The 57158-nt window shown below is 31.2% G+C and overlaps 3 pseudogenes; all 3 read right to left on the reverse strand.

Annotated features, from left to right (window-relative positions):
• Window positions 1-3373: 3373 nt before the first annotated feature.
• LOC147390519 (phospholipase A1-IIdelta pseudogene) lies at window positions 3374-4528 on the reverse strand (annotated as a pseudogene).
• Window positions 4529-18759: 14231 nt separating this feature from the next.
• Window positions 18760-28976, reverse strand: LOC147390520 (phospholipase A1-IIdelta-like; annotated as a pseudogene).
• An 11016-nt stretch (window positions 28977-39992) lies between these two features.
• LOC147390521 (phospholipase A1-IIdelta pseudogene) lies at window positions 39993-41472 on the reverse strand (annotated as a pseudogene).
• Between the last annotated feature and the right edge of the window lie 15686 nt (window positions 41473-57158).

Consider the following 57158-nt stretch of genomic DNA (forward strand, 5'->3'; position numbering starts at 1 on the left):
TAATTTCGAGTTCGAACTATCCATCAATGAGATTAAATGTACACCCCCACTTTCTATTTTTTCTATATAAAAAAAAAAAAAAAAATCATAATATTGGGCAGAGACCTCAACCCTTTGTTAACATAATTAAGAGTTCCCAGTACTAGTAAAAATCTTGAAGTAGATTTATTTTTATTCCCTCATCTACAATTCTCTTTCGCATGTGGGGGGAAGAACTCAGATTTTTCTTGGTGACTAGACTTAGTCACACACATAAACAGATCATGTGAATTAGGGGTGTCAATGGATGGTCCAAAATTCGAATTTGAAAAATAGGATATTATTCGAAAATTTCAGTTTTATGTATTCGAATCCTTATTAGATACGGATTCAAATGTTAATATTTCAAATTCGATGATATCCGATTTAAAATAATATATAATATATATTATTTTATTTGATTTATGTTTTATATAAGTAATATAATAAATATTATTTTATTTGATTTATTTATCATATACATAGTCTAATATATAATAGGTTTTTTTTAATAATGAAAAATCACTTGGATAAAGAAAATTTGTGTGTTTTTTTTTTAATATACAAATTATTTGAATTCTAATTGGATATTATCTAATATTTGATAGAATAATTAGATTCGAATTTGGATAGAATTTTAGAACATCCGTCGGATTCAAATTCGGATATTATGGTATCCGAACCGACAAGCATTCGTTGATAGCCCTAATGTGAATTAAGTGTTACATTTATTTTCTTGTTAGACATTTTATCTGTTAAGAAAAATAGAATCAGAAAAAAAAAAAAGATGCAATGACACACAAAATGTAGAGATTTTTACGTGGTTCACTCAAGATTGAAGTACACCCATGGATCGTATTGCTTCCACTATAAAGAAAAAATTCACACTTACATATTTTTTACCTTTTCATCACCAATAATAGAAATATATACCCTCTCGAAAAAATCTAACTAGGATTTTACATAATACCAGTGAAATTACGAAAATACTATTGAGGAATATTCTTTTGAGACCTTTGCCCCCAAATCCCCGTCTTTTGGATAGGGGGCCCTAGTTCCCCCCCCCTAAGCAAACTTAGCTTTGAGGTCGATTGGTGAGCATTGTGTTACATGATGACCAACACTCACTACACGAAAATTGGAAAATTTGACTAGAAAATTCGATGGGTCAAGACCCACAAATTTTAGAAGGCCCGTTGAAATTTTGATGTTCCTTAGACTCGATGGCTTAGAGATGTCGAATTTCTCCCATTGTCCATTTATTTGATGTTTTCGGTCCATCGAAAAAAAAATAAAAGAAATATGACAATGAAAATTTCAATGCCTTGGTGGGTTGAACATAGACCTTTTTCACATTGGGACTCGCTGCTGACCAGTAACATCAGTCTCCACAAACAATAACATCGTCATGGTCTCCTAAAGTCAATGACATGGGTTTCCATCACGATTCAATTACCAAGACAATGGGCTTATCAAAATTTGAATTTTTTCCTTCCAAAAAAGAAAACTTGGGACCTTATGTTGTTTATTTTAATTAGTGAAAGACGCATTTATTCATGAAAAGGAAAGGGTTGCAAAGGAAGACAACTTACACACAAGTGAGACAGCTTTAAAGTGAGAAATAAATGTTGGGCAGAGACCTCAAAGTATCTTTTGTTAACATAATTAAGAGTTCCCAGTACTAGTAAAAATCTTGAAGTAGATTTATTTTTATTCCCTCATCTACAATTCTCTTTCGCATGTGGGGGGAAGAACTCAGATTTTTCTTGGTGACTAGACTTAGTCACACACATAAACAGATCATGTGAATTAGGGGTGTCAATGGATGGTCCAAAATTCGAATTTGATTTGAATTCGAATTTGAAAAATAGGATATTATTAGAAAATTTCAGTTTTATGTATTCGAATTCGGATAGTTTTATGTATTCGAATCCTTATTAGATACGGATTCAAATGTTAATATTTCAAATTCGATGATATCCGATTTAAAATAATATATATATATATTATTTTATTTGATTTATGTTTTATATAAGTAATATAATAAATATTATTTTATTTGATTTATTTATCATATACATAGTATAATATATAATAGGTTTTTTTTAATAATGAAAAATCACTCGGATAAAGAAAATTTGTGTGTTTTTTTTTTTAATATACAAATTATTTGAATTCTAATTGGATATTATCTAATATTTGATAGAATAATTAGATTCGAATTTGGATAGAATTTTAGAACATCCGTCGGATTCAAATTCGGATTCGAATTTGAATTCAGATTCGGATATTATGGTATTCGAACCGACAAGCATTCGTTGATAGCCCTAATGTGAATTAAGTGTTACATTTATTTTCTTGTTAGACATTTTATCTGTTAAGAAAAATAGAATCAGAAAAAAAAAGATGCAATGACACACAAAATGTAGAGATTTTTACGTGGTTCACTCGAGATTGAAGTACACCCATGGATCGTATTGCTTCCACTATAAAGAAAAAATTCACACTTACATATTTTTTACCTTTTCATCACCAATAATAGAAATATATACCCTCTCGAAAAAATCTAACTAGGATTTTACATAATACCAGTGAAATTACAAAAATACTATTGAGGAATATTCTTTTGAGACCTTTGCCCCCAAATCCCCGTCTTTTGGACAGGGGGGCCCTAGTCCCGCCCCCCCCTAAGCAAACTTAGCTTTGAGATCGATTGGTGAGCATTGTGTTACATGATGACCAATACTCACTACACGAAAATTGGAAAATTTGACTAGAAAATTCGATGGGTCAAGACCGACAAATTTTAGAAGGCCCGTTGAAATTTTGATGTTCCTTAGACTCGATGGCTTAGAGATGTCGAAATTCTCCCATCGTCCATTTATTTGATGTTTTTGGTCCATCGAAAAAAAATATGACAATGAAAATTTCAATGCCTTGGTGGGTTGAACATGGGCCTTTTTCACATTGGGACTCGTTGCTGACCAGTAACATCAAACAATAACATCGTCATGGTCTCCTAAAGTCAATGACATGGATTTCCATCAAGATTCAATTACCAAGACAATGGGCTTATCAAAACTTGAATTTTTTCCTTCCAAAAAAGAAAACTTGGGACCTTATGTTGTTTATTTTAATTAGTGAAAGACGCATTTATTCATGAAAAGGAAAGGGTTGCAAAGGAAGACAACTTACACACAAGTGAGACAGCTTCCCACCAAGGGAAAGAGAAATAAAGTGAGACAGCTTCCCACCAAGGGAAAGAGAAATAAAGGAAGAAAAAGAAACAAACTAAACTAGGAGTTCCTAGTTTCCAATTATTCATACATATATAAATAAAACCACGCAATAAAAATCAAATGCTGGGGACAGGGTAGTCCTCTTCAGATACGGCCTCAATCCATTCTCCATCTTCATTAATCACCATCCCTTTGTTCTCCTCAACCCCCCATATTTTAGGAATCATGTACTCATCTTTAAGCAAATCTTGTTCCTTGTTAACCAGACTAACACTCCTCTGTACCTTCAAGTCAAAGTCACCATCCGTTCCATTCCAACCTGCAACAATATGTAGCAATAATTGAAGGTCATGAAACTTTAGTAAGACGAGTAAGTCCTGCTTGAGGTATGGTGACTTAATAGCGTCCATCACGAGATCAACACCGATAGGAACATACTCCTTTGGGAAGGGGTACATTGGTACCAAGTCATACTTATTCTTTGTGTGCAAGATTCGGAGGTTCGGGAATGACTCGACCTTCTCCTTGAAGGCCTCGTTACCGACTTTCGGGCAATTAAAGAGAAAAGCCGTTACCGGGATATCCGACAACCCATTTTCGACTACATCAAATGCACTCAGGACCGATAGAGCTCCACCGAGGCTGTGTCCCGTAAATATTATGCTTAGAGTATCGTCTTTGTACCGTTCCACCAATTCTTTGATCTTTGTTTGAAGTTGGGTTCTCGCGCTAGGTATGGTGCTAGTCGGTTTTGGGTTATCGGAAGTGTAAATGCTGAACCAACCCTTCATGACCTTCAAGGTATCATTATCGATGTCGTCTGGGTTCAAAATATCATTTATCGAAACAAGCTCCGTTTCGCAGGCCATTTTCCATTCAAGAGATGTTCTAGTACCACGCCATGTGACATATATTTCACGTCTCCCAGAGACTCGACTTACTTCATCGGATGTGACAGCGATAAATCCAAACCAATTGACTTCGGAATCGCCATTTTCGTTCACGACCACAGCATAAAGGAACGTATCGACGAAGTAGTCTGATGCTAATTGGAAATGAACCTTATGCAAAACTGATTTCTTGGAATGGCGGCATTTGCCAAAGTATTTGGAGTTTTCATCGCTAATGAATGGATCGCCGTTTGCCTGGCAGAAGTCACCACATTGAAGGATGAGTTGCCGAAGTTTTAGGTTTAGAGGTTCTAGCAAACCTTCCCAATTTTTGCTCCCTAGCAATTCTTCCCACGTTGGTTCAATTTTGTTCATCTCCATAACCACGATATATAGATGAAAATGGCTAAGTTAAGTGAAAGATTGATATTGATTCAATCAAGCATACTAAGGTCCGTATTTATAAGAAAAAATGCTCGACTTGAAATGACACATGCATTAGAGTGTGCACAAAATCATATATATTTTCTCAAGATGTGAAAGTATACAATCGAGGACAATCAATGGTTCTCTATACTGGATTCTTATTTCGACTACCTTCTATCTAAAAACGAGGAAAATGCCCCTTAAATTTTTTTGTTTTACTAAAATACCCTCCAAATGCAATTTTCACAATGTATATTTATTGCACTTTAACGTGTGCATATAAAACACGTGTTAACAATCGTGCACGCAGTTTGGGATAAGCAAATGATGTGGCGGGCATAGAACCGTAAATCTTTTTCTTGAGTACACAAGAAACATGCTCTTGCCACGTCAGCTTCGTACAGAAAATAACGTGCATTAGTTGAATTTAATGAAGGATGTTGGCTTGTCTTATCCGAACTTCTTTTTAAGCACAACCCCACAGTGTGTGAATGTGTGAATGTGTGAATGTCGTCTGGTTGGCTTGTCTTATTTGCTTTAGAAAAAGGGAGCGTCTATTTGCTGCACACACACCAAAAGTACTTTACTTACCCACCTTAAAATGTAAATGGCATTTACTATTTTACCTTTTTTATTTTAAATTCTCAATACACACATCTAAACATACTGATTTAAAGAGGAAAAGATATCCATGACAGGTGGATTTACAGTTGGGATTGGGGGGGGGGGGGGGGGGGGGGGTGGTTTGGATTGGGGCATTTTCCCTTACAAGAATTTTCAAAGTCTATGTATGGTGAGATATTGTGATAGATTTTAATGATAGATAAAAAAAAATCTATCAAAATTGTCTACATATTTTTTTTTTCTCATTTTTAATCGTTCCCACAAATATTTTTTTCACCCTTAATTGTTCTTACAAAAAAAATTTCTACTCTTGGTTGCCCCCACACATGGGTAAAATCCTGACTTTGCCCCTGTGGACCGATTTGAAATGCGTCTTCTTCTTCTACCAATTGAAATCATACTTCATTATATCAATTGAAACCTTAAAATTTCTAGCTCAAAATTAAGAGTATATCATTGTTTATTTATCATTCACGACCAAATGTCGTCCAAAATGATCACAATTGGTGTTGAAAAATCATATTATGGGAAGAAGATGAAAAAATGGTAGTTTGGGTATTTCAAAAACATTATAATGTAATATGTGCTTCAAGACTATTAAGAAAATAAAAATTTACTAAAGAAAAATGCTGAAGTAACATTTAAATTGACATTGTGGGGACATTGTTGTGCACTGAACCATAGATGCTTCTCACTCGTATCTCAATGACAAGCATTTATGGTTCTGACACACATCCACGACAGTAATGTCCCCAACAATGTTACTCCAACACGAGTCTTTATTAGATGGACTATTAAGATACCATCCAAAACTTATAGACTATTGGAAAAGAAGTCCCTCTACTAGGGTCTTTTAAGTAATTTTCTCTTAGAATTATTTATCAAAAATGCTTTTTACTAACTTTGTAAAATAGTCTAGAATGTTTATTGTCTCCAATAAATGAGATGATTTCACTACATGTTTTGATAACTCACTCTTCAATAAAAATACTTAGAGGAATGCTAGTTTCACGCTCCTATTAACACTTCGTTCCTCATCTCTTTTCATATTAGAACTATGCATCTCAAATTTGTAAATATTTGAGATGCCTTTTTTATGTTTTAGATTGATGCATGACCCCTTGACTTTAGTTTTTTTTTTTTATGAACTAATGAAAAATGATCTTAATACCATTATCATAATTATCATCATCACCATCTAAAATGACAATAATGCCCTCATCATCATCAATATTGACATAAATATTTGAAGGCGATGGTGGTGATGATCAAGACGATGAGGGCATTGTGGTCATTTTACAATGGTGAAGATGATTGATAATTGTGTAAATTGATTATATTTAACCATAATTTGTGGTAATTAATTAATATGGCCTAATTAATTGAATTTTCTTTCTTGAAGTCTTGGAAGTTCAAAATGAGAGAAAAAAAAAAAGGTTAAAGATGGATTTTTAGTGAATAAAACATGCAAAAGGGTGGATGAGCAATTATGAGATAAGTTAAAGAACGGGCTAAAGAAATTAAAAAAAAAAATTTCAAAAAAATGAAAATCTCTACATATTCTCTTACGTAAAATAATAAAATTCTCTCATATTTTGTCTCATTTTAAAAGATCTCATACATCTCTCCATATTTTTCTTATTTCTATTTCTCTCTATCTTTCCTCCAAATATTAAATTCTTTCTTATCACATATCTCGCACCTTCTATTTTAATTGATTTCTATTTTTCTCTATTCTCTTAATATTACTTATTTTTTTACACTTCTAATTATTTTTTTTCTTTTTCTTCTTCTCTAATCTTCCTCTCTAATCCATTTTCCTCTTTAATCTCTTTTTAATTTCTTTTAGTTTAATTTTCTAGGTATTTTATTCAATAATTATGATAGACTCGCTTATGGAGCTTGTCAGATAAAATCCTAGTTAGAACTAAAGGTGAAACTCGAAGATTATAATTTTATTTCAATCAACAATAGTGAATTAGTGTTTATAATTTTTTGAATTGATTTAATGTGAGTTAATTATTGTTATTTAATTATATATCTACAAATTATATTTGAGTTTTTGTTTATGATCATCACATTGAATGCTTGAAAATTTTCTTAATTGATAGTGGATGATTGTTGCATTAATTGCTTAAAGAATATTTGTGGTATGTGAATGTGCAACACGGAGCAATCTTCTATTTTTCAAAATATTTTAGAACATAGTTTTGGTTTAATTGTTATATCATCTAATTAGGGAAAATCTTTATTTGAACCTAATTGAGAAAGAATGTTGAATGAATAAAATTACAATTTTTTTAGTGGATCCTCGATGCCTTAGCACTTTTAATTTCTATTTTAAAATTTTTAATTTTTGCTTCATACGATAGTGTGGAAAATCATCTTTTTTATAATTTAGGTTAAATTTTCTTCCACCTCATCCGTATTTTAATTCAATTTTACATAATCCCCATGGATCGATTTCGGACTCTCGAGATTTTATTACTTCATTATAACCTTGCACTTGGGGTATTTAACCTACACTATTTCAATTGTTGCTATGATAATGGCAGTAATGTCATTGATGATGAAAATGTTGATGATAGACAGCATTCCTCAAATTATTAATTAAATATTTTGAGAAAATTTTGGTAACTAAAATTGGAATTCATGTACAAACATCAGTAAACTTACACTTAAGAGTATGTAAGAAACATTAGGAAATTTCGAACAAGTAGTATATATATATTAGGTGTGCAGGTTGGTTCGGTTTGAGGTCAAATTAGAATCGAACCAACCTAGGTTGATTCCATTAAATGAGAACTGAAATCGAACCAAATTTCCATGGAACCAAACCGAGCTAAGGTCGATCGGTTCGGTTCTATGAGTAGCCAATATCTTAAAAACCTAATTGAATCAACATATTTTTAATAAAAATAAATTAATATGAATCTCATATAATGAGTCATTACTCTATCAATCAATCAATAAATAAAACCATTAATGTATCCATTCAAAAAAATAAAGTCAATAGTTTTTCCATCAATTGAAGAAAATCATTAATCCATCCATCCTAAAAAGTGTCATTTATCTATAAAAAAACCGAACCAAATTGGTTAATAATATTTATCCACAAAATGGGTATAGTTTATTAAATAGGTTAATAATAATTATTTATAATTTTATTAATATAAGGATTTGGTTCTCGGTTTGATTCGGTTCTATAGAAGGCATGAACCAAGAATCGAACCAAATTGGTTGGTTCTTTATTTTGTTAATCCAGAACCGAACCAAAGTTCATTACGAACCAACCCAAACCAATCCAAAGCTCTTGGTTTGAACCGAACCAAGTTGCACCCCTAAATATATATATTTATCCCAATGTACTTTCTTCTTTAAAATCATTTATTGTTTCATGAGTTGAACGAGTAGAGTTTGTTGTGGACTGAGTTATGAGAATGCTACCTAACAAGTTTTAATTTTTTTTACAATATTACTTAACAAGGTTTGAAAAATTAAGGTGTAATCTCAAATAAATGTAGAGGTCATGTTATTATTATTATTATTATTTTTTATAGATAAAAGGGACATTTATCACATAAAAATGTGGATTCCTCCAAAATTTTGAAGCATGGCCTCTTCAAAGTCGGCTTGTGTTACATGTCACAACTTACAAGTTTACACTTTAATACATACAACAAATTATAGTATCATTTTTTTTTCACCGAATTTTATAAAAATTCGTAAAAGTAGTAAAAATCGCGTTTTATTTCTTTCAACGTAAAATCTGTAAATTATTCATAATAGTTCAATAATCTAGAGAATAATACTTTCATTGAAAAAAAACAAATTCGTGAAATTTTCAAGAATTAAACGAGAGATTGCTAACAAGGGTTTTGAGACCCACTTTAATCACTTTATAACTTTTTCTCTTTGCCCCCTTAACTTTATTTTTATCATCTAATTTTATTATATTTCATCTTTTACCCTTTTTAATATTTTTAATATTTTTCATCTTTCAACTCTTTAACCTCAATTTTTTTTAATAATATCTTCCAATTAACTTTATTTTTTCACTTTTATGCCCTTAACCCTCTCATAAAGTCATAGTTTTTTGTGAGACGTACTTTATTTATTTTGCACTTCACCCCAAGAACTTTAATATATTTATTCTTTTTCCACATTAATTACCTTTTTAACTTTAAAATTTTTCATAATACCCAAAACTCAATCAGGCTTGACCCAAACAACATTAATTTCGTGTTGATTTTGAGTTGTGCTTGTGGTTCGTATTAAAATTGTCACCACCTACTCTAATTTTCATTTTTTTTCGTTTTTACCCCTTTAACCCGAGAGAGGATGTCCATGCCGTAGGCACGGGTGAATTTTAATATAACAATAAAATTGATATTTGATTATATCATATGTTACTCAATATATAAGGTTTTAGAGGTGCTCCATAGTCCACACCCTATGATACTGTTGAATTTGACACTTTCATATTCTCACTACCCTTGCACTTGTACCTGCTCCCAACTTAATCTTAATTGATCGTTAAGTTTCTACCTAAAATCCATCGTTTTCTACTTCCGCAAAAGTCCTATATATATCTTGTTATTGGCTGAAGACAACAATAAAATATTTTATCTATGAGGTTGAAGATGACCAATTAAGAGAGGAAAAATTAAGGAATTTTTGCTATAGGTTGAAGACAAGTGCATTTTAAGTTATTTTCGATTCTTTCCTTAGAGAAGACCGAGGTCAAGGTGAACGACATCAAATAGAAATACAGGGGTCTCTCAAATATTCACCAAAAGATGGAGGGTATGTCTATATCAATTCAAACTTTTTCACTCTCCATCATATGAAGGGTAGATCAACTGTAATGCTTGAGGGTACAAGAAAAATATTTAAATGTTAAACTGATATTTATGGACTTCTAGTTGAAGACAACACAATTCCTTTTCTTCACGTTGTCTCTTAGAATCACTAAATCTTCAATTTTTTTAACATGTGGACATCTTTCCATAGTGAACCTATTCAATTCTATGTTATGGCTATTCACTTGATGTGGCTTGTGCCTATCATCATGCCATTTGCACCAACTCATTAATTCATCCAGCCAACTTTTTGTCTTTTTTGCCACCACATAGTGCCACATTCCTTATCTTATTAAGGCATGCGTGATATTTTTATGTGGACCTGACCTGGAGAAGAAGAATCAGTCAGTTTTTTCTTAAAAGAAAGAAGCCCACGTTATACTTGTTATAAACATGGCTTAAACTTTAAAGTAGACATTCACCTCACCATAGATAATCCTCAACCTCTAAAATGTAAATTAATTTTTTTAAGTTTTAACTTTAAAAAATTAATTAAAAAATAATTTTTGATGTTCACATACACATCTCTTCAAATAATTAATTAATAAATTAATTATTATATTCGCACCTTTTTAACATTTTCTATTTTACTACTTTAAGAGACGTCTCTTCAAATAATAAATTAAAAAATCTATTTTTGATGCTCATAGACATGTCTCTTCAAATAATTAATTACTAAATTAATTATTATATTTGCATACTTTTAATGTTTTCTATTTTACTCATTTTATAACATGTCTCTTCAAATAATAAATTAAAAAATTAATTATTATATTTACACAATTTTAACAATTATTATAGTAACAAATAATTAATTAAAAAATCTTTTTTTTGATGCTCACAAACACGTCTCTTCAAATAATTAATTAATAAATTAATTATTATATTTATTCCTTTTTAACGTTTTCTAATTTACTCACTTTAAGACACGTCTCGTCAAATAATAAATTAAAAAATAATTAAGTTTATTTTTAAAATATTAATTAAAAACAAATCAATATTTAAAAATAAATCAATTAAAAATTAATTTTAAAAAAACTAAAAAAAATAATAGAAATTAACTCAAAGTAGAATTTTATTCCACTAAATCAATGTTAAGTAGGACGTTAACTACAATTAGGATTTTATCCCATGTTTTTCTTATATTAAAAAATTAAAAATTACGTTATATTTTAATAATTATTATTTAAAAAAATTAAAAAATATTTTTTATTTGTACTTCAAAAAGAAATGTCTCTTGCAAACTAAATAACATAAATCTATTTTTCTTAACTTTTTCTTTTCAAATAATTAGTTGAAAAATAATATTTTTAGTAATTATTATTTAATTTTTTTTATTACACGTCTCTTCAAATAATTAATTAAAAAATTAATTATTATATTTATACTTTTTAACAATTATTATTGTAACAAATAATTAATTAAAAATAAATCAATATTTAAAAACAAATCAATTAAAAATTAATTTTTAAAATAATAATAATAATAATAGAAATCAATTTAAAATATTTTTTTATTAGTACTTCAAAGAGATATGTCTTTTGCAAATCCTCTACCTACTTACGTTTTCTTTTAAAAATATTAATTTGAAATAATTTTTTAATTATTCATTATTATTATTATTATTATTATTATTATTAATTTTATTATATTGTATCTTTAAAAATTAATTAAAAAGTATTTTTCTAACATTTATTATATTAAAAAATATTTTTTTGATGCCCACAGATACATCTCTTCAAATAATTAATTAAAAAATTAAATTAATATTAAATTTTAATAATTATTATAGTAACAAATAATTAATTATATTTTATTTTAAAAAAATAATTAAAAATAACAAGAGTTGGGGTATTTTTTAGAATTATTTTAGGTGCATATATGTTTGTGCGTTTTTAATTTTTTTTTTTTGTTAACATATCAATATTGGCAATAATTCTCATTACTCACGACTCTTATCAAAATGTCGTCTCCTTTCCTCTTTGTATTCGACAATGTTTCTTCTTTTCCATCCCTCTAACGAATCTTACCCAAAAATCATTATATTAAAAAATATTTTTTTTCATATATCTTTCAATTCTTGTAAGGTAACAGAAAACTGTTACTTTTAATTGATCAAAGGCGTCAACAAGTTGGTCTTTTGAACCATGTACTCTCTATTTCTTAAATGAGAAAATCATTTGATTGAATCTACCTTTGGGAGGGGACCCTCAAGACATTTTATTTTTGTTGGAAGGTAATGTCATGCCTATAAATCTTTTTTGAAGAATCATAGTACAAACTTTCTTCCTAAGTTTTAATCTTTTATTTTCTTCTATGAATAAAAGAGTAATAAATATTTTTAATAATTAAAAATTAAAATTTTAAAATTTATTATATTAATAAATATTTTAAAATATTAATGCTGTTATGGATGTATTTTTCTTTAAAAAATTAATTAAATATTAAATATTAATAATTATTATATTTACAAATATTTTAAATATTAATATCCTTAAAAGTAAGAAAATTAAAGATATGAACATGATTTTTTTTTAATTAAAAAAAAAGATAATAATTTCTGGTTGACCATGTTCCCAGAAAAAAGATACTTTTTTTCTATTCGAGAAACGACGAGCACGACTGAAGTGGCTATACATACAAATCCACTTACGGATCTATATGCTCCGATTGGAATTAGAAGTTCCAGAACAGGCGGCATGCTAATTTCACGCTTTTATTAACACTTCGTTCCTCATCTATTTTCATATTAAAATTATGCATCTTGATCTTTTGTAAATATTTGAGATGCCTCTTTATGTTTTGAGATTGATGCATGACCTCTTGATTTCTTATAAACTAATGAAAAATGATCTTAATACCATTATCATGATTATCATCATCACCATCTAAAAATGACAATAGTGCCCTCATCATCATCATTTTTAACTTTTAATATCGTAATTGATATTGTTGAATGTTTTATTCTCTATCACAACCGTCCATTTTTTATGAGATATACTAACAACGATACAATGTATCACATGCATTTTCACATGATGTATCTTATTTTCTAATAAAATTGACAACTTGCCTTCGAGTCAAACACAAATATGTTAAATATATAAATATCAAGAAAATAATATTTAAAATTATGAAATAAATAACAATATTTATTTTGTTCTTTATATAAATTTTATATATAGCCGAATAACTCTACAAAGTTCCTTATCTAAATCACGTATTTTCAAGCTGATTTGGATGATATGACAATTTGACTCGATGATTTGTTGAGGTGACCTTATATATATATATATATATATATATATATATAATATATATATATATATATATATATATATATATATATATATATATATATATATGTACACAGTTCACACACACCCTTGGGATTATGTGTCATTCTCGGCCTAAACAACATTATTAATAAAGAACTATTTTGTTGAAACTAATTCGAAGTGGTGAATAACATAGAAACATATTGATATCAATCATGCTATATAGAATATCAATAGCATAAATTATGCAACAAATAATGCAACCAAGCCATGGACAAGAGACAACTAATAATATAACAATTATGGACCACATTGGAGTCTTGATTGTATTTTTCGATGAAATATTTATTAAATTAGGTATGTTTACTTTAAAATAAATTCACATACACATGTTTTCAAATAATTAATTAATAAATTAATTATTATATTCGCACATTTTTAACATTTTCTATTTTACTACTTTAAGAGATATCTCTTCAAATAATAAATTAAAAAATCTATTTTTAATGCTCATAGACATGTCTCTTCAAATAATTAACTAATAAATTAATTATTATATTTGCATTTTTTTAACGTGTTCTATTTTACCCATTTTATGACATGTCTCTTTTAATAATAAATTAAAAAATTAATTATTATATTTATACCTTTTTAATAATTATTATAGTAACAAATAATTAATTAAAAAATCTTTTTTTATACTCACAAACATGTCTCTTCAAATAATTAATTAATAAATTAATTATTATATTTGCTCATTTTTAACGTTTTCTATTTTACTCACTTTAAGATACGTCTCTTCAAATAATAAATTAAAAAATTAATTACGTTCATTTTTAAAATATTAATTAAAAATAAATTAATATTTAAAAATAAATCAATTAAAAATTAATTTTAAAGAAAAAAAAAAAGAAATTAACTCAAAGTAGGATTTTATTCCACTAAATCAATATCAACTAGGACTTTAACTACAATTAGGATTTTATCCCATGTTTTTCTTATATTAAAAAAACTAAAAATTACATTATATTTTAATAATTATTATTTAAAAAAATTAAAAAATATTTTTTATTTGTACTTTAAAAAGACATGTCTCTTGCAAACTAAATAACGTAAATTCATTTTTCTTATGTTTTCTTTTTAAATAATTAGTTTAAAAATAATATTTTTAGTAATTATTATTTAAAAAATATTTTTTTACACGTCTTTTTAAATAATTAATTATTATATTTGTACATTTTTAACGTTTTCTATTTGACTCACTTTAAGACATGTCTCTTCAAATAATTAATTAAAATATTAATTATTATATTTACACATTTTTAACAATTATTATAGTAACAAATAATCAATTATATTTTATTTTAAAAAATTAATTAAAAATAAATCAATATTTTAAAAAAATCAATTAAAAAGTAATTTAAAAATAATAATAATAATTGAAATTAACTCAAAGTAGGATTCTATTCCATTAAATCAATGACAAGTAGGACTTTAACTCCAATTAGGATTTTATTCTATGTTTTTCTTATATTTAAAAAATTAAAAATAAGTACTTCATATTTTAATAATAATTATTTAAAAAATATTTTTTTATTAGTACTTCAAAGAGACATGTCTCTTGCAAACTAAATAACATAAATTCATTTTTCTTACGTTTTCTTTTCAAATAATTAGTTTAAAAATAATATTTTTAGTAATTGTTATTTAATTATTTTATTACATGTCTCTTCAAATAATTAATTAAAAAATTAATTATTATATTTATACATTTTTAACAATTATTATTGTAACAAATAATTAATTAAAAATTAATTATATTTTATTTAAAAAAATAATTAAAAATAAATCAATATTTAAAAAAAATTAATTAAAAATAAAATTTTAAAATAATAATAATAATAATAGAAATCAATTTTAAATATTTTTTTACTAGTACTTCAAAGAGATATGTCTCTTGTAAATCCTCTACCTACTTACGTTTTTTTAAAAAAATATTAATTTGAAATAATTTTTTAATTATTTATTATTATTATTGTTATTATTATAATTTTATTATATTATATCTTTAAAAAATTAATTAAAAAATATTTTTCTAACAATTATTATATTAAAAAATCTTTTTTTGATGCCCACAGATACGTCTCTTCAAATAATTAATTAAAAAATTAAATTAATATTAAATTATAATAAATATTATAGTAACAAATAATTAATTATTTTTTATTTTAAAAAATAATTAAAAAATAACAAGAGTTGGGGTGTTTTTTAGAATTATTTTAGGTGCAATTCATGTTTGTGCATTTTTATTTTTCTTTGTTAACATATCAATATTGGTAATAATTCTCCAAAATGTCGTCTCCTTTCTTCTCTGTATTCGACCATGTTTCTTCTTTTCCATCCCTCTAACGAATCTTACCCAAAAATCATTATATTCGAAAATCTTTTTTTTTCATATATCTTTGGATTCTTGTAAGGTAACAAAAAGTTGTTACTTTTGATTGATTAAAGGCGTCAACAAGTTGCTCTTTTGAACCATGTACTCTCTATTTCTTGAATAACAAAATCATTTGATTGAATCTACCTTTGGGAGGGGACCCTCAAGACATTTTATTTTTGTTGGAAGGTAATCTCATGCCTATAAATTTTTTTGAAGAATCATAGTACAAACTTTCTTCCTAAGTTTTAATCTTTTATTTTTTTCTATACATAAAAGAGTAATAAATATTTTTAATAATTAAAAATTAAAATTTTAATAATTATTATATTAATAAATATTTTAAAATATTAATGCTGTTATGGATGTATTTTTATTTAAAAAATTAATTAAATATTAAATATTAATAATTATTATATTTACAAATATTTTAAATATTAATATCCTTAAAAATAAGAAAATTAAAGATATGGACATGATTTTTTTAATTAATTAAAAAAAAGATAATAGTTTCTGGTTAACCATGTTCCTAGAAAAAAGATATTTTTTTTCTAGTTGATAAACGACGAGCACAACTGAAGTGACTATACATACAAATCCACTTACGGATCTATATGCTCCGATTGGAATTAGAAGTTCCAGAACAGGCGGCATGCTAGTTTCACGCTTTTATTAACACTTCGTTTCTCATCTATTTTCATATTAAAACTATGCATCTTGATCTTTTGTAAATATTTGAGATGCCTTTTTATGTTTTGAAATTGATGCATGACCCCTTGATTTCTTATGAACTCATGAAAAATGATCTTAATGCCATCATCATGATTATCATCATCACCATCTAAAAATGACAATAGTGCCCTCATCATCATCATTTTTAATTTTTAATATCCTAATTGATATTGTTGAATCTTTTATTCTCCATCACTACCTTCCATTTTTTATGAGATATACTAACAACGATACAATGTATCACATGCATTTTCACATGATGTATCTTATTTTCTAATAAAATCGACAACTTGCCTTCGAGTCAAACAAAAATATGTTAAATATATAAATATTAAGAAAACAATATTTAAAATTATGTAATAAATGACAATATTTATTTTGTTATTTATATAAATTTTGTATATAGTCGAATAACTCTACAAAGTTCCTTATCTAAATCACGCATTTTCAAGCTGATTTGGATGATATGACAATTTGACTCGATGATTTGTTGAGGTGATCTCATATATATATATATATGTACACAGTTCACACACACCCTTGGGATTATGTGTCATTCTCGGCCTAAACAACATTATTAATAAAAAACTATTTTGTTGAAACTAATTCGAAGTGGTGAATAGCATAGAAACATATTGATATCAATCATGCTATATAGAATATCAATAGCATAAATTATGCAACAAATAATGCAACCAAGCCATGGACAAGAGACAACTAATAATATAACAATTATGGACCACATTGGAGTCTTGATTGTATTTTTCGATGAACTATTTATTAAATTAGGTATGTTTACTTTAAAATAAATTCACATACACATCTCTTCAAATATTTAATTAATAAATTAATTATTATATTCGCACCTTTTTAACATTTTCTATTTTATTATTTTAAGAGGCATCTCTTCAAATAATAAATTAAAAAATTTATTTTTGATGCTTATAGACATGTCTCTTCAAATAATTAATTAATAAATTAATTATTATATTTGCATATTTTTAACGTTTTCTATTTTACTCATTTTATGACATGTCTCTTCAAATAATAAATTAAAAAATTAATTATTATATTTACACCTTTTTAACAATTATTATAGTAACAAATAATTAATTAAAAAATCTTTTTTTGATGCTTACAAACATGTCTCTTCAAATAATTAATTAATAAATTAATTATTATATTTACTCTTTTTTAACATTTTCTATTTTACTCACTTTAGGACACGTCTCTTCAAATAATAAATTAAAAAATTAATTAAGTTCATTTTTAAAATATTAATTAAAAACAAATCCATATTCTCATCATCTTCTTCCTCACTTACCTCCACTGCCACCGTTGTCACAGCCACCACCACCACCACCACATCCCCCCTCCCTCTTCCTCCTTATCTTCTTCTTCTTCTTCCCCTCTTCTCATTTTTTTTTCTCCCCCTCCTCCTCTCCTTCTTTTTTTTTTCCCCATATAATTTTTTCATGATTTTATCCAAGTATAATCAAACAATAGAATTTGATTTTCCAACCCTACCTATTTTCCATCACTATTTTTCCATAGATTTCAAATTCTATGGAAAGTCACTTTTCATGCAATCAAACATACCCTAAATGTTCTATTTATCTCTCTTTATTAATTTGTATTTTCTTTATTTTTATTTTATTTTAAACTTATTCCATTTCTGTACATAACAGAGATGGATATTATTTCTTCTAGGCAATGAAATCGACTAATTAATACCATCATCTGAGGTGCATAAAACACTTCATATTAACACTTCTAAATTGATCAAAACTTATTTTAGCACATTTCCTTCGTATTTAATTGATGAAATTAAACGAGGGGTCTGACTCTGAGTGACCATTTAGCTTATCACGAAAAACGATTTAATTCAAAAATTTTAAATAAGATCTCCAACCTTCAACTTCAAGTTAACCCAAGTTTCTTCATTCCTCCCAACAAAAAAAAGTCCAATTTATGTAATTAGTAGTTAACTTGTAATGAAGTCTCCTAAGTCCATGGCTTAGATTTCCATTCCATTGGCTAATCAATGGGGTTATCAGAACTCCTACTTTTTTTATTATTGACAAAACATATTTATTAAAAGAAAGTCAAGAGTAGCAAAACCATATATACAGACATACAAGTGTGAGAGCTTCTCACCATTGGAAAGAAAAAGAAAGGAAGAAAAGTGAAATAAAATAACCCATGAAAGATCTAACTTCTAATTATTCTTGAAAAATGCTAAAGTGATTCCTACGACACAGTGTTCGACACTGAGTTAACGTTGAAGTGTGCTAGAACCATAGATGCTTTCCTCGAGATACGATACACAAGCATCTAGGTTCCATGCATACTACCACGACATCATCTCAGTGTTCTGTGCAGTCACTCTAGCATTGTTCATTATTCATAGGTAACCACACAGAAGTTATCAAAACTCAGGGACATGGATGTCCTCTTCAAAAGGTGGGGCTAATTTCCATTCTCCATCTTCATCGAGCACCATCCCTTTATTCTTCTTGACCCACCATGATTCAGGAACCAAGCAGTCCTCCTTAAGGAAACCACTTGACTTGTTAACCAAACCAACACTCCTCTTTGTAGACACCCCATTTTTGCATTCGCCTGATTAATCAACTCGTCAACCCTATCGCAATGATTCCTAATTATGGATGTTTATTCCATTGCTTTATTTTGTTACCAGATGTGTTTCAGAAATCCGGACGAGCTATCTCGAATTGACAAAACTGTAGAAACCACGCTACGCTAGGGAAACATGACCCCAGAAACATAGAAATCATCATCTTGCAGACAAAAAGACGCTTTACGATAAAAATCACTAAAAAATGATCAAATTATCAAAATACCCCTAGCCTTAAAACATCCCTAGAGCCTACGTTACTCTTAGAAAAATTCATTCAAATACATAAAATAACAAATCGAAACTAAATAAATCATTTCGCCAATTTTCACAGAATTCGACAAAATTACAAAAATGCCCCTCATAAAGTTCACGACCATTCACACACAAAATTTCATAAATGACACAAATCAATATTTTCATTAAATTCCTTACGAAAAATCGATTCTAAAACATCCTGGAATATTGAAAAATGACTTAAAACGCAAAAAGTCCTCTCCGAGGGTAAAACAGTAATTTTACAATTTTAATAATTAAAATTTTCAAAATTAATAAATAAAATATTAAATAATGTAAAGTGAAACATTAATAAAATTAATTTAAAACTTTAAACTAAAAAATCGATCAATCAGGCTTTCAGGCAAAATTGTTGATGGTTGCAAGGATATTTATTCAAGGACCCCTCCATCTAGGGGACCAAAGTATTAAAGATATAATAAAAGGGGGCTCTCCAAAAATTAAAGTCAATCAAGTAAGACTAAAGTCAAAATCCTAATTAAAATCCTAAAAGAAACCCTAATTCTTCTAAAAAACTTTATAAATAGGAGCCTCCACACCCTATTTTCGTATCAAATAAAAAACCCTAAGAGAAGTAGGTCAAAAAGCTTCTCTAGCCTCCCATAAACCTTAATTTTGAAATCCCAACTCTTTACCTAACACCCATACTTTGATTTTAGCTTGAAAAACACTTAGAAATCCTTTAAAAATATCTCAAAATTCATAACAAATTTGTAAAACCCCGAGTTTTCAATTCGTATCTCGAGAAAAAAATAAATAATGAAATTTTAAGAAAATCTTGAAAGTGGGATTTAGGGATAAAACTTTAGGATGTTTCTGATCATTTTTAATGGAATCTGACCTCACCATTGAATTCAAAATAATCGAAAAATATAGTTTAACCTGTAAGCATGCTCAAGTGCGAGTCCGAATAGAAAAGTTATAAAATCCTCGATTACTCAGTCGGACAAGGCTAAAATAGTGACTTTTTGTTAGAGAAAGAATTATTAATATTCGATTACACCATTGAATTCATAATGAAAAATTATTAAACATAGACTATTTATTTGTCATTTTTGGAGATCAGAAAGTCGAATTATCGTAAAAAATGAAAACGACATCAATTTTAATGGTCACCTCGTGCCAAAAATGTAAATTTTTGTTAGAGATAGAATTTATAGAAATTGACTATACCGTTCGATCCGAAATGAAAAATAGGACAAAATAGAGTATTCATTCGTCATTTTTGGACTCCGGACGGTCAAGTTATCGTCGATCGAAATAATAGGCGAAATATCGATTTTGTCCTAAATTTTATATAAATAAAATTTTAATACATTTTTTATAACTTCGTCTTCCCCAACTCGTCAATACAATCGTGACACATAAAAACGAAAAATTTATTTTTTCTCTGATTTTCTATCTTAGATCCTTCGCAAACGGCTAGCCGTTGACGACAGACGCAGAAGGGAGAAATGTCCACAACTGCGTTTTCTACAAAACCCACCCAACCTCTTTCCATTTCACTTTCTTTTTTATTCAATATCGTCAAAAATCAGCCATATTTATATACGAAAATTTTGAAACTTTGACCTCGGAATTCGTCCGTTTCGGGGTCAAACCGTCTTCCGACGCAGAAGGGAGAAACGTTTATAGTCTCGACATCTACAAAACCCACTCAACCTTTTTTCGTTTCACTTTCTATTTCACCCGATATCGTAAAAAATCAGCCGTATTTATATACGGAGATTTCATAACTTCGACCTCGGATTTCATCCGTTCCGGGGTCAAATCGTCCTCCGCTGCAGAAGGGAGAAAGGACGACCACATAGAGATCTTCGAAACCACCGGGTCAGTTTCAAAAATCAACCGCTTCGTAGTTCGATCCGTCTCGATTTTCGTACTGCTTGCCTCGAATTTCTCGCACGTGCTTCAATTCCGTCACCTAGTGATTGTAAGGAACTTTCAATTTCTATTAGTAATCGTAGATTGTGAAAATTACATTTAGGATTTTATCAAAAAAAATTTGATGTATTTCCAAAATATAGAATTATTTTGTTATTTAAAAATTCACGTCAGAAATTGCATGTTTGATATGTTTAATTGTATTTTTTAACAAATTATACGTGGGTAGGGTATTTTAACGGGTTATTTCCATAAATTGGGTATTGTGCATTGCTCGGACCCCGTTTTGATATAAAATTTGTATTCTTTTTCAATATTATTGATAAAAATAAATTATATAGTTGGAAAATGTGATTTAATATTCAATGAACTCATATTGAGTTGATGAATATCAGAAAATGGATATTTTATTAAAGAGATTGAAAATTGTAAAAATCAGAAAAGAGAAAAAGGGTATGAAACGGTAAAATGTCAGATTCACACCCGAGGGGTGATGTCTGTATTTTACATTGTTGTGTTGTGTGCAGGTTGGTGAACAGATATCCAGGGATAATATTGCTGGTTGCATGTTTATTTAAATTTTCAGGGCATTTAGGTTTTTGAGCCTCAAAATTCCTTTCTTTTTATACCCAGTCCTAAGCCTACCCATAAAAGTCCTCCTAAGTACCGTGCGAAAAAGTCAAGGAAGATAGCAAAACATGATCAGACAGTAATTCCATAAGAAAGAAAAAAAAAGTAAAAAAAACCTGCTAGGTTGAAAATCCAAAAAGGGCGACTTAGGCAAAAACTAAGGCAAGCTTGCAAGGTTGAAAATCCGAAAGGACGGTCTTGGCAACAATCAGAGTAAAGAGAAAGAAAAAAATCTCGCTAGATTGAAAACCTGAAAATGCAATCTAGGCAAAAGCTAGAGCATGCTCGCTAGTTTGAAAACCTGAAAAGATAATCTAGGCAAAAGTTAGAGCAACAAAACAAAATAGAAGAAAAACTAAGAGCAGTCCGAGCTAAAACATCAGAAGTCTGAATAATCAAGTTCAATACTTAGCTTAAACCAGGCACAGACTCAAAAGTCACAAGTATCTTGTCTACGATCGATCTGAAAATTTTTACTTCTCCAAGTGAACCAAGAGAGAGAAAGTTGAATTCTATTATGAGTCTCAAAAGGAAATATTTTGTTCTCTTGAGCCTGACTCAAAATCTTCAATAAAATTAATCAAAATTAAAAGTTGGATCTTTATTCCGCTTGTGGTAATCAAATATTTCAAACCTTTATACAAGGGGCATTTTCTTTTTCTTCTAAATATGTAGTTTCCCCCTTTATATTAGGGGCATTTTTTTTAATTTTTGCATCATCTTCAATGCCATGTTTATGGTCAGACTATGGGCATTTTATTTTTGTGCAATGTTAATCCTAAAAGATAATGGGAACCCCAAACTTAAGGTTACCCTCGTGATAACAATTTTTCGAAAAACCTTTGAGGTTGAAAATAAATAAAAACTCAGGTTTTAAATTCATAAAACTTTTGGATAAAACCTTGAGGCAAAAAGACAAAAGCACTTCGGATATCACATTTGACTGTGCCCAGAAATTAACTAATAACTCATTAGGAGATATGGCATTCTTTCATTCCCAGATTCTTTTTCAGATCCATTCATTCTTGGATTCGATCATTTTTTTCCAGATTCATTCTCTTCCAGATTTGTTCATCTCCCGATTCATTTTAATAAGTCTTCTCCAAATTCATTCATTCCTTCCCAAAAGTCATTCATTCCTTAGCCAGTTTTGCTCAGTTGCCGCCAAGGGTTAACTTGAATTTTGCTCAATTGCCGCCAAGGGTTATCTTAGATTTTGCTCAGTTGCTGCCAAGGGTTAACTTGGATTTTGCTCAGCTGCCGTCAAGGGTTATCTTGGATTTTGTTCAGTTGTCACCAAGGGTTAAATTGGATTTTGCCCAGTTGCTGCCAAGGGTTAACTTTGATTTTGCTCAGTTGCCGTTAAGGGTTATCTTGGATTTTGCTCAGTTGCCGCCAAGGGTTAACTTGAATTTTGCTCAGTTGCCGCCAATGGTTATCTTGGATTTTGCTCAATTGCTGCCAAGGGTTAACTTTGATTTTGCTCAGTTGTCGCTAAGGATTATCTTGGATTTTGCTTAGTTGCCGCCAAGGGTTTGCTCGAATTATGCTCAGCCAGATGCCGCCGAGGGTTTGCTCTGATTATGCTCAGCCAGATGCCACCGAGGGTTTACTTCGATTATGCTTAGCCAGTTTCCACCAAGGGTTTTCTAGGATTATGCTCAGCCAGTTTCCATCGAGGGCTTTCTCTGATTATGCTTAGCCAGATACCGCTGAGGGTTTTATCAGATTTTGCTCAGATTCTACTCAGATAGTTCATTACTCTTTCACCCCGAGCATGTAGAGTAGAACTCCCAGAAAAAATAATTCATTACTCTTTCACCCCGAGTAGGTAGAGTAGAACTCCCGAAAAAAGTTCATTACTTTTTCACCCCTAGTAGGTAGAGTAGGACTCCCAGAAAAAATAGTTCATTACTCTTTCACCCCAAGTTAGTAGAGTAGAACTCTCGAAAAAAGTTCATTACTCTTTCACCCTGAGTAGGTAGAGTAGGACTTTTAGAAAAAATAGTTCATTACTCTTTCACCCCGAGTAGGTAGAGTAGAACTCCTGAAAAAAGTTCATTACTCTTTCACCCTGAGTAGGTAGAGTAGGACTCCCAGAAAAAATAGTTCATTTCTCTTTCACCCCGAGTAGGTAGAGTAGAACTTCCAGAAAATAAGTCCAGTACTCTTTTACCCCGAGTGTGTAGAGTAGGACTCCCAGAAAAAATAGTTCATTACTCTTTCACCCTGAGTAGGTAGAGTAGAAATCCCAAAAAATAAGTCCATTACTCTTTCACCCCGAGTATGTAGAGTAGAACTCCCAGAAAAAATAGTTTATTACTCTTTCACCCCGAGTAGGTAGAGTAGAACTCCCGAAAAAAAATTCGTTACTCTTTTACCTCGAGTAGGTAGAGTAGGACTCCTAGAAAAAATAGTTCATTACTCTTTCACCCTGAGTAGGTAGAGTAGAACTTCTCAAAAAATTAGTTCATTACTCTTTCACCCTGGGCAGGTAGAGTAGGACTCCTAGAAAAAATAGTTCATTACTCTTTCACCCTGAGTAGGTAGAATAGAACTTCCCAAAAAATTAGTTCATTACTCTTTCACCCTTGGCAGGTAGAGTAGGACTCCCAAAAAGCTTAGTTCATTAATCTTTCACTCCGAGTAGGTAGAGTAAAACTTTCAAAAAAAAAATTTAGTTCATTACTCTTTCACCTTGAACAGGTAGAGTAGGACTCCCAAAAAGCTTAGTTCATTACTCTTTCACCCCGAGTAGGTAGAGTAGGACTCCCTAAAAAAAAATTGTTCATTACTCTTTCACCCAAGGTAGGTAAAGTAAGACATTCAACTTTTTTATGCTCAGATTTTGCTCAGATTATGCTTAATTTATGTTCAGATCTTGCTCAAACCCTCTCAGATTTATCTCAGATTTCAAGTGTACACACTTGCACATATTAGTTAAGGAGAATTTTTTTAAATTCAAGGATCTGACACTGTCAGTGAGAGTTCTCGTTCGATGACCTGACAACTTTTTAGTTCGGGGAGAGTTTTACTCTTAAGGATCTGAACATCCCGACGAATTGTTAAATCAGGCTGCAAAATGAACTGTCACTAGCTTTGGCAATCGGATATCGCACCATCTACCAAAATAGATTTGCTATCTAGTTTGCTTCAATCCTCTGCCAAAGAGGGGAATTTGTAGACACCCCATTTTTGTATTTGCCTGATTAATCAACTCGTCAATCCGATCGCAACGATTTCCAATGATGGATGTTTATTCCATTACTTTATTTTGTTACCAGATGTGTTTCAGAAATTCGGATGAGGTATCTCGAACTGACAAAACTGTAGAAACCACGCTACGTTAGGGAAACATGACCCCAGAAACATAGAACTCATCATCTTGTAGACAAAAAGACACTTTACGATAAAAATCACTAAAAAATGACCAAATTATCAAAATACCCCTAACCTTAAAACATCCCTAGAGCCTATGTTACGCTTAGGAAAATCCATTCAAATACATAAAATAACAAATCGAAACTAAATAAATCATTTCGCCAATTTTCATAGAATTCGACAAAATTACGAAAATGCCCCTCACAAAGTTCACGACCATTCCACACAAAAAATTTCATAAATGACACAAATCAATATTTTCATTGAATTCCTTATGAAAAATCAATTTTAAAACATCCTGGAACATTGAAAAATGACTTAAAACGCAAAAAATCCTCTCCGAGGGTAAAATAGTAATTTTACAATTTTAAAAATTAAAATTTTCGAAATTAATAAATAAAACATTAAATAATGTAAAGTGAAACATTAATAAAATTAATTTAAAAATTTAAACCAAAAAATCGATCAATCAGGCTTTCAAGCAAAATTGTTGATGGTTGCTAGGATATTTATTCAAGGACCCCTCCATTTGGGGGCCCAAAGAACTAAAGATATAATAAAAGGGGGCTCTCCAAAAATTAAAGTCAATCAAGTAAGACTAAAAGTCAACCAAGAAAGACTAAAGTCAAACTATTAAAGTCAATCTCATAAGACTAAAGTCAAAACCCTAATCTAAACTAATCAAGTCAATCTCATAAGACTAAAGTCAAAACCCTAATTTAAACTAATTAAGTCAATCTCATAAGACTAAAGTCAAAACCCTAAAGACTAAGTCAATCTCATAAGACTAAAGTCAAAACCCTAATTAAAACCCTAAAAGAAATCCTAATCAAATCCTAATTCTTCTAAAAAAACTTTATAAATAGGAGCCTCCACACCCTATTTTCGTATCAAATAAAAAATCCTAAGAGAAGTAGGTCAAAATGCTTTCCTAGCCTCTCATAAACCCTAATTTAGAAGCCCCAACTCCTTACCTAACAACCATATTTCGATTTTAGCTTGAAAAACACTTAGAAATCCTTCAAAAATACCCAAAAATTCATAACAAATTCGAAGAATCCAGATCTAAGAAAGAGATACCTTGCCTCGGAGCTCAGAGATCAGATCCAGAGACAGAACAAAACGAGGAATACTATACGAGGAGCTATTCTATTAGATCTGAGGGGATAAAATCGTTGCGTTCGGAAAATGTGAGTATTTTTATTTTTTTATATTATTATTTAGGTCTTGTTAGTAATGTAGTTTTATTTGGGAATTAGTAGAGACCGGCGTTTGTCGGGCGGGGTTGGTGCCTAACACCTTCCAACCTCGTAACGTGATCCCCGGACCCGTATTTTTTTTTCGTAGATTAGTTTATTTGCCTTTTAGAGTCAAAATTCGATTCCTAGACCGTAATAACTAGGTAGCGACTCCCAAACCTCAAAGGTCAAAAGCGGATCCGCGCACCCCACGGATCGAAGGCGCATTCACTCTTAACTTTCAAATCAAACTCTCTTTCATTTCCATTCCAACCTGCAACAATATGGAGCATACCTTGCAAGTTGTGCTAATCACTCGGATTCTTTGAGTCCTTCAAGCTTGGTGACTTCCTTGTGTCGATCACAAGGTCGACACCTATAAGTACATACCCCAATAGCCCACTCGGGTAAAGCGGTATCAGGTCGATCACATTCTTTGCGTGCAAAATTTGAAGATTTGGGAATGTCTCAAGTTTGTCCTTGAAGGCCTTGTTACCTACTTCTAGGCAACCAAAAACAAATGCCGATACGGGGAACTTTGCCAACCCATTTTCGACTACATCAAATGCACTTAGTATTGCTAGAGATGCGCCGAGGCTGTGGCCTGCAAATATTAAGCTTAGATTCTCGCCTTTGTATCGATTCACCAATTCTTTGATCTTGGTTAGAAGTTGGGTTTGTTATTTCTGAATACTGATTTGTTATGGCAAAGTGAGAAGAAGTTAGAACAAATCTTAATTTCGAAATTGAATGTAAAAAAAAAATATTACCTAAAAAGAAATGGTTGAGGCGTGCACAAAGCACTGTCCTAAAATGAAATTCGCCCCTGCTACGGTATCACAGTCTGTAGGCATTCGTTCTGCAGCGTTCTGCAGGATTCAATAACCCACGTATCCAAAATGGTACTCTAAATTGGAACGTAACTTCGAACTCGACGATGTTGTGTGCTCTCACAACGAATAATAAATTACTGATAATTTGAAAATATATAATAGCAGAGAAGTGATAAATTAAGTCGTACGTGCGCACACGTATTAAGGTTTTCGGACCGATGGATCCAAATTCCAATTAGAACCATGGGTTTTCCTCTTGGACCCCCGTGTGCGCACGTGAGCCCGCCCACTACTTCTATCTACTTTAAAACTATTAGAAGCACAACTACTTAAGAATTGCAAATCAATTATTTTCCTAGTCGATGTGGGACTAAAATTACTAAAGCAAAAACAATACAATCAATTAAATTAAAAGCAATAAAGTAAAAAGCATAAAGCATAAAGCATAAAACAAACATGGGATTTAAATACCCTAAGGTTAATAGATTTATTTACCATATGATTGCAATTAAATGAATATTAAAGGATTTTCCAATTCAACCCTCTAAATTCCAACAGGGTTCTCACACTAAGTTTGGTGAAAGGCGATTTTTGGTCATTGGAAGTGTAAATTGTTAGCCAACCCTTCATGACCTTCAAGACATCATCACCATCATTGTCGTTGTTTTTCAACAATGGCTCAATTGATTTGAGCTCAGGATCCAACACGTTGATCCATTCAAGAGTTCTTATGGTACCACGCCATGCGACATATATTTCACGTCTCCCAGAAGCTTTACTGATTTCATCCGAGGAGACAGCAATGTATCCAATCCAATTGGCTTCACGATCCCAATTTTCCCGCGAAAACGAATGGAGAAGGAAGGCTTCTGGGACGTCAATACGGGCCGTGGCATAGAAGAAGGTATCAACGAAGTAGTCTGATGCGAATTGGAACTCAACCTTCTTGAAGAACGAGTGCTTGCCATAGCGACTACTGCCACAATACTTGGATTCTTGGTCACTATTGAACGCATCGTAGGTTGCTTGGCAGAAGTCACCACACAGGAGGATGAGCTTCCGAAGGTTAAGGTTTAGTGGCTCTAGCAAACCTTCCCATTGGTTGCTCCCTAGTAATTCTTCCCATGTTGGTTCTATTTTAACTGGCTCCATACTGGCCATTGAACGACGGGTGAATATTCCTATACTGCCCTTGTTTGTCTCGAGGACCAGAGAGAACTAAGTTAGCTAAAATATTATAATCGATTCAAGAATGGAAGATAACCTTAAGTTATAATAAATCAGAGAGACTTGGCTGAACTTTAGGATGAAGGATGGCTTGCTCTTTGGGAGGATTATACATTATACAGTGTTGACAAGAAGCTACATGGACTAATTGTTTTCTTTCATTTTCAAAGGGAAGTAGATAATACATCATGTTTTTATTGAGGATGCATTATTGCATGCCATGATGGACATATGTTTCACTTGATAATCGATCTAGACCGTTAAAAATTGTTGGGCTGTCTATATGATGAGCACAATGTTGACTGTAGTCATCCGATGATGATGTATTGATCTTAGATGTCTTGATCAGATGATCACAAATAGAACAGTTGGATGAATGGTATTTAGATCATTATGCTTGATGCTCTTTTGAAGCATCATTTGTTTTCTCTTACTTTTTCATCGATTTACACGACGGAGTCTTATCTACTCAGTGACGTGACATTAGTGGTTCCTTTTTTATTATTTTATCCACTTAAAATGTCTGGTGGAAATCCAATACACGTGCATTTCATTTATTAGGCATTTTAGCAGAAAATTCATTTTCCCAAGATTCAATTTTTTTATTATTAATACATCTATTTTTTCCAGGAATATATCTTTAGGAAAATTGATTTTTTTGATGCGCTGAGGCTGTCTCCTGAAAATATTTTGCTCATGACACTCACAACTATTATTTTTAAGAAAAAACCCTTTGTGACATCTGAAAACATGATCTGATGCCACAGGTCGTAGACGACAAAATTCTAATAACTTTAAAAAAAAAAAAAAATTTCACCATTGAATTTTAATTTTAAAGGTAGGAGTTCGGTAATCATCCATTTTCAACACCTTCATCAAGCTTAGATGGTGTTTTTTTAATCTGATTTTTTCGATGAAATCTAGAAAGTCATAATGTTGGTAGGTGATAATCCACGTGGGTTCAACAACCCATAATATGATTTGAAATCTTACTGAGGTTAAGGCTTGTTCTATTTTTAATAATAGAAAGCTTAGGCAGATAAAAGAAAGGAATTGTTGGCAGCTGGGCAGATAGAGTTTGGTCAAGAGAAAATTTTCTATGTTTTGGCTCTTTCAATTTGGGTGGGGGTAGGGGGTGAAATTTTTTTCATATAATTCATTTTATTATATCTTAACTGGGTAGGAATGATATGATTCATACATGACGTTATTGACTATATAAATAATCTTGTGAAAGAAATAAAATAACAACTAGAATAAAAATTGAATAATGCAAGAGGTGATCTCAAGATTGGACCTCACATTGCACACCTTGATGTGAAAGTGTATGGGAAGTATAGAGGTTTTCCACTTGGTACAAGTGAAAAAGCATCTATGGTTCCTATTCACTTTCATGTTAAGATGTGTGATGTGAGGTTTAATCTTGAGGTTATTCCAATATGACTCATAAAAAAATAGAATAATGCAAAAAAAACTTTAAAGATTGACATCATTTCGCACTTTCATGATGCAAAGTTGTGTATGAAATACGAACCATAGATGTTTTTCATCGAGGTACAAGTGAAAAATATCTATGGTTTTGTGTGCACTTGCACGTCAGGAAAAGTGTGAAGTGAGATTAATCTTGAGGTCATTTACAATACGATACAAAATTGAAGTGATTCCATAAGATTGCCTACGTCCATGGGCGATGATGAGATTCTTTTACGGTGAAGCAATGAATGCAATTCATATGCATTTTAGAGAAAACATTCTCTTGGAAATAATTTTCTTTGGTTGAAGTTCAAAAACATCCAAATTTCTTGGAAAATAATTTTATTGTTAGGGATCCATAAATTCTAATTGCTTTTTTTAATTATTATTACCCAACCCAAATAAAAACATTTTCTTATTTGAAAAAAAATTCCAAACAAACATTCTTTCACAAATCTAGCTTTTTCATTAATCTTCCTAGTACTTAGAAAAAAGGTTTTTTTTTTACTCTAAAGAAAAAAAAAAAAAAAAAAGCAGCAATAGTACATTGGGGTAGTTGAATTTAGTGGATGTGGTCGGCTTTTCTTAGACAAGTTTATAAATTATAACCCTTCCATAAGTGGACATAAATTCAACTCCTTTCTATAAGAGTCCGACCAAGTAGTATATTCGACTATTTTTTATTAATTTTTTCACATACATACATGTTAAGAGTTCATTGCTTATTAAGATTCTAGTTTAGAATTAGAATTTGATTAGGAGTGATCTATTTAGAAAGAAAGTTTTATTAGTTAGGAGTCTAAAAGGAAAATCAAATTTCATTTGGAGTAAATTATTAAAGGATAAGTGTTACGTATTCTAGTAGGAGTTTACTTCTGCTTTTTCTATAAATACTTTATGTAGCTTCAAATAAAGCAATTAACATAGAGAAAATCACTTCCTACTTACTTCTTTATTCTCTAGGTATTGTGTGGTGATCTATACACTACTATGTGTATAATCTAACCTTATTTTGTTACAATACATAATCAATCTTTAAAAAATTAGATAATTTTTTTTTATAGCTAAGTTGATTTTTTAATGGTACCTTTGATTCATTATTAAAAAGACCCAATTACATTGGAATGTAATTAGTAGATGTATCATCCTCCCCCAAATATAAGTCCCCAGGGCTTGAGGTATTTAGCATAGAATTTTACCTCCTATTGGGATATGATAAGGGTTGATATGATAGAATTTTACCTCCTATTGAGAATTCTCAATCTTTTTGGGCGCAGAAATTTTTTAAAATAAGTGAATGCCACTCTTATTTATTAATTGCTATGCAAGTGCACGAGATTTATATTAATGTGTGAAAACTGTACACGTTAGTGGCACTCTCTATTTTACAACCCGAATTCCACTCTTATTTGTTTAATCTGAAAAGATCGTTCGAATGACAGACATCTTGAAAGTTTTAGGCCTATCTCTCTTTCTAATTTCTTGTATAAAATCATTTAAATTTTTTTGTCTAATAGATTCTCCCTTTTTCTTCCTTTTTATCATTAGCTCCTTTCAATTGATTTTTGTGAAAATCTATGATAACATTCTCTTGACACATGAAATGATTAGAAACTTCCACCTAAAAAATTGTTTTCCAATTCTTATTTGTTAAGACAGACATTCGGAAAGCCTTTGATTGTGTACACAATCCAATTCTCTTAACATGTTAGCAAGTAACTCCTGAAGTCAATCCTTTTCCAATTAGGTTGCTCGGATTGTTGAATAAATTAGATTATGGAATGTGTTTTTTGGGCCAAGTTTTCAGTTTTAATCAACAGGTTGAGTTTTGGGTATTTTTCTTGATAGATAAATCCATTTGGTTAGGTAGAAAAAAAATGTGCATCTCCCCTTGAAAAACAATTCGTATTACATTGTTTTTACTTATATCCCATGATCCACACCTTTTATATATATATAGGAAGCGTTTAACAAGTACGCTCACTAAAAATCCCTACACTCCTTCTCTATCAGAGTCCGGGCAAGTTATGCATTCAACTTTTTATTTATTAATTTTTTTCACATGCATACATGTTAGGAGTTCATTGCTAATTAGGATTCTAGTTTGGAGTTAGAATTTTATTAGGATTAATTGTTTTATTTAGAACGAAAAGTTTTATGAGGATTCTCCAAAGAAGTTGAATTTGATTAGGATTGAATTATTGTAGGATAAGAGTTACCTATCTTAGTTTACTTTTGCTTTTCAAATAAATACTTTGTGTAGCTTCAAATAAAAAATCAATATAGAGAAAATTTTATTTTATTTTTTGTAGAGAAATATCACTTCCATACTTTATTCTCTATTCTCAACTTTTTACCTTCTTTTTTTATACAGTTATTGTATGGTGTTTCATGATATACACTGCTATGTATGATCTAGCCTTATTTTGTTATAATATAATCAATTTTAAAAAATTAATTAACTTTTTCTTATAACTAACCTGGGTTTTTTAATTGGATTCATTAATAAAAGGACCCAATTACATTGGAATGTAATTAGTAGATGTATCATCCTCTCAGCCCTATTACTAGGGGAGAGATTAAAGGAGTGATTTTTGCCTCTTAAAAAAAGAGGCCTTGGGGCCTGATGGATTTGGTATGAAAATTTTCACCTCTTATTGTGATATAATAAGGGTTGACTTGTGTAAGGCCATTCTCGAATTTTTTGAAATGGAAAACTTGTACAGTGGGTGAATGCAAAAGATTCGAATGCTAGACGTCTTGAAAGTTTTAGGCATATCTCTCTTTGCAATTTCTTGTATAAATTCAAATTCTCTATTTGTTGGCTTTTTATCGTTGGCCCCTTTCAATCGAACTTTGTGAAAACTAAGAAATCCAGGATAACATTCTCTTGGCGCATGAAATGGTTAGAAACCTTCATCTAAAAAAATTATTTCCCAATGCTTATGTTCTAGGATAGAGATTGAGAAGCATTTTGATTGTGTTAGTTGGTCGTTGCTGAAGTCAATTCTTTTCCAAATAGGTATGTCCAGATTGTTGGATAAATTGGAATATTATGAAATGTGTTTCTTCGGTGGTGAAGTTTTCAGTTTTAATCAATAGGACGAGTTTTTGGTATTTCTCTTGATAGATAAATCCATTTGGTTTAATTGGAAAAAAATGCGCATCTCCTCTTGATTGGGGGGGACGACACTATGTGAAAGAATTTGACGGGCCAAGGTCCATGAATTTTAGAAATCAAAATTTGACGGCTTAGGGCTGTCGAATTTCTCCCACCCTCCATTAATTTGATGGTTTCAATCCGTCAAAAGAAAAAAAAAATCTTGATAATGAAAAAGTTGATGCCATGGTTCGTCAATGTCGAATATGAGCTTTTTTCACGTCGTGAGACTTGGATTTGAAGATTACGAGATTGTAACAGAGTTGTATGATGAAAATCTTTCATACTATTGTTGAAAACAAGACCCGATGGGCTAAGTGGTTGAGGAAAATATATGGTGAAGACATTTGGAATGTTGAAATTCCACAAAATGTTTCATGGTCTTGGAGGGGAATTAACATGGTCAGAAAAGAGATGCTATGTCAAAATGTTAATTTATTGCATTATGGTGCTTATACTCTCATGCTGAATGACCCTTGACTTGAAGATGGGCCTCTAATTTCCCAATTTCGGAATAGAATAATCCATTTCTTTAAGAGCCATGCGGATGCACAAGTCAAAGCCTTTCTGGATGAGAATTCTTGACAGTTAAAGATGCCATTTGATACAAGAATGGAGGAAGTTTTGTGAAATCCCAACTAATAATAATAATAATAATAATAATAATAAACATTTTTTTTTTTTGATAAATTAAAAAATTTAGTGTTGGACTCAATCAAGGCCCATAAGAGTTTACTTTATTGTAAAAATCAAGTGTATTTTTAGGATTTTGTTTTCAATTAAGTAGTGGTGGCAGGAGTTTGCATGTACACAGTGTGTGCGAGATTTTTAAGGAGAATTCTAACTTAACCCTTGGATAAAAAATCTATGGCTTACAATTGGAGAAGAAAAAAAAAAAGGTCTTTCATATGAATCAACAAAAGAAAAGATGATATTTTGCTTTAAGAAAAAGTCTATTTCAATTCAATTAGTTACAAATTATTTAAAAAAAAGGGGGTTTTCAAAATCTTTTTTTCTTTTTGGAGTATTTTACTTTTGTTAGAATCAGAACTTTATTTTAGGGGAGAGAAGAACTATGATATTTTTTTCAACGATTTAAACTTTATTGTAGCAAATTTGATTGGAGAGGAGAAAAAATAGGTAATGTTTTCTTTTATTCAAGAATCAACTTGGATTAATCGAGTTATATCAAATCGATCACACAAATTTCTAGGGTTTATGGTTTTTTTTTTCTTGATTAATTGACTTGGTTTAAATTTCATTATATGTGGATAATCGTTATTTCTAGTTTTTCTCAAGTCAATTTCGATTTAAAGTCCATGAAAATTTATTTTTTATCTTGTTCGGATGCCAGTATTCCATATTTATAATTTTCAGGTTTATTTTAATTATTTTAATATTTTTATTTCAATATTTAATGACTTTAAATCTTTATTTTGTTTTACTTTAAATAAATCGAATTAAGAAAACCCCATATCTTTTTTGAAGAATTTATGTTTCTAGTTAGTCAAAACAAATTTGTTGGGTTAATTGTAAAATCTATCGAGGACTTGTTACATATCCATTTACGATGATCCATATATCATTAGAAAGACTGAGAAGTTCTCTTTACAAGATAAATATTATAAAATACTTTTCAATAGAGAAGCAGTCTTGCAATTCACAACTTTTTTGTTGGTTTTCGTTTTGCGAGGTAGCACAACAATGCTTACTTGTACAATTCACCAAAGTTAGTAGTCTATTAGAGATGATCCCTATATCATCAGAAAGCTTTGAAATTGTTATATTTTTTAAAAATACTAAAAAAAATAAAAATTATCCTGTTAGTTTTTCTTGTTTTTTGAATATTGTGTTGTTTTAATATTTTTGTTGCTTTTTTTATTTTATTTATTTAAATAAAAAATCCTTCGGATGGGAGAGACATTAAGATTTTATTAGGGTAGCTTGGCCATCTTTAGTAGTCATGTAATTTTTATTTGTATAATTACTTTATGTAAAAAATTAAGAAAGGCGTATAAATACAGAAGAAGGAATCATATTGTATTAGGGGGAATTTATATCTACGTAATAAATAAAAATTATGTATATTATATGATTATATGTTTCATATGTGCCTATCGAGAAATAATGTGGGATATAAATGTTTAGTAGTTTTTTGTTATAATTTTTTGTTTGTCATAATAATGTTTATATTGAAACTATATGAAATGTTTAATCAGATTTTTTAGAAGTTACTAGGAAAATTGATCTCATTATCTGTTGATTGTTTTCTTTGTAGATAAGCTTAAACTTAGAGTTGTAAATTAAAGGCTAAGCCTTTTGTACAGTTTCCATCTTTATAATAAACAAAATGCAATTTTTGACCAAACTAATTATAAGGACTGTTTGATTTTACTCAAAGCCATGGAATTAATTTCAATTTTCATTAATCTCCCAATGAGAATGGATCCATCAAAAGATATAGATATTAGAATATTGATATTAAAATGATGGGGAGAGTGGTCTAAAGGTACAGACGAGAATGAGGGTTGAGAGAGAGAGACGTGTAGGTATGGAGGGGAGTTTCTCTATAATAAAAAAAATTCTCCCTGGATCTTTTGCAAGCTCATCCTTTTATAAATTTTATTGATAAGATTCATGATAATTTGATTACCACACGTGGCAAACTCAGTTGACTACCCTAACGTGATAAGTTTGGGAACTGTAGATCTGCATTTCACGGAATAAATGACTACACTTCCTCATAAATAAGTGTATCTCGAGGGAATCATGTATTATGAGGAGCACAGATCCACAATTTTCGAACTTATCACGTCAAGTTGTCGATTGAGTATGCCCACGTGGGTGGTCAGATTATCATGACTCTATTGATAAAATTGTTTTTAGGAATTACCCAACACATTGTTTCCACTTTGTCTTGCTGTCATGAGTGGGCCAATATGAAATTGCTATAGGACGAGCACTATAATTTTGTTTTTCCTTTTTTGTGTGTGCACTTTGATTTCTTTTCTTAAAAAATTGCTCGTGCGACCACTTCCATGCTTAACACAGCCAGTCCAAGTTTCTCAATCGTTTCAAATTTCGATGGCACCCACATATAATTTTTATAATTAAAATCATGGGTCCCATGAATTAGTTTTTATTAATTGTGATTTTTAATTTTTTTTTATAGTAATTTTAATTAATCCAGATTTTTATTATTTGTTTGTTAAAATCTTTTATTTATTTGTTTTTTAAAATTTCTTGAATGTTAGTTATTATTATTATTTTTTTTTTTGGTTTTAATCTTTTGAAACATTTACTTGTTTGTTCTTTTTCAGATTTTTTTGCTTGGTTTAAATTTTTAATTTGTCCAGTCGTTTAATATTTCAGTTTGTTTAGGATTTTTGAATTTCAAAGTGGTTTAAGATTTTTATTAAATTTTAATGTTCACCTATTATGTTTAAATATTAATATTTATTTTTTAATTATTTTCTTTTGTTTCAATTTTTGCAAGCGTAAGTGGGATTGTGTTGAAAGAAATTATTGCTTTGCCGCTGCAGAATAGTCTTTGAATTGGGGGTATGTTTTTTGGGGTTTCAAGGTATCTCAAGATTGTTCTTTTTTTTTTGGTGATTTAAGTTTTTGTCAAAATATTGGTTTCAAGTTTTTCAATGTGGAATGTGGGAGCAGACCCCACGAAGGGCAATTTGCAAAATTTTTGGAATGTTTGATTTCGTCCTGAGTTATCATTTCATGTGTTTTGAGGGTATTCCTAAAGAGCAACAAGGCCGAGTTGTGTTTTGAATGTCAAGGGTATATTTGTCATTTTATTAAATTTTATTAATTTTGATGGAAAATTTGTCATGGCCCTCAAAATGATAATTTCTATGTCCCGTAGTCTTATTTGCCTAGCGTAACGTGATCTCTAAGCGTCTATTGACTTTACGAATTTCTAGGTGTTGTGTGAAGCATACTTAGACGTAATTTCTATGTCTAGGAATTTCATTGGCGTCGTGATCGGAAGGAAAAAAGAGTCTAAGAAAGGTCTCAAGATGCATCACACATGCTTTTAAATTCTCCAATACCTTTTACTTATCATTGGGAATCCACATCAGTCGATGTGACAAATTACTAAATCAGGTGGTTGCAAAATGCGGTGTCTATAATTTGTGGGATTGGAAACTTTACTCAAAGATCTAAAATTTTCGTGTTTTAACTATTTTGAGGTCATGGGTTCAAGTCGAACTTATCTATAATAAAAACTATACACCCACCTAAAATAATACTTACTTTTTCCACATAACATTATTGAGGATAAAGAAAATCCTATGCGAGAAATAAAAATGATAACTAGAATGAAAAAATAAAGATACAACACAATACAAAATTTTGCGTGATTCCACTAGATTGTCTATGTTCCTTGGCGATGATGAGATCCTTTTACTATTATGCCGAGGGAAGTGATCATTACCATCTCCCCCATTGTGACAACCTCAAGACTTTCTCCACTTTAGCTAGTGGGCAGAATTCAAGATCCTATAGATTCTAGTTAAGGATTTTGCCTCTCACCTCCTCCTTATAAGTCAAGCTTTTTTTTCTTTTTTTTTTCTTTCTAGATCTTAAAATCTCAAAAATAATAGTTACAAGATTCAGGTTTTGTCCTAAGGTGTATGTATCCTATCAATTCTTCGGGGGATTGAGCTCTTTATCTATAGAAGGTGGAGCCGGGGATTTGTCTACGTTAGGGGGGGAGGGGATAGTTTCAATTTTTTTCTCCACCATTATTATTTAATTATTTTGTTTATTGTGTGTATCCTCACTCTTCAAGTTAGACTAGTCACAAGCACCGCCCCCTCCATAAATCCTACGTGCAACTGGTTGAATCAAGGGTGGTGGATGGCCCCAAGGAATTCATTGCTTCATGAGGTTTCAATTGCTCTACCCTTTTCGAACTTATCAAGTGCCCCCATTGTAGATCTATTGGTCTTTGTTTTCATACCATTCAATGATTCATATGTTTGATTCCTCTACTTCATACTCATACTACAAAATTTTGGTTTACACTCTTTTTCGATTCCGATTAGCAAAATTCAATTTTAATTTCGAGTTCGAACTATCCATCAATGAGATTAAATGTACACACCCCACTTTCTGTTTTTTCTATAAAAAAAGAAAAAAAAAAAAACATAATATTGGGTAGAGACCTCAAAGTACCTTTTGTTAACATAATTAAGAGTTCCCAGTACAAGTAAAAATCTTGAAGTTGATTTATTTTTATTCCCTCATCTACAATTCTCTTTCGCATGTGGGGGGAAAAACTCAGATTTTTCTTGGCGACTAGACTTAGTCACACACATAAACAGATCATGTGAATTAGGGGTGTCAATGGATGGTCAAAAATTCGAATTTGAAAAATTGGATATTATTCGAAAATTTCAGTTTTATGTATTCGAATCCTGATCAGATACGGATTCAAATGTTAATATTACAAATTCGATGATATCCGATTTAAAATAATATATAATATATATTATTTTATATAAGTAATATAATAAATATTATTTTATTTGATTTATTTATCATATACATAATATAATATATAATAGGTTTTTTTTAATAATGAAAAATCACTTGGATAAAGAAAATTTGTGTGTGTGTGTTTTTTTTAATATACAAATTATTTGAATTCTAATTGGATATTATCTAATATTTGATGGAATAATTAGATTCGAATTTGGATAGAATTTTAGAACATCTGTCGAATTCAAATTCGGATCCGAATTCGAATTCAGATTCAGATATTATGGTATATCCGAACTGACAAGCATTCGTTGACAGCCCTAATGTGAATTAAGTGTTACATTTATTTTCTTGTTAGACATTTTATCTGTTAAGAAAAATAGAATGAGAAAAAAAAAGATGCAATGACACACAAAACATAAAGATTTTTACGTGGTTCACTCAAGATTGAAGTACACCCATGGATCGTATTGCTTCCACTACCAAGAAAAAATTCACACTTACATATTTTTTACCTTTTCATCACCAATAATAGAAATATATACCCTCTCGAAAAAATCTAACTAGGATTTTACATAATACCAGTGAAATTACGAAAATACTATTGAGGAATATTATTTTGAGACCTTTGCCCCCAAATCCCCGTCTTTAGGACAGGGGGGCCTAGTCCCCCCCCCCCCCAAGCAAACTTAGCTTTGAGGTCGATTGGTGAGCATTGTGTTACATGATGACCAATACTCACTACACGAAAATTGGAAAATTTGACTAGAAAATTCGACGGGTCAAGGCCCATTGAAATTTTGATGTTCCTTAGACTTGATGGCTTAGAGATGTCGAATTTCTCCCATCGTCCATTTATTTGATGTTTTCGGTCCATCGAAAAAAATAAAAAAAATATATGACAATGAAAATTTCAATGCCTTAGGTGGGTTGAACATGGGCCTTTCTCACATTGGGACTCGCTGCTGACCAGTAACGTCAGTCTCCACAAACAATAACATCGTCTTGGTCTCCTAAAATCAATGACATGGGTTTCCATCAAGATTCAATTACCAAGACATTGGGCTTATCAAAACTTGAATTTTTTCCTTCCAAAAAAGAAAACTTGGGACCTTATGTTGTTTATTTTTATTAGTGAAAGACGCATTTATTCATGAAAAGGAAAGGGTTGCAAAGGAATACAGCTTACACACAACTAACAAGTGAGACAGCTTCCCACCAGGGAAAGAGAAATGAAGAAGCATTTATTCATGAAAAGTAAGGGTTGCATAGGAAGACAACTTACACACAAGTGAGACAGCTTCCCACCAGGGAAAGAGAAATAAAGACGCATTTATTCATGAAAAGGAAAGGGTTGCAAAGGAAGACAACTTACACACAAAGTGAGACAGCTTCCCACCAACGGAAAGAGAAATAAAGGAAGAAAAAGAAACAAACTAAACTAGGAGTTCCTAGTTTCCAATTATTCATACATATATAAATAAAACCACGCAATAAAAATCAAATGCTGGAGACAGGGTAGTCCTCTTCAGATGCTGGGGCCTCAATCCATTCTCCATCTTCATTAATCACCATCCCTTTGTTCTCCTCAACCCCCCATATTTTAGGAATCTTGAACTCATCTTTAAGCAAATCTTGTTCCTTGTTAACCAGACTAACACTCCTCTGTACCTTCAAGTCAAAGTCACCATCCGTTCCATTCCAACCTGCAACACCATGTAGCAATAATTGAAGGTCATGAGACTTTAGTAAGTGTGAGTACTCCTTCAGGTATTGTGACTTGCTAGGGTCTATCACGAGATCGACACCGATAGGAGCATTGTCCTTGGGTGAATTTGGTATCTTGTCATCCTTATTCTTTGTGTGCAAGATTCGGAGGTTCGGGAATGACTCGACCTTCTCCTTGAAGGCCTCGTTACCGACTTTCGGGCAATTAAAGAGGAAAGCCGTTACTGGGATATCCGACAACCCATTTTCGACTACATCAAATGCACTTAGGACCGATAGAGCTCCGCCGAGGCTGTGTCCCGTAAATATTATGCTTGGATTATCGTTTTTGTAACGTTTCACCAATTCTTCGATTTTTATTCGAAGTTGGGTTCTCGCACTAGGTATGGTGATAGTCGGTTCTGGGTTATCGGAAGTGTAAATGCTGAAGAAACCCTTCATGACCTTCAAGGTATCATTATCGATGTCGTTTGGGTTCAAAATATCATTTATCGAAACATGCTCTAGTTCGAAGTCCTTTCCAAGTTCAAGGGATGTCATAGTACCACGCCATGTGACATATATTTCACGTCTCCCAGAGACTCGACTTACTTCATCGGATGTGACAGCGATAAATCCAAACCAACAGACTTCGGAAGCAACATTTTCGATCACGACCACGGCATAAAGGAACGTATCGACGAAGTAGTCTGATGCTGATTGGAAATGAACCTTATGCAAAAGTGATTTCTTGGAATGGCGGCATTTGCCATGGTATTTGGAGCTTTCATCTTTAATGAATGGATCGCCGTTTGCCTGGCAGAAGTCACCACATTGAAGGATGAGTTGCCGAAGTTTTAGGTTTAGAGGTTCTAGCAAACCTTCCCAATTTTTGCTCCCTAGCAATTCTTCCCACGTTGGTTCAATTTTGTTCATCTCCATAACCACGATATATAGATGAAAATGGCTAAGTTAAGTGAAAGATTGATATTGATTCAATCAAGCATACTAAGGTCCGTATTTATAAGAAAAAATGCTCGACTTGAAATGACACATGCATTAGAGTGTGCACAAAATCATATATATTTTCTCAAGATGTGAAAGTATACAATCGAGGACAATCAATGGTTCTCTATACTGGATTCTTATTTCGACTACCTTCTATCTAAAAACGAGGAAAATGCCCCTTAAAATTTTTTATTTTACTAAAATACCCTTCAAATGCAATTTTCAAAATGTATATTTATTGCACCTTAACGTGTGCATATAAAACACGTGTTAACAAGTCGTGCACGCAGTTTGGGATAAGCAAATGATGCGGCGGGCATAGAACCGTAAATCTTTTTCTTGAGTACACATGAAACATGCTCTTGCCACGTCAGCTTCGTACAGAAAATCACGTGCATTAGTTGAATTTAACGAAGGAAGTTGGCTTGTCTTATTCGAACTTTTTAAGCACGACCCACAATGTGTCAATGTGTGAATGTGGTGTGGTTGGCTTGTCTTATTTGCTTTAGAAAAAGGAAGCGTCTATTTGCTGCACACACACCAAAAGTACTTTACTTACCCACCTTAAAATGTAAATGGCATTAACTATTTTACCTTTTTTATTTTAAATTCTCAATACACACATCTAAACATATCGATTTAAAGAGGAAAAGATATCCATGACAGGCGGATTTACAGTTGGGGATTTTGTGGGTGGGTGGGTGGGTATTTTAGGCATTTTCCCTTACAAGAATTTTCAAAGTCTATGGATAGTGAGATATTGTGATAGATTTTATTGACAGATAAAAAAATCTATCATATTTTTTTCTCTCACTTTTAATCGTTCCTACAAATATTTTTTTCACCCTTAATTGTTCTTACAAAAACAAATTATACTCTTGGTTGCCCCCACACATGGGTAAAATCCTGACTTTGCCCCTGTGGACCAATTTGAAATGCGTCTTCTTCTTCTACCAATTGAAATCATACTTCATTATATCAATTGAAACCTTAAAATTTCTAGCTCAAAATTAAGAGTATATCATTGTCTATTTATCATTCACGACCAAATGTCGTCCAAAATGATCACAATTGGTGTTGAAAAATCATATTATGGGAAGAAGATGAAAAAATGGCAGTTTGGGTATTTCAAAAACATTATAATGTAATATGTGCTCCAAGACTATTAAGAAAATAAAATTTTACTAAAGAAAAATGCTGAAGTAACATTTAAATTGACATTGTGGGGGACATTGGTGTACTGAACCATAGATGATTCTCACTTGCATCGAGATGCTTCTCACTCGTATCTCAATGACAAGCATTTATGGTTCTGATACACATCCACGACAGTAATGTCCCCTATGAGGTCCCCAACAATGTTACTCCAACACGACTCTTTACTAGATGGACTATTAAGATACCATCCAAAACTTATAGACTATTGAAAAAGAAGTCCCACTACTAGGGTCTTTTAAGTAATTTTCTCTTAAAATTATTTATCAAAAATGCTTTTTACTAACTTTGTAAAATAGTCTAGAATGTTTATTGTCTCCAATAAATGAGATGATTTCACTACGTATTGGTAACTCACCCTTCAATAAAAATACTTAGAGGAATGCTAGTTTCATGCTCCTATTAACACTTCGTTCCTCATCTCTTTTCATATTAGAACTATGCATCTCGAACTTTGTAAATTTTTTAGATACCTTTTTATGTTTTAGATTGATGCATGATCCCTTGACTTTAGTCTTTTTTTATGAACTAATGAAAAATGATCTTAATACCATTATCATAATTATCATCATCACCATCTAAAAATGACAATAATGCCCTCATCATCATCAATATTGACATAAATATTTGAAGGCGATGGTGGTGATGATGAAGACGATGAGAGCATTGTGGTCATTTTACAATGGTGAAGATGATTGATAATTGTGCCTATTGATTATATTTAACCATAATTTGTGGTAATTAATTAATATGGTCTAATTAATTGAATTTTCTTTCTTGAAGTCTTGGAAGTTCAAAATGAGAGAAAAAAAAGGTTAAAGATGGATTTTTAGTGAATAAAACATGCAAAAGGATGGATGAGCAATTATGAGACAAGTTAAAGGAAGGGCTAAAGAAATAAAAAAAAAAATTTCCAAAAAAATGAAAATCTCTACATATTCTCTTACGTAAAATAATAAAATTCTCTCATATTTTGTCTTACTTTAAAAGATCTCATACATCTCTCCATATTTTTCTTATTTCTATTTCTCTCTATCTTTCCTCCAAATATTAAATTCTTTCTTATCACATATCTCGCACCTTCTATTTTAATTGATTTCTATTTTTCTCTATTCTCTTAATATTACTTATTTTTTTACACTTCTAATTATTTTTTTTCTTTTTCTTCTTCTCTAATCTTCCTCTCTAATCCATTTTCCTCTTTAATCTCTTTTTAATTTCTTTTAGTTTAATTTTCTAGGTATTTTATTCAATAATTATGATAGACTCGCTTATGAAGCTTGTCGGATAAAATCCTAGTTAGAACTAAAGGTGAAACTCGAATATTATAATTTTATTTCGATCAACAATAGTAAATTAGTGTTTATAATATTTTATATTGATTTAATGTGAGTTAATTATTGTTATTTAATTATATATCTATAAATTCTATTTGAGTTTTTGTTTATGATCATCACATTGAATGCTTGAAAATTTTCTTAATTGATAGTGGATGATTGTTACATTAATTGCTTAAAGAATATTTTTGGTATGTGAATGTACAACACGGAGCAATCTTATATTTTTCAAAATATTTTAGAACATAGTTTTGGTTTAATTGTTATATCATCTGATTAGGGAAAATCTTTATTTGAACCTAACTGAGAAAGAATGTTGAATGAATAAAATTACAATTTTTTTAGTGGATCCTCGATGCTTTAGCACTTTTAATTTCTATTTTTAATTTTTTAATTTTTGCTCCATACGATAGTGTGAAAAATCATCTTTTTTATAATTTAGGTCAAATTTTCTTCCACCTCATCCATATTTTAATTCAATTTTATATAATCCCCATGGATCGATCTCGGACTCTCGAGATTTTATTACTTCACTACAACCTTGCACTTGGGGTATTTAACCTACACTATTTCAATTGTTGTTATGATAATGGCAGTAATGTCATTGATGATGAAAATGTTGATGATAGATAGCATTCCTCAAATTATTAATTAAATATTTTGAGAAAATTTTGGTAACTAAAATTGGAATTCATGTACAAACATCAGTAAACTTACACTTAAGAGTATGTAAGAAGCATTAGGAAATTTCGAACAAGTAGTATATATATATATATTAGGTGTGCAGGTTGGTTCGGTTTTGAGGTCAAATTAGAATCGAACCAACCTAGGTTGATTCCATTAAATGAGAACTGAAATCGAACCAAATTTCCATGGAACCAAACCGAGCTAAGGTCGATCGGTTCGGTTCTATGAGTAGCCAATATCTTAAAAACCTAATTGAATCAACATATTTTTAATAAAAATAAATTAATATGAATCTCATATAATGAGTCATTACTCTATCAATCAATCAATAAATAAAACCATTAATGTATCCATTCAGAAAAATAAAGTCAATAGTTTTTCCATTAATTGAAGAAAATCATTAATCCATCCATCCTAAAAAGTGTCATTAATCTATAAAAAAACCGAACCAAATTGGTTAATAATATTTATCCACAAAATGGGTATAGTTTATTAAATAGGTTAATAAAAGTTATTTATAATTTTATTAATGTAGACACCCGAATTTGAGCGGGCCCTCGACGTAAGATGCCCCCAAAAATTGAAAATTGGAATGGGCCCTGAAGCCCAAACACAAAACCCATCACATTTTCTATTAATAAATGTCCGAGGTCACCCACGTGGCCCATGGACCCGCACACCTCACCACCCTCCTACATCCTTAAATTCAACCCACTACTATTCTACCCAAACCCAATCACTCTCATTAAACCCAAGCCCATCCAATTACCCACACCGAAACCCAACCTAAGCCAAGCCCATCCTATTCTACAATCCAATTACCCACACCGAAACCCAACCTAAGCCAAGCCCATCCTATTCTACAATCCAATCCAACACAAACCCAACCTAAGCTAAGCCCATCACATAAAACCCAAACTATTCTCCTAAACCCAATCCAACATAAACCCAATTCAATCTAAAACCCAATCCATCATAAACCCAATTCAATCTAAACCCAAGCCCATCACATAAAATCCAAACTACTTTCCTAAACCCAACCCAACCAAAGCCCAACTCACTACCCAAACCCAATCCAAACCATCATCATCACATCAAACCAATCACCAACTCAATACAAAAAATGACACATGTCATCACACCCTTCCCCCTCCCTCATCTAATCAACCAACTCCATCACTTCCCTCCAAAAATCAACTCAACCCATAATCCTACCCTAACCTAACCTATTACCCATCCTCTCATCATCATTAACCAACTCCATCACTTCCCTCCAAAAATCAACTCAACCCATAATCCTACCCTAACCTAACCTATTACCCATCCTCTCATCATCATTAACCAACTCCATCACTTCCCTCCAAAAATCAACTCAACCCATAACCCTACCCTAACCTAACCTATTCCCCATCCTCTCATCATCAACCACCAACATCATAACCCATAACCCTACCCTAACCTAACCTATTCCCCATCCTCTCATCATCAACCACCAACATCATAACCCATACCCTACCCTAACCTAACCTATTCCCCATTCTCTAACACTATCAACCACCCACATCACAACCCATATCTATCCATCACTTTCCCTTAAAACACTCCCATAAAATCACCTCAACCCATACCTCCCATACTCTTCTCTCTAATCATCTAACCACCATCACCAATCAACCAATCTCATCATCTCCCCATTTGCCACATGTCTTCATCCCTTCACCTCTCCCAAAATCCAACCAATCAACCTCTTACACTACACATCATCTCAAATCTAACACCTTACCTCTTCAACCATCTCTACACTCATTCTCCAAACAACTCTCTTACACCCATCAACCATCATTCATCTCACCCCACCAAACACTCTACCCAAATGGATTTGGGTAAGATCCAAACCATTTGGGTTAAAACATAACCCATTTCCCTCATTACAAAAATACCCTCATTTTCATCTCAAATTTCATACCCTTTTCCTCTTAAACCCATGCCATTAACCACTACTCTCATCCTTCACCCCATTATACCCTTAAAAAACCTCTCAACCTCTATAAAAACCCCTACATTCTCCCCATACAACAACTAATGAAAATTTGAGAAAAAAATCCTAAAAATACTACAACTCTCTACTTTACTCTCTTCACTACACTCAACTCTCTCTCATCTAATCTCAACACTTCACTCTCAACTCAACTCAATCTTCTACAACCTCAAGCAAGTTCAAGTCAACTCAAGGGAAGACATATTTGAAGTTCAACTCAAAGAACAAGGTGGGTTTGGACCAAGAACCCCCTCCCAACTTCCCCCTTCTACTCTCCTTTTTCCCACACATTTGCACACACCACCATGGGTTAAGTCACAAAAGGGGCCCTTCTACATAAGGGTCCCCTTAATGATTGAAACCAACATTGAAAGTCCCTCACACTGGAGGGTACACATCAAGTTTTTTTTTTAATTTCATTTTCCTTTTCCTTTTAAGTTAAAAAACCGAATCCGAGGTTACCACATCACGTGGGTGGAGTAGGGTGCCTAACACCTTCCCTACTCCATAAATGGACCCCCTTACCTTGAATCAAAGGTGGGACCACGTGCATTATCCTACGAGAGTCATCACATAAAAAATGACTTAATTTTCAAAAAACGAGACATCGGGTGACCATTCACACCCAATTCCATACTTGAATGGTGGCGACTCCAAAACACCCCCAAAGTGGAGGGAGGTTTGAAAAATATTCAAAATCCCGTGTCCACAATTAATATAAGGATTTGGTTCTCGGTTTGGTTCGGCTCTATAGAAGGCATGAACCAAGAATTGAACCAAATCGGTTGCTTCTCTATTTTGTTAATCCAGATCCGAGCCAAAGTTCATTACAAACCAACCCAAACCAATCCAAAGCTCTCGGTTTGAACTGAACCAAGTTGCACCCCTATATTATATATATATTTATCCCAATGTACTTTCTTCTTTAAAATCATTTATTGTTTCATGAGTTGAACAAGCAGAGTTTGTTGTGTACTGAGTTATGAGAATGCTACCTAACAAGTTTTAATTTTTTTTTACAATATTACTTAATAAGGTTTGAAAAATTAAGGTGTAATCTCAAATAAATGTTGAGGTCATGTTATTATTATTATTATTATTTTATAGATAAAAAGGACATTTGTCACATAAAAATGTGGATTCCTCCAAAATTTTGAAGCATGGCCTCTTGAAAGTCGGTTTGTGTTACATGTCACAACTTACAAGTTTACACTTTAATACATACAACAAGTTATAGTCGCATTTTTTTTTTCACCGAATTTTATAAAAATTCGTAACAGTAGTAAAAACCGTGTTTTATTCTTTTCAACGTAAAATCTGTAAATTATTCATAATAGTTCAATAATCTAGAGAATAATACTTTCATTGAAAAAAAACAAATTCGTGAAATTTTCAAGAATTAAACGAGAGATTGCTAACAAGGGTTTTGAGACCCACTTTAATCACTTTATAACTTTTTCTCTTTGCCCCCTGAACTTTATTTTCATCCTCTAATTTTATTATATTTCATCTTTTACCATTTTTAATATTTTTAATATTTTTCATCTTTCAACTCTTTAATCTCAATTTTTTTTTAATAATATCTTTCAATTAATTTTATTTTTTCACTTTTATGCCCTTAACCCTCCCATAAAGTCATAATTTCTTGTGAGACCTACTTTATTTATTTTGCACTTCACCCCAAGAACTTTAATATATTTATTCTTTTTCCACATTAATTACCTTTTTAACTTTAAAATTTTTCATAATACCCAAAACTCAATCTGGCTTGACCCAAACAGCATTAATTTCTTGTTGATTTTGAGTTGTGCTCGTGGTTCGTATTAAAATTGTCACCACCTATTCTAATTTTCTTTTTTTTCGTTTTTACCCCCTTAACCCGAGAGAGGATGTCCGTGCCGTAGGTACGGGTGAAGTTTAATATAACAATAAAATTGATATTTGATTGTATCATATGTTACTCAATATATAAGGTTTTAGAGGTGCTCCATAGTCCACACCCTATGATACTGTTGAATTTGACACTTTCATATTCTCACTACCCTTGCACTCGCACCTGCTCCCAACTTAATCTTAATTGATCGTTAAGTTTCTACCTAAAATTCATCAATTTCTACTTCCGCAAAAGTCCTATATATATCTTGTTATTGGCTGAAGACAACAATAAAATATTTTATCTATGAGGTTGAAGATGACCAATTAAGAGAGGAAAAATTAAGGAATTTTTGCTATAGGTTGAAGACAAGTGCATTTTAAGTTATTTTCGATTCTTTCCTTAGAGAAGACCAAGGTCAAGGTGAACGACATCAGTTAGAAATACAAGGGTCTCTCAAATATTCACCAAAAGATGGAGGGTATGTCTATATCAATTCAAACTTTTCCACTCTCCATCATATGAAGGGTAGATCAACTGTAGTGCCTGAGGGTACAAGAAAAATATTTAAAGGTTAAACTGATATTTATGGACTTCTAGTTGAAGACAACACAATTCCTTTTCTTGTCTCTTAGAGTCACTAAATCTTCAATTTTTATAACATGTGGACATCTTTTCACAGTGAACCTATCCAATTCTATGTTATGGCTATTCACTTGATGTGGCTTGTGCCTATCATCATGCCATTTGCACCAACTCATTAATTCTTCCAGCCAACTTTTTGTCTTTTTTGCCACCACATAGGGCCACATTCCTTATCTTGTTAAGACATGCGTGATGTTTTTATGTGAACCTGACCTAGAGAAGAAAAATCAGTCAGATTTTTCTTAAAAGAAAGAAGCCCACGTTATACTTGTTATAAACATGGCTTAAACTTTAAAGTAGACATTCACCTCACCATAGATAATCCTCAACCTCTAAAATGTAAATTAATTTTTTTACGTTTTAACTTTAAAAAATTAATTAAAAAATCTTTTTTGATCAATGTTCACATACACATCTATTCAAATAATAAATTAAAAAAAAAATATTTTTGATCCTCATAGACATGTCTCTTCAAATAATTAATTAATAAATTAATTATTATATTTGCATATTTTTAACGTTTTATATTTTACTCATTTTATGACATATCTCTTCAAATAATAAATTAAAAAATTAATTATTATATTTATATCATTTTAACAATTATTATAGTAACAAATAATTAATTAAAAAATAATTGTTAAAATGGTGTAAATATAATAATTAATTTTATTATATTTCATCTTTTACCATTTTTAATATTTTTAATATTTTTCATCTTTCAACTCTTTAACCTCAAATTTTTTTAATAATATCTTTCAATTAATTTTATTTTTTCACTTTTATGCCCTTAACCCTCCCATAAAATCATAGTTTTTGTGAGACCTACTTTATTTATTTTGCACTTCACCCCAAGAACTTTAATATATTTATTCTTTTTCCACATTAATTACCTTTTTAACTTTAAAATTTTTCATAATACCCAAAACTCAATCTGGCTTGACCCAAACAGCATTAATTTCTTGTTGATTTTGAGTTGTGCTCGTGGTTCGTATTAAAATTGTCACCACCTATTCTAATTTTCTTTTTTTTCGTTTTTACCCCCTTAACCCGAGAGAGGATGTCCGTGCCGTAGGTACGGGTGAAGTTTAATATAACAATAAAATTGATATTTGATTGTATCATATGTTACTCAATATATAAGGTTTTAGAGGTGCTCCATAGTCCACACCCTATGATACTGTTGAATTTGACACTTTCATATTCTCACTACCCTTGCACTCGCACCTGCTCCCAACTTAATCTTAATTGATCGTTAAGTTTCTACCTAAAATTCATCAATTTCTACTTCCGCAAAAGTCCTATATATATCTTGTTATTGGCTGAAGACAACAATAAAATATTTTATCTATGAGGTTGAAGATGACCAATTAAGAGAGGAAAAATTAAGGAATTTTTGCTATAGGTTGAAGACAAGTGCATTTTAAGTTATTTTCGATTCTTTCCTTAGAGAAGACCGAGGTCAAGGTGAACGACATCAGTTAGAAATACAAGGGTCTCTCAAATATTCACCAAAAGATGGAGGGTATGTCTATATCAATTCAAACTTTTCCACTCTCCATCATATGAAGGGTAGATCAACTGTAGTGCCTGAGGGTACAAGAAAAATATTTAAAGGTTAAACTAATATTTATGGACTTCTAGTTGAAGACAACACAATTCCTTTTCTTCACGTTGTCTCTTAGAGTCACTAAATCTTCAATTTTTATAACATGTGGACATCTTTTCACAGTGAACCTATCCAATTCTATGTTATGGCTATTCACTTGATGTGGCTTGTGCCTATCATTATGCCATTTGCACCAACTTTAAAAAATTAATATATATGGGAGCGGTTCGACAGCCCTAAAGTTTGCCAAGTTTTATGCCAAACATTTTTTGTAAATCACTTTTGATGGAGTTCGAAGTTTTGGAATAGGTTGATTATTTGTGAGGATGATCTCTACGGTGAAGAGATCATCTTCACCAAAAATCAGCTCATTTTGAAACTTCTAACCCTAGTTTACAAGTTGAAGAATCGTGGACCGTCCTATTTTTGTAAATCACTTTTGATGGGGTTAGAAGTTTTGGAATAGGCTGATATTTGGTGAGGATGATCTCCTCATCATAGAGATCATCCTCACAAAAAATCAGCTCATTCCAAAGCTTCTAACCCATATTTAAAAAAATGTTTGGCACAAAACTTGGCAAACTTTAGGACTGCTGAACCGCCCCCTATATATATATATATATATATATATATATATATATGGGTAGCGTTCAAGGGCAAACTTTTTGGCAAAACATTTTTCAAAACATGGGTTAGAGGTTTTGGAATGGGCTGATTTTTGGTGAGGATGATCTTTACGGTGAGTAGATCATCCTCACCAAAAATCAGCCCATTCCAAAACTTCTAACCTATGTTTTCCAGCTGAAAAATCGTGGACCGTCCATTTTTTGTAAACTGTTTTTGATGGGGTTAGAAGTTTTGGAATGGGCTGATTTTTGGTGATGATGATCTCCTCACCGTAGAGATCATCCTCACCAAAAATCAGCTCATTCCAAAACCTCTAAATCATGTTTTGAAAAATGTTTTGCCAAAAAGTTTGCTAAAAAGTTGGCCATTGAACGCCCCCCTATATATATATATATATATATATATATATATATATATATATATATATATATATCTTATTATTGGCTGAAGACAACAATAAAATATTTTATCTAAGAGGTTGAAGATGACCAATTAAGAAAGTAAAAATTAAGTAGTTTTTGCTATAAGTTGAAGACAAGCGCATTTTAAGTTATTTTCGATTCTTTCCTTAGAGAAGACCGAGGTCAAGGTGAACGACATCAGTTAGAAATACAAGGGTCTCTCAAATATTTACCAAAAGATGGAGGGTATGTCTATATCAATTCAAACTTTTCCACTCTCCATCATATGAAGGGTAGATCAACTGTAGTGCCTGAGGGTACACGAAAAATATTAGGGGTTAAACTGATATTTATGGACAACACAATTCCTTTTCTTCACGTTGTCTCTTAGATTTACTAAATCTTCAATTATTTTTCAAACTTGTGGACATCTTTTCACAATCAATCACCCATCCAACGCTATGTTATGGATATTCATTTGATGTGGCTTGTGCCTATCATCATGCCATTTGGCACCAACTCATTAACTCATCCGACCAACGATTTTTCTTTTTTGGCCCCCACATTCCTTATCTTGTTAGGACACGCGTGATGTTTTCACAATCAATCACCTATCCAACTCTATGTTATGGCTATTCATTTGATGTGGCTTGTGCCTATCATCATGCCATTTGGCACCAACTCATTAACTCATCTGACCAACAATTTTTCTTTTTTGGCCCCCACATTCCTTATCTTGTGGACCTCAGGACCTGCAGAAGATGAATCAGCGAGCTTTTTTAAAAGAAAGAAGCCCTCGTTATAATTGTTATAAACATGGTTTAAACTTTAATGTAGACATTGACCCCACCATAGATAATTTACAAAGAGTATTGAGAAATATTTCTACATTTTGGCAAATATTTTGGTATCCTGTATTTTTCAAACTGATGGCATACTCTTGACCTCAGTCCTCTCAGAGAACCATTGAAAAATGACCCAAATAGCCTTGTCCTCAATCTCAAACCATGAATCCTTGATCTTTCTTCCCAATATATCAATCATTTTCAACTTTTGAAGTAAAAAATTTCACCGGCTACTTGACTGTCAAGTCAAAGAATGAGGAGAAAATCAAGAATTTTCTACAAAATGTTAAGAGTGGGTTGAATAGGATAGACTGAAGACAATGATCATTATATTATGGAGTGCAATTGGTAGTTGGAAGAAGAAGACAAAAGGACAAAAATACAAATAAGAGGGGAAAAGAAGGGAAAATTACTTAAAGGACCCTGACGGAGGGATTTATTTTTAAATAGTCCATAAGTTTTGCACAATAGCTTAATAGGACATTTAGTCAACTTTTTTATTTATTAATGGTCCCTCATTACTGGCGAATCTCACTGCTTTTTTATTTAATGTGGAGTTCACCACTTTTTATTTTTGTCTAACTCGACGCTTTTTTATATAGTGTCGAGTTCACTACTTTTTACTGTTGAACTCAACACTTTTTATTTATTGTCGAGTTTTCCATGCGTCGAATTTTTCTCTTTTTAAATAAAATGTGGTGAACTCGACACTGCTAAAACCCATCCATTTTTAATTTTCTAGTTTTTTATTAAAATACATGGAATGATTGACTAAAAACTTGAAAAAAACAACTTGTTTAGATGATTTCAATACCCAAAAAAAAAAAAAAAATTCTTGATCGATTTTCATCCAAAAATTATGAAAAAAAAGTGAAATTTTTTTTCTAATTTTTTACATACATTTTCAAAATATTTGAAAAAATCATTGAAAATGGATTCTTCCTTCTTAAATCTCTGACCGAATGGAGTCTTCAAAACTTGATTGAGATGCCAAAATCAAACTTTTTTGGATGAAAATGATGAGTTCGAATAGTTAAGGCATTCAATCATGAGAAATGTGGGAGATGAGGTCTAGGGATGGTTAAGAAAATAAATTTTTTACTAAATAGACTATTAAGAAAGCATCCAAAACTTATGGACTATAAAGAAAAAAGTCCCTCCACTTGGGTCCTTTAAGTAATTTTCCCAAAAAAGAAGTTAAAGAAGAAGCAGAGTCAGCTGTACGTAAAATGTATAGGAGGTTTTTTTATAAATGGAGTGCAATTGATACTAGGTGATGTGCAACAAATAGATCCCTATTTAATTATTTGATCAAATTATACTATTATTATCAACATCTTTGTAGTCTTGTCACAAATATTTAAGTTGGAAGGAATGAATTATGTCTTTTGTTAATATAAATTAGAAGGTGGCATGTACAAAGGCACATGTCCCAAGGGCTTATTTATAATTTTGAATATTAATGAAAGGGTGATTTTGAAGATTACATAGTAAAAAAAATGATATTTTTAAAATTTTGAAAACTAACAAACGTGATTTTAGAGATGTGGGACTGAAATTTTCTTGATTTTTGAACAAAAATGATTCCGATTATATTAAATTTAAATGTTAAGATGGGGTTCATTTTTGAATTCCAAATTTTGGTGTGGAAGTGAACCACTTCTACTCCGTCTTCTCTTGTTATAATAGTAAAGATGTAATCTTATGAGGTCGGGATCCATTAACTCAGTAAAAATGACTAAAAAACTGATCTTAAATACAAAATCCAATTGTCACGATAAAAACAAATTAAGTTATTTTAAAAGAATAATGATTTTTTGATGCCCCAGTCACAGAATTGTAGATCATTTGCCTCGGGATATGTAAAATCATAAACCTTGTTCTTGTGTGGCCCTAGGCAAATGATCTATTGTTCTATGATGAGGCCGTATGTCAGAGGGGGAGGGGGTGGGGGTGGGGTGGGGGTGGGGTGAGCTCAGATTATTGTTTCCACTTTGTCTTGTTGTCAATGGGTGGGCCAATATGAAATTGCAATAGGAAGAGCACTTTAATTTCCTAACCTTTTGTGTTTTCCTTTTTCTTTTCATTTTTCGTTTTTGTGTGTGCACTTTGATTTCTTTCATGTTTTAGAACATGTTGGCGGGACCCATCAGAATCTGAGAATGTTCAACATTGAGAAGGCTTCCATTTTTTTTCATCTTATTTGATTTCATTGATTTTCTTTTCTTAAAAAATTGCTCGTGCAACCACTTCCATGGTTAACACGGCCAGTCCAAGTTTCTCAATTGTTTCAAATTTCGATGGGACTCACATATAACTTTGATAATTAAAACCATGGGTCCCATGAATTAGTTTTTATTAATTATGATTTTTAATTTTTTTAGTAATTTTAATTAATCCAGATTATTATTGTTGGTTTGTTAAAATCTTTTATTATTTGTTTTTTAAAATTTCTTGAATGTTTGTTTATTTATTTATTTTTTTTTTGTTTTAATCTTTTGAAACATTTACTTGTTTGTTCTTTTTTCAGATTTTTTTGCTTGGTTTAAATTTTTAATTTTCCTAGTCGTTTAATATTTTCAGTTTGTCTAAGATTTTTAAATTTCAAAGTTGTTTAAGATTTTTATTAAATTTTAATGTTCACCTTTTATGTTTAAATATTAATATTTTTTTTTGTTGTTTCAATTTTTGTAAGCATAAGTGGGATTGTGTTGAAAGAAATTATTGCTTTTCCTTTACAGAATAGTCTTCTAATTGGGGGCATGTTTTTTTTTGGGGTTTCTAGGTGTCTCAAGATTGTTCTTTTTTTATTTTTTTTTATCATGTTTTTGTCAAAATATTGGTTTCAAGTTTTTCAACGTGGAATGTGGGTGCAGACCCCACGAAGGGCAATTTGCCAAAGTTTTGGAATGTTCGATTTTGTCCCGAGTTATCATTTCATGTTTTTGTGGGTGTTCCTAAGCGCAATAGAGTTGAGTTGTGTTTTGAATGTCAAGGGTATATTTGTCATTTTGTCAAATTTTATTAATTTTGACTGAAAACTTGACTTGGCCCCCAAAATGATAATTTCTATGTCCCGTAGTTTTGTTTGCCTAGCGTAACATGGTCTCTTAGCATCGATCGACTTTGTGAATTTGTAGGTGTTGTGTGGAGTGTACCTAGGCATAATTTCTATGTCTAAGAATTTCGTTGGCGTAGTGATCGGAAGGAAAAAAAGAATCTGAGAAGGGTCCCAAGAGGCATTACACAAGTTTTTAGATTCTCCAATTCCTTTTACTCATCATTAGGAGTCCATAGCAACCAATGTGACGAATTGCGGGTGCAAAATGCGGTGTCTATAGTTAGTGGGATAGGAAAACTTAGGTGCTGTTTGTTAAACTGAAAAAAATAAGTGCTGAATAGCATTAAGCGCTGAAACTTATAAGCGCTAAATTTAAGTGCTGAAAAAGTTGTTTGTTTAAATGTTTAATCATGCTTGTTACACATTGCTGAAACTAGTAAATTATCTTTGTTACCCTTACAATCATATTATACATTGTTTGCATGTTTCAAATGCTTATTTATTATCAAACACAATAAAATATATTATTTCTTATAAAATTAAAATATAATTTATTTTTAAATAATAAATAATACTCAAATCTTCAATCTATAAATAATAATTTCTATTTATAAAAGCACACAAATTTCAAATTAAAAATAATAATGTCATACAAGTCACTAAAATTTGAAATCAACTTTAAAAGAACTTAATTTTGGATGAATAATTTTTAATAAAAATGAAGGATGTGTAATTATAAAAGCACCACCCTATGAATTAATAAAGGCAACCCACACTATAGCCATTTTTTTTTCTGTTTTATATGGATTAAAGTTTTTGGAATAAGCAAATTTTTAGTGAGGATGATCTATATGGTTTAGAGATCATCCTCACCAAAAATCAGTCTATTTTGAAACTTCTAACTCGTCAAAATTAGTTTTCAAAAAAAAAAAAGGGATGATTTCCGGTTCTTGAACTGATTTTGATAAGGTTAGAAGTTTCAAGATATGCTGATTTTTGGTTAGGATGATCTCCTCATTGTAGAGGTCATCCTCACCAAAAATCAACTCATTCTAAAACTTTTAACCCATATAAGACAAAATAATTTAGCCATGATGTGGGTTTATTAATTTGTGGGGTGTTTATATACTTATCTATGAGATATAAGAGGTAATATCCTTTTAAGAATATGGGCATACTTGTCCATGCTCAAAAAAACAAGGGGCATACTTGTCCGTGTTGAAAATACGAAGTGCTTACCGCTTCAGCACTTTTTTTCAGCATCAAAATAGTGCTAAATTTTTTTCACTTATTTTCAGCAATAAATGTTGAAAATATAGAGTAAACAAACGCGCTA

This window comes from Akebia trifoliata, chromosome 11 (genome assembly GCF_017979445.1).
Source record: "Akebia trifoliata isolate Shusen 1 chromosome 11, ASM1797944v1, whole genome shotgun sequence".
In the NCBI taxonomy this organism is placed as follows: Eukaryota; Viridiplantae; Streptophyta; class Magnoliopsida; order Ranunculales; family Lardizabalaceae; genus Akebia; species Akebia trifoliata.